The following is a 72,089-nucleotide window of genomic DNA, read 5'->3' as shown; positions in this document are numbered from 1 at the left end:
GTCTGGCTTCAGCTTTCAGCCATAGGTTCTTGTTCTGACTTTCTCTGGTAGACTGAAGAACCTTTTATTGCCCCAATATTTTCTCCCCATGAAGATACTGATACCCCATAATCAAGTCAAGTCACTTGTAGATTGTGACTAGTGCCGACCGCAACAGTGCAACTTTTCAAGAGATTTCACCCACAAGAGTCAGCGCTGCCCAAGCTTCACAACCTGGCTGCATATGTGTTCAATAAGGCTTTTTAACTAGTATTTAAGCCTTAAGTAGCATAGAACTAGTCTCTCTGAGGAAATTCCTGTTACCCTAACTGTCCTGACAACTGAACTCAGTGGAATCCCACAGTATAATCTGGAGAGAAGAGGATGGGGGCAGAGCCTTTTCCATCAAGGGCCTGTGTCTCTTGAAGTGTATAGCCTGAAGTAAACCTGTGGCTTCTTTCCATGTAAGACTTTGTTGTTTCCCTCTTACAGTGTGTCTGTTTTGTGTGTGCTGGCCTAGATTCTGGTGTATATCAGCATAACTCCATGGGCTTCAGTTATATCAATATCCACCATCTGAGGGTATGGCCTAATGTAATATTTTACTTAGTACATTTATTGTTGTATGGATACTTGGTTTTCCGGTTTCTTTATTTCCCCTTTGGACATATGTTTGGGCTTGTTGCTATATGTAATTTATGTTTCCGTTATGATTTGTTAAGGCGTTGATCAGAAACTTTCAGGTGCCATACATTAACATTTATTATTATTTACTAATCATTATTATTGTTCCGCAAGAAATATTTAGCCGCCAGGCCATTCCTCCATTTTTAAAAAAGTACCCAAATATTTATTATCACAATGGTTCAACTACTGGCACTAATGGAATCTGAGATTCTCTCTGTTTCTTGCCTAGCTAAAGTGCGGGCAGTTGCACTGGTAGCTTTCCCACACTGTCGACAACCGCTGTAGAGATGTCTCTCTGTGAAGCTGAGGGGTAATGCAATCTCCATGCCAGATCAGATTTAGGCTGTGTCTAAGACCAGACTACCTGGTGCATTTAGCAATGAATCATCTTGTTTATATGCTCTGAGAGGCTCTGGCACTAAACTGAGCCTTCTCAACTCATTTTCCTTAGCACTTCAGGATGGCACATAAAGGACATAATCAGTAACATTAACTAAGTGGCTGCTTTTTAAGTATATCCATAACTAAATCTAAGATGATTCTTGAACAGTGTAAGTCTGACTTTCAGTTCTATCCTGGGGCTGGGCTAAATGGAACAGGGGACTCACCACTATCAAAATGTCTCACTCTCAGAAAGAAACATACAAAGGAGCAGCTGGTCCATATTTCTGTTATATTTTTATCAGTGATCACATCCTACTGTACCCTCTAGGCAGGTCACCATTTTGAGAAGAAACGTGACATGCTAGGTAGGTTCATTTTGGTTTTCTTACTTAACCATCTTCTTAATTTCTGACCTAATTCAAATAGCCATCCCCATGTCGAAATTGGCATTGATAGATGATGATGATATTATTAAGCTGTAAACGTTTTCTTAGGCACACAGATTCAGCCGCTGCAAACCTTAGGATTCCTTTTATTGCCATGGATCCAAACTGATGATTTATCATAAACAACTGGCAAATGAATTGGAATCTCTCATTTTGCCAGGCTGAAACAAGCGCTGTCTGCACACCACAGCAATCCGATTCCCCCTCCCCCTCCCTCCCTTCTTCTCCTTCTTTTTTTTTACTCTTCTGACACTTACCTTCTGCCTTCACTACATAAACTTGCCATTATTATTAATGTTTCTTGCTCCCATTCTTCCTTGGCTTTACTATATATGGAAAGAACAAAGAAAGAGCCCCTTGGAAAAAAAATAAATGTTATTACTGTTCAGGGATGAAAAACTCACTGCTTTCATGTTGGAGCCCGAACAGTGCATCTGTACTTCCCAGGCAGCCATCGAGTGGCTGAGAGGGTCAAAAAGAGAGCTCAAGTGTAGGCATCTCATGTGATCCATAAAAGCTGCTAAAGTGTGGCAGAGTTCAGAGAGACGGTTCTGACTATCTTGGACAAATGCCTGACGTTACAACAATAAAACTCCTCCGCCAGCACATTCTGCTCACAGGCAACGGCTATGCAACAACTGTATGCTGGTCTTCTGTGTGGTGGATCAATGCTAAAAGGAGCTGCTTATTCCAGAAATGGTACGAGTCACAGTACAGTATAGAAATGGCTTTGTAGCAAAAAGTCTTGGTGCTACCCCAGGACACAAACAGCTGTAAGCTACAGATGTCTCTAAGCCACAAAGATTGGATGTGGAAATGAATCCCAAAGTGCCCGGGGATGTGAGTGAGCCCCTCCAAAACACATTGCCACACCAGGGAACTCATGGGGCAGAAACTGTCCCTTAATATGTGAAACAGATTGGCTTTGTGTTAGTTTAGGTTTCCCCCTTTAATATGTTTTCTCAGTAATAGTTCTTAAAATGCTGTTGTTTTTAAACTGCTATGTTTCTTTAACAGACCAGGAAAGAAGAAGATTTTGTTTGTAACCCTGGCTGGCCATATACCTGTATGGAGAACACCTGTAAACTCCATAAGCAATGGAATAAGCTGTCTGATGGAGGAGCTAGTGTAAAAAATAGTAATAACAGTTGTTCCAGGCAGAAGTGAGCAGGAACGCCAGCTTCTACTTCAGCGAGGCTTAGTGAAACCTCCCTTTTGCACCCTCTTTTGAACTTACAAGTGTATTTCTTACAGGTTTACTACCATGCAGAGTTGACACTTTTTGCAAATTTGTCACATGGCTCCTAATATTTACTTTTGCTTTGCCTGAAAGCCACGGCTTCTGCCATCTAGTTGTCATGTGAAAATCTCAGCTTTCATTTTAAAAAATAAGTTTCTAACCCTCATGGTTGCAGAGAAAGGCTTGAAAATGACCTCAGTATGACCTATGGGCTCAAAAACCAGACGAGAAATAAAAAACAAACACTCAAGATTTATTATGTCTAACATAATTTCATGATTTTTAAGTTAATTTCCTGATCTGGGGGCCTACCCCATGATTTCTGAACTGTTGTGCCAGCCAGGGTTACAAAACCTTTTTCTCGCCTAGTCCGCTATAAAGCCTCAATTAAACATTACAGTTCAGTGTGAATGGGAACGTTATTAATCACCATTCTAATCTCCCTTCAAGGCCAGTGTGACAAGATAAAGGCACTGCAGCCTATAAAGGGTTAACAGGCCCCAGCTGGTCTCAGGGCTGCTTGGAGGTAGAGTATAAAAGGAAGGGGAAGCTGGCTCAAAGAGAGGCTAAGGAGTGGTTGGAGCAAGGAAAGCCTGTGGCGAAGCATTGCCTGGTGGTTTTTCAGTTGATTTGGTTTTGTTTTTTGTAGTTGTTTGGTAGATACTAAACAAGCCCTGGGGAAAGGGCCTTAAAAGTACTGAGGCTTGGAGCTTTATTTCCAATCCCTGGCTGGTGAAACTGTCCACTGGCTTCCAGTCATGCAGCTACCTCGTGCTCATGGATAGGAGCCCTGCTAGTGGATGCTGATGTGAAATAGGCTGATTCATATTGCCTCCCAAGTGTCCCATTCAGTCTCTGCCACTTTGTAGGCTCCTTTGAAGTTCTTGGCCAAGCAGGATGTTCAGGCTGTTGGTGTTCCAGATTCTGGGCAGATTTCTACCCCTAGGGGGCCACAGCCTAGCTTCCATCAGTGTAACCCAAGCTGTGTATCTGCACATGGTTTGGATTAAGATGCATTTAAGCTTGTTTTAATTTGCAGTTTTCTTATGGAAAATTTGATTAAGCTCCCACCTATCTATTCCTGCTTGAACAAGAAAAGAATGAGTTCAGCACAGCGTGGCATGCCTAACAGAGCTGTAGCAATGCAAATATATTCCATGAATATCTACTCTGATTTTAGTTATAACAATACCTAGCTCTTATATGGTACTTTTCCTCAGTATACTTCAAAGCACTTTACAAAGGAGGTCAGTAGCATTATCACCCTATTACAGGAGAAAATAAAACACATTTTAAACGAATTTGATTTAGCCGTGCTCTCCCCTTGGGAAGAACCCTTCTATTCATTCTCTGTGAACATTTGTGTATTCTACTTTTATTGGTGTAAACGTTATCAGAAGCTCAGGACCAGATCCTCAGCTGGTGTAAACTGGCATAGCCCCACTGGCTTCATGTGGATTTACACCAAACAAAGATCTGCCCCGCAAACTTTGAATTTGCAATCATAAGCACTCATGTCAGAATCCCTAGTGTGCTCATGCAATCAAGCAGCGGCAACAACACTATAATTTATCTGACCAACCACAATGAACCAACACAAGTTGAATAAAAAAGAAATACTTGTAGAGAAAACTTTGCCCAAACCCCTTCCATCAAGTACTCTAAAATGATGAATAAATTAATGGAAATTGCAATCTGCTCATAGATTTTCCATGAATACAAAAATAAGTTAAATTAATTGGATGCATTATTCAGTGTGAATTATTTGTTCACCTCTGCAGAGTTGTAAGAAGCTTGTGAAAATTGCTTTCTCAGTTTGATAACGTGAAATAAGTGTTACCTTAGAGTCAGAGAGATGTTGCGCAGTGAGTCCGGATGCATATCTTAAATGACCCTGTTAAATTTTATTTTGTTTATGTATGTTTTGAGAACTTATGGCTAGATGTGTTACAGCAACATGGTAATCTGCACAAATATTTTTATGCTATATCTGTCTGCTGTGCTGACAGCTGCTCTCCCTAGGCTAGTAGTGTTTTCAGATAGAGTCCACAATGAAGTCCTGGAAAAGGCCATTCAATTGTAGAGCCAAAATCACCCTTGACATAAGTAAGAGCAACCCTCTGTGTGGCACCTGCTTATGCTAGGGCTGACTTTGGCCCACGGTGTGTATTATTTAGTTGACACAGCAGTGATTTTGTGGCAGTGATAGGGAGGACCAACCAGTTACATATACCACAATTAGATTAAATATGCTTGGACTGTTGTTATCAAACAGAATCAGAATGCCCAAAAAAATCCCACAGGATCTACTTCTAATCTTGTTTACCTACTATTTCATCTTGGAACATCTACCTCCAAAAGTTCCATTTGATTTTTGTAGATCAGTCATCCATTTGTTATCCTTCACACAACAATAAGACACAGGACAGCAAAAGAAATAAAAGTATAATCAACTTATATATGAATGGCACTTACAGGAAAACAGGTTTGTTCCAGCTACAAAGACCTTCTGCTCTTGGTTTTATTTCACAGCTACAGACACCGAAAATTGTGACACCATAGTCATAGTAACCAGTTTGGAAGTCACAGACCTATAGGATTATAATTTCACTTGAGGAACAAATTGCAGGAGCAGATTAAGTTCTAACCAAAAATATTTTAATGTAAATGTTATTGAGTTTTAATCTGAATAACCAGGATAATTAATAAACAATTTGTTTGCTCATGTAAAACCAACAACAGGGTAGGAAAATACAGAAAATCTGCCTACACTGATTTGTCTCTAAATAAAACCTTTTAGAATGTATTTCCTGGAATGTCAGCAATTCTTTAATAGTATTTAAAACATTTTTTAACTCTATACCAGGGATCTCAAACTCAAATTACGAGGGCCTCACGAAGACTAATACATTGGCCCGAGGGCCGCATCACTGACACTGCCGCCCCACTCCACCCCTTCCATGAGGCCCCGCCTCTTCCCACCCCTTCCCTGCCCCCTTCCAACCCCTTCCCCAAATCCCCGCCCCTGCCCCGCCTCTTCTCCGCCTCCTCCCCTGAGCATGTGGCTCCCCGCTCCTTCCCCCTCCCTCCTGGAAACCGCTAAGTACTGCCAAACAGCTGTTTGGTGGCGGGAAGCGCCTGGATATAGGTAGAGAAGCGGGGACGAGGTGCACTGGGGGGCGGCGGGGGAAGGGAGCTTGGCGGCTGCAGGAAATAACTGCGGGGGGGTGCAGGGAGCTTGGCGGGCCACAGCAAATAGCTCCGCGGGCCACATGCAGCCTGCGGGCCGCGTGTTTGAGACCCCTGCTCTATACCATAGGGACAGTTAAACCTATTACTATTAACAGCATGCTCCTTTTAATATTACAACATTTCCAAACACTGGGCTTCTACATCAAAACTACTGCATGATAAGCTTGGAGCCAGATCCTCAGCTGGTGTAAACTGATGTCACTCCATTGAGGTCACAAAGAGAGGGCTACACCAGTCCATGGAGCAATGCCGATTTACACCAGGTGAGGATCCAGGCCTGCTTCTTTTTAAAAATTGAAGTTACGTGTATATCAAATTATATATACCTTATTGCCAACTTCAGGAGATCAAAGATCATGAGATTTTTTTAAAAGGATGATATTGTGTTTTTTAGGTCAGTCTCTTGATTGCTGAACTCCCCCTACCCACTCTCCCACATGTACTAGGTAAGGTGATTTTGACCCCTGCTGCAGGAGCTCTCACCCCCACATCTGCCCGTCTCCTGCCCAGCAATGAATCCTGTCCCCAGGCTCCCCATCATTTCTGTCCCCACCCAATCCCCCTCAATTCAGCCTCCCATCAGTTCAGTCCCCCAGCCCCCAACATCACCCCATCAGTTCAGCCCCCCTATTCCATCAACCCCCACTGCCTTAACTTCACCCTCCCAGCACTAACCCCATCTGCTCAGAACCCACCATCAATACAGCCCCCCAAACCCCATCAGCTCCCACCATACTCACGTCAGCCCCCACTGCAGCTCCCAGACCATAGTTCAGCCCTCCCAGCCTCACCTCTGCTCCTGAGGGTTCTTCACCCTCTGCAGGCCTGGAGGGACTGCAATGGGGTCCTCTCTCCCACTTCCCAGGCTGACAGCAAGAGCTCTGGCTGCCCCGGAGCTGGGGCTGACAGTGGGAATTCCAGCCAATTGGGACTGGCTGACAGTGGGAGTCTACTCATTGCACCAGGGCTCCCACTGTCAGCCCACCACACAAGGAGGGGCTCCAAGGTCAGCCCCAGGTAGCTGTGGCTCCCGCTGTCAGCCTCAGAGTCAGGTGCATCTGAAAAAAAAAATCCTGACATGTGAGAGTTCTGTCGTGCGACCATGAGTCAAGCTTCATTGATCTTAGAAATCGCATCTCTCGTGATTAATTCATGAGAGTTGGCATGTCTGTATACCATGAAAACACCTTGTTCAATTGCTGGGTCCAAAAAGAAGAGCGATGAAGCTAACGTTGTTACTTGGTTCATAACTGCCTGTTGAGATTGTTTCCTTTTTATAAAATTTGAACTATGGAGATAATAGAAACAAAATAACAGTGAGCAGAAAAGGAAGGAACATAGAACAACAAAGAGTAGAAAAAGAAGGGGATATGTTAAGGGATTTTTCAGTTTTGTCACTGTCAGTGACCATCTCAGTATCACAGAATTTTTTCTTTTACCATTTCACCTGGAATCTCTGAACACGGCAGGGGAGTAGGCTAGCACAATAAAGCTGTATGAAAATGCCTCAGTTCTTAGTATTAATGTAAACACTTTCCTGCTGCACCCAAAGCAACTAGTACTTTCATTTCATTCAGTCATCTGCCATCTAGTGACCTTTCTAGAAGTTACAGCATATCATTTATTAAAAAGGCCTACATTAGACATGTTGTAGCCATATGGGTCCCCAGATATTAGAGTGACAAGGTGGGTGAGGTAATACCTTTTATTGGACCAACTTCCCCTGGTGAGCGAGAGAAGCTTTTTGAACTACACAGAGCTCTTCTTCAGGTCAGGGAAAGGCACTCAGAGAGTCACAGCTACCTACAAGGTGGAACAGATTGTTTAGCACAGGGGTTCTCAAACTGGGGGTCGGGACCCCTCAGGGGGTTGTGAGGTTATTACATGGGGGGTCGCAAGCTGTCAGCCTCTAACCCAAGCCCCGCTTTGCCTCCAGCATTTATAGTAGTGTTAAATATATAAAAAAGTGCTTTTAATTTATGAGGCACTCAGAGGCTTGCTATGTGAAAGGGGTCACCAGTACAAAAGTTTGAGAACCACTGGTTTAGCATAAGTACTTAACATATTATAAGAGACCATTCAAGGTGAAGTGCCCATTCACACGTCTGCAGTCATCACACAAAAAATGAGGACTAGAGGATTACAGATTGTTGTAATAAAATATAAATCCAATGTCTTTATTAAGCCCATGATTTTTTGTGTCTAACAAAGTTATGAATTTAAATTCCTGTGGTTGTCTTTTGAAGGTGTTGACATGAGAATGTCCGAGATGTTCTTCTCTGCAACAGCTGATACAAAACTTTTTAAGGGTTCGCTCAGAATTAGTCGTAGTAGATGAGATCCATATGCTAAGAGCTCTTATTGTAACATACATTTTGTTTTTGTTCATGTGTTTTAATATTGCTCATGTAATGCTATAGCACTGGTGGTGTTTTGTAGAGATCCAGATCACTAAAGCCCCACCTACCCCAGATGGACCCCATTGAGGATTGGGACCTAAAACTTAACATACAGATAACTGTAATAACTGCTCTTTAAAAATATTTAATAAACTACCAGGAATAGAATGAGGAATGAAGGAAGGTAGTTTAGCAGGAAGAAGGGTCCTGATTCTAAAAGCACTTAAGCATATGCTTAAATTCCACCAGAATCAATGAGACTATTTATGTGCTTAAGTGCTTTGCTGAATCAGGATCAAAGAGAGCAAGTGAGGATGGGTAGGTGGTAGGAGCATTATATAACCATAGTCTGCAACATCTGGATCTTCTGTCAATGCATGTGCATCCCTTAATAATTAATTGAGGCTCATGAAGATTTCAAAGGGAGAGCATTTTGTACTCTATGTCCCTGACACTGCAAACGCTTAAGTCTATGGGCTATATTACTCACAAAAATAGTCCTATTATCTTGCGTGGAGCTACTTGTAAGTAAAGTTACACACTTCATTAAGTGTTTGCTGGATCAGGGCTGTATTTTGTAACATGTCGTGTTTGTTTATTTTTACGAAGGTTATATAATTTCTATAAACATCTGGATCTGATATTAAAGCGTTCTCTATTGTAATTATGTTTTTTATATTTCCATGGTAACTTATTTATTTTAAGTACCCTTTACCATTAAATGACAGAACAATGTCTTTGGTGAGTTACAAAATGTGTTAGCTTTTTTCAGTTGTGTTTTTTATGTGCAATTTGGGGGAAAAAAACAGACAAATCAAAAATAGCAAATGAATCAACACCCTGTTATTAATGCAGGAATGTCTGCAGTTATAATCTTATTTACTGGTTTGCCAGAATGCATAAAGAGAATCTGTACTTGCCCTAATTAATGGCCTATTTTCAGGGAATGCTTTTAATTAAAAAGTGACATTTATGCAATGGAGCAAAGTGATGCATGATTATCACTTGGCCTATTTCTGTGTGGTTCTAATGCTCTTGAAGAAAAAGGTGGGGTGCACTTTTTTTCTGAAAGTTTTGTAGAACATAGAAGGAGAAGTGAGGAAGGAGGAGTGAGATGCAAGAGACACAAACTTGGTGTGTATGTCTATATGTATTTTAATGTGCTCAATATATTTCCATACAGAGTTGATGACAGTCAGTAACTTCCCTAGTGAACCAAATATGGTAATGTGACTGGAACCCAGAAATTCTTGAGATCTAATATGTCTTAAAATGTCATTCTAAATGGTGAATCCTCATCGAGTGGGTGTATTTACAGTGGGCTCCTGCAGGGATTGGTTCTTTGTCCTACACTATTGAACATTATGAGTTGGAAAATATGAGATCATCACTGAAAGTTTGCAGATGACACAGAAATTGGGGGAGTGGAAAATAACAAGGAGGACAGGTCACTGAGAGCAATCTGGATTGCTTGGTAAACTGGGCACAAGCAAACAATATGTATTTTAATATGGCTAAATGTAAATGTGTACATCTAGGAACAAAGAATGTAGGCCATACTTACAGCATGGGGGACTCTATCCTGGGAAGCAGTGACTCTGAAAAAGATTTGAGAATTGTGGTGGATAATCAGCTGAACATGAGCTCCCAATATGACACTGTGGCCAAAAGGGCAAATGGGATCCTGAGATGTATAAACGGGAATCACAAGTAGGAGTAGAGAGGTTATTTTACCTCTGTATTTGGCACTTGTGCAGCCACTGCTGGAATACTGTATCCAGTACCAGTGCCTATAATTCAAGAAGGGTGTTGATAAATTGGACAGGGTTCAGAGAAGAGGCACGAGAATGATTAAAGGGTTAGAAAACATGCGAATAGTGATAAACTCAAAGAACTCAGTCTATTTAGATTAATAAAGAGAAGGTTACACGCCTGATTAGTCTATCGGTATCTACATGAGGAACAAATATTTAATATTGGGCTCTTCAATCAAGCAAAGAAAGGTGAAACATGATCCAATGACTGGAAGTTGAATCTAGACAATTTCAGACTGGAAATAAGACATCCATTTTTGACAGTGAGAGTAATTAACCATTGAAACAATTTACCAAGGACTGTGGTGGATTCTCCATCACTGACAATTTTTAAATCAAGATTGGATGTCTAAAAGATCTGCTCTAGGAATGATTTGGAGGAATTCCATGGCCTGTGTTATACTAGACTTAGTATAAGTCAGACTAAATGATCACAGACTAAATGGTCCCTTCTGGCCTTGGAATCTATGAAGCTAAACCCGAATCTACCACTGTCTTGCTACGTATAATAGTGTTCTATTCTGAAAAGTGACTACAAAGAATAGCATTACAAAGTTCCATGTGTTTTGTATTTCAATAATATTTCTAACTGGCAGCCTTGCAAACTTCACCTGGGATCTGAAAGTCGAGCTTTGTTCTTTCTGGCTGGTATGCCATCAGTAGTAATAATGGCGATGCTCAGGTGTAAGTGATGGTGAATTTGGCCCTGCAGTTGGAATTCAGTTAATTGAGATGATGACCTCACTCCCATAATTATATTGGTTTTGCAGTTTGAAAAGGAGAAGATGGGAGTATTGAAATTAATGGGACTACTTGCATGAGTGAAGAGCTACACACACTAAGGTTTGCTGGATCAGACCCACATCCTTTACTAACCTATCTGATGATTTTATTGTTTGAGTCTTTCTCTTGTCATAATGCAATGTACAGAAAATAGATTCAAAACCTGTTCAAGAGACTCTAAACCTGAAGTACATCAATATCTTAAATTCCAAAAACAGGAGTGCCATTAATCTCTATCCATGTTCCTCTATTCCTAAGTCCATTATCTGCCACATAGTTCTGTATGTGACAAAACAATACCAGGACCTACCAGACTACCACAGAGTATTGTTTATGAAGCAATTGTCAGGTTTGTGCTACTTACCCTAACTGCTGCTAGGTGGCAATATGCTACCTAGAAAACCATGAGATTTGCAGTTTAAGGCGTAGCTGTCACTTTGCCATAGATCCTGTCCTATTTATTTATTCCCTTTCCCAAGGAGGGATTTGTTTCTCTTAGCAGGACCTACAGAAAGTCACATCCCACTCAGGAGATTTCTAAATTAGGTTCACTGTTTTACATAAAGAGATGTAGAACTAAATGCTATAGCCAAGTATCTATTAACAGGGGGAAATACCCTCAGAATAGAAGGGGAAACACTCCCTTAAAACAAAGAAGGGGTCATAGGCCCATCACTGCAGTTTTTCCCTTTCTACTACCAGAATTAATAGGAATTAACCCTTTGGTTGTGGAGGCTATTACAACTTGAGACTAGGCTATTGATTCCATGATTCTATAGTAGTGTTCTCTTTAAAATTTCCTAAGGGAATTCGATAGTGTTCTCACCAAACCTAACCAGTGCTTTTTTTAACAATACAAAAGATTTGGGGGTATCTATTCAGATGAGAAAAAATTCTACCCAAAATGAATTCAAAATGCACATTTTCACTGAAGTCCCTTATGATTTGGCTATTTTGTGTCTCTTCTCTGCAACATCCATTCAAACTTTATATACCTAAAATCAACATTTAGGTAATACACAATGCCAAAATATCTCCTACATATTTGTTTTAAATCATCATATTTAATCAACAAGACCAATGTCAGGAAACATTTGTATTTGACACCTCGACTGAAAAACAGTGTTAAAAAATGTAAAGATAAAGTAGATGCAATCCCTCCACTACAACAAACACATTAAAATTATAAGGAGAACGGCAGGGAACTATTGGTAGTGTGTACTAGCACGGATATAAAGGGCCGTTGGGAGAATTAGTTCATGTTTGCTCAACACTTTGAAAATGTAAAGTACTATGTAAGAACTAAGTATATGTATTTTCATCTCCAACACACACATATCTGAATACAAAACAACTAGATTGTCTCTTCACACTATGTGTAAATCATGTGAATTGAAGTGAATGGAGCAACACGGGTATAAACATCAGAATGAGAATGAAACCCTAACATCCCAATGGAACAATATTGTAGTGACTAATGAACAGTTGTTCCACTTCTGGGCTGTGTTCTCTAGGCTGAACTAAGCATCATATTCTGAACTAGTTGCACTATTGTTGTAGAATGAAAGAGAGATTAACCCCTTTAATTAATTGACTTTGTAGTGAAATGTGGCTATATTTAGTAACCCAGATTGCTAGAGCTGCAAAAAGTATGTCCAATCTAAATTCTTATCAATCTGGGATCTGATAAATGTCTGCTCTTGCTGAAATGTTTTATTCTAGGCTGATTTTATAATGCCTGTGGGTATCTGTATGCAGATACCATTATTGGGATTACATAGCCTGAGCAATATCAATTTCTCTTGTTGAAGTTCTTGCCATCTGTTTGTCTTGTACATGTGTATACTTCCGTATTGCACTTTGAAAACGTAGGGGGGTTTAGAAGAATTTTTACTGAAAAAATACTTTTAGTCTCTCCCCAGCAAACATGAACTGAGAAACGGAACAATTAAACAATTAGATCAATTAGATTTGCTATTAACTTCAAAGCAGACAGGATTTCACCCCAAAAGTTATTTAAGAAAGCATTATGTCAAATCAGATGTGCACAAGTCAGTGAGAAGATAGGGGAGAGGGAGGTAGCATTAACAAGGCAGAAGGCTTATTTATACTGGGAAACTACATTGTGTTAGGTTTCAGAGTAGCAGCCGTGTTAGTCTATATCTGCAAAAAGAAAAGGAGTACTTGTGGCACCTTAGAGACTAACAAATTTATTTGAGCATAAGCTTTCGTGAGCTACAGCTCACTTCATCGGATGACCTATCAACTTTGATGACGTCACCTATCAAGTGGACATTCTTTGGCCTGGACAGGCGGTAAGGCAAGCGACAAGGGAGGTCGGCATTTCTGCATGCAAAGGTGAAAAGAAACAGCATGGAATTTCCTCCACCAGATTCCCTGTTTCTTTGCTCTCAGCTGGAAAGAACTTTATCTAGGGGTCACTCTCAGGAAAATGCATTTTAAAGGCGGGCCAGACCATAAAAATGATGGGCAAAAACACCCCAAGTTCTCTATCCATATCTCTTTTTCACATAAGTGGCCAAAAGATGCAGCTATTGGACCTTGGGAGCACATCCTGGCCTGAGAGTTTTGTCAGCAATGTTACTTGAACATGTGGCAAGAGACTTCACCTTGAACCAAGTCTAACTGGTTAAGTTTAGAAAGCGTTTTATCTTTATTTTTCCTGTAACTATTTATGACTTTAATGCCTTATACTTGCACTCACTTAAAACCCATCCCTTTATAGTTAAATAAATGTTTTATTCTTTAATCAATCTGGTGTTGGACTTTGTGGGTCACTCCATCTGTGGTGGCAAACTGTTGTATCTTAATCCCCTTAGAGGGGCAACAGACCTAGGAGAGTGCTGGACAGTGCAGAACATATGTATTGGGGAGTGGGGGGAGAGAAAACTTTGGGACTGGGAGCGTGTTGTGGTCACCCTGCATGTGGTAACCAAGGCTACTGGAAGCCAGAGAGTGACTGGAGTGTTTGCTAACGGGTTGCTGGCATCAGAAGTGCTGGACCAGGGCTGTGGCTATACAGACAGTCTTATTGTGACAGGCATGCCATTTGGTTGTTTGTGAAGGGCCCACATTGGAGGCCATGGCAGCAGAGAATTGCGAGGCACCTCAGGTTGCAGGGCAGGTCGTGACAGAGTCCCTCATTGGTCTGGATTGCACCCTGGAATGTCATATACAGTCACTGGGTACACTTGCCACCTCCATTCTTCCCCAGCCCAAACTGCTGCCTGCTCACTCTCTCCCCCTCCTCTTCCTCTTCCATGGCCTTCCCCCACCTCACTCCAGATGTCAGCACCATGGGGATTAAAAAGTCAAATGTGCTGCTCGGCAAATGCGTAGCAGCAGATACAGAAAGAGAAAACGCAATAGGTAATAGAAAAGTTACCTTGTCTAATGGTTTCATTAAGGCACTCAGCTTTTAGTACAGTTGAAATTTCATTAGGCAAATGGCCCAAATGAGGCTACAGAGACATTTCAAGACGCATAGAGATCTTAAGCTATTTGGGTTTAGAGCAGTTACTGCAGAATTGTATTAATTTTCCAGTGAACTTTATATTGATTTACAGCATAAAAGGGAATTTAAAGCAAAGATAGTGGTGTCTTTTTGGCACATGCACTGGAAGATAAAGAGACTGTCTTGGGACTGCCCATATAGCTAGTGATTCCCTTTCACTCCTGCACCACCCTTTCACTCCTGCACCACCCAGCAGCACTGCATATCTTGCTGGCTTGCCCATTGCCTTTTTAAACAAGACCCCTCTGCTCCAGAGGACTTGCCTTTGGGTAACACCATCCAATGAAAAGGCAGATTGCAGGGAGCCACATGCAATTACTACCCTGCAGACAGCTGCCCCCCACCCACCTAAAACCAAGACAGCCACCCAAATGTCCACCCACTCTCAGCCCTCATCCATCTGAAACCAGCATAGCTACCCAAACACCCATCCTTTGCTGCAGAGACCCTATGCAAAGGGGAACTATTTTGGAAAACATCTTACCATTGCAACAGGAGTCCCAGAGTGGGAAGAGAAGATGGGAATGGTACTCCAGAACTGTGGGAAAAGAAACATATTCTTGGCACGGAGACTGGTTTTGGGACAATAAGTATTTGTGCTTTTTTTGATTTCTCTTAGCAATTGTAACGCCTTACCCCCTGAGCAAAGAAGAGGCTGAAAGCTCTCCGATTAAACAATAAAAAGGCAAGAGAGGATATGTTCCAGAAGCTAGTGAACTCATCCCAAAAGACAGCCATTAAGGCAGACGTGTGGAGGGATGGTTTCCTGGAGCAGTCTCAAAAGACTGAAATGGAGTGCCTGGCTCTGGAAAGGAACACAATGCAGACAACTCAGAAGCAAACAGCTGTGATAGAGCACGTTGTGTTACAAAGGGCACGCCTCCTGATATTCTGATGTCCTGCAAATTGTAGAGAAAACACCACACCGACTACCGTTTCAGTGACTCTAATTACAAGCCCTTCCCACAACAATCAGCCCTCCAGGAGATGAAGGAGAACCCTTTCAACTGTATCACCTGCAGGAGTTTGTGAGCACTCCTTAAGATGGGTATGCCGGAGTTCCATTGGTCTTATGTGTGCTCCACATTCTTATTTAAATTACTTTTGTTTTTATCCAAGAAAAAATGTGTTACCTATGTTTTTTGTTAACTCAGTACATTCATTCTGGTACAACTCTATTGAAATATGTCATCCAGGGTATGTCTACACTGCAAATAAAAACCTGTGGCCAGATCATGCCAGTTGACTCAAGTCTGGATGTGCGGCTGTTTCATTGCAGTGTAGACGCAATTGCAGTGGGCTGCAGTCAGAGCTCTGGGACCCTCCCACCTTGCAGGGTACTAGACCCCAGTATTTGCAGGGTACTCCAACCCAAGCCTGGAAGCCTACACTGCAATTAAACAGTCCCTTAGCCCAAGCCCCATGAGCCCAAGTCAGCTGGCACAGGCCAGTTGTGAGTGTCTAACTGCAGTGTATTCATACCCTGAAATACATAAATGACAACAAATTCCTTTCTCCCTCCCTCTCCCCCCGCAATTCCCCATAAAAATCAAACCAACACATTTCCTTGATTACAGTACATTCATTTCCATAACTACCCCCCTAGTTCCAGCACAATACATCCCTGACCCTGTTTCTTTGACTACTTGAGACATTTTCCAGAGGCACCATCTCTGGGTGTCCATAATGTTCAAGAAGTCTCTCTACTCCACCATCTGCTCCCATCCATTCTCCATGGTCTCTGCCACCAGCTTCCCTTAGGTCTGCCAAAAGATTCCCCTAACATTCTGCAACAACTCAGGAAAAAGGTAACTGCTCCTTTCTCTTGTACAAGCAGCCAGTGAAAGGCTTCATAAATCAGGGAAACAGAAAGTAAGCGGGGTCTCCCAGGCTAACAAGAGGAATCATAACTCCATTAACAGCCATAGAAGTCTGGGGAGCACACACTCCCTTGCTCATCAAGCAAACAGGTGTGAATTTCTAAATATCCTCACATTAGGATTGCCAACTTTCTACTCACACAAAACCGAACACCCTTGCCCCGCCCCTCCTCTGAGGCCCCACCCCTCCTCTGAAGCCCCACCCCCGCTAACTCCATCCCCCTTCCCTCTGTTGCTCGCTCTCCCAACCCTCACTCAGTTGCTCGTTTTCACCAGGCTGGGGTGGGGGTGGTGGTGAGGGCTCTGGCTGGGGGTGCAGGCTAGGGAATGGAGCCAGGGATGAGGGATTTGGGGTACAGGAGAGGGCTCCAAGCTAGGGCTGAGGGGTTCGGAGCACAGGAGGGGGCTCTGGGTTGGGGCAGGGGTGAGGGGGGATGTGAGGGCTCTGGCTGGGGGTGTAGACTCTGGGGTGGGGCTGGGGATGAGGGGTTTGGGGTGCAGGAGGGTGCTCTGGGCTGGGACTGAGGGCTTCGGAAGGCTGGAGGGGGGATCAGGGTTGGGGCAGGGGGCTGAGACGCGGGAGGGAGTCAGGGGTTCAGGCTGCAGGTGGCAGTTATCTCAAGCAGCTCCCAGAAGCAGCGGCATGTCCCCTCTCCGGTTCCTACATGGAGGCTTGGCCAGGCAGCTCTGCGTGTTGCCCCATCCTCAGGTGCCGCCCCCGTAACTCCCATTGGCTGTGGTTCCCGGCCAATGGGAGCTGCAGAGCCGGCTCTTGCAGCGGGGACAGCGTGCAGAGCCCCCTGGCTGCCCCTACACATAGGAGCTGGAGGGGGGACATGCTGTTGCTTCCGGGAGCCGTGCAAAGCCACTGCAGGAAGGGAGTCTGCCTGGTCCTGCTGCACCGCCGATCGGACTTTTAACAGCCCAGTCAGTGGTGCTGACCGGATCCGCCAGGGTCCCTTTTGAGCGTGCATTTTGGTCGAAAACCAGACACCTGGCAACCCTACGTGACATTATGGACCTTTCCAGACCACTGTACATTCATCAAGATTAATCATCCACAGTGATCAACCTTGCGACAATAATGGGAAATGCATCTTCCTGTTGATAAAGTCTTTGGCCTGGTGTGGGGGGCAGAAAATAGGCATGCATCCTCTGTCATTAGTCGCTATGCAGTTTGGGAATTGCATCCTTGGCAAGTCATTGGTAACCTCCTGTGCATTACTGCACTTTTTGACACGATGGCACTCTCCTCATAGCATTACAATCCTCCATGACGACAGCCCCGACAGTTCATCTTCTACCACCAAATTGGTTAGCTACTGACTGGTAACTTCTGCCTGGGGATGGCAACATGCTGCTCCATGCTGAAAGGAGCTCTCATGTTGGTGTTCTGGTGCTGAAGCTCCAGGGAGAGCTCTGTGCAGGTTTCCAGGAAAGTGTCCTTTGTCATCCTGAAGTGCTGATACGACTGCTAGTCAGTACAGTTTTGAATCACTACACTGTCACACCAGTCACTTCTAGTTGATTGAACCCAGAAGCCGTGCTCTGCTAAGTAAAGATGTTCCAGATAAATACCCTGCAGAACTGACTGCACAATTTCCTCCTCCTCCTCCTCCTCTGTTAGCCACACCCATAGCATCAACAGCCCTATGAAACCACTAAGCTGCATCCATCCATCAGTCTGACTGGAAATGTGTGTGCATCATCCTGTTTGTATTAATGACTGTCATGATCAGAGCGCTCAGGCAGCATGGAGGATCCAATGCTGACAGCAGTTTGAAAATGGTAATGGCAAAATTAATAGCTGCCAGGAGAGGAATCGAGGGAGTTTGTTAGTCTGTTCCCTAGTTGCAGAATTCCTGTAATTCCCAGTAGGCATTCTGAAAATCCATTGCATGAAAAATCACAGAGCATAGAGCGAAGTGACACCGTAAATTCAACCAGTGACCTTGAGAGATAAATGCATAAACTGCTAAAGTTTGAACTAAAGAGTCAAATCTCTATAACAATGCACATTCTCTGCAGATTGGCACAGAGGAGGACCTGTAGCACACATTCACAAGTGGGTTACAATTGCACCAGGGGATATCTGTCCAGGATGCTGAGTGGTTAATTTTAAAAAGCAGAGCTGTGTGGATGCGATGATTAACAAGGAAAGTACAGTATTTTAAACTGGTATAATAGCAGCATAGCCTAGTGGATAGAGTTCTGCAAGGGTTCTATCCTTGGTCTGTCACTGGCCTGTTAGAGTGGGTCTACGCAGGAATTAAACACTCGCGACTGGTCCATGTCAGCTGGCTCCGGCTGTTTAATTGTGGTACAGACATTTGGGCTTTTACTGAAGCCCGGGCTCTAGGGCCCTCCAGCCTTGCAAGTTCGAGTCAGCTGCCACAGGTATTTAATTTCTGTGTCGACATACCCTTAGATGGCCTTGGGTAAATCACTTCTCCCGTCTACCTCATGTTCTCTATCTGTAAAATGGGGTTAATTATAGTGATCTCTTTTGTAAAGCACTTTGAGATCTACTGAGGAAAAGTGCTATCCAAGAGCTAGGTATTATTCAGCTCCATAAAGTTAAATTGCACTTTAGAGCTATCCAATGTAACCTCCTTATGTAGACATGGTCTCTGTGTAAACAAGGACTGTCATGTTTAACATTGTATTCCCACCTTGAACCACAACCATTTGATATAATGGTGAGCACAGGAGTTCCTCTTTATACTGAGTGACAAATTACATTTAGCATCATGTTAGTTGCTATGACTCCTCAGGGTACAGTCTCACACTGTGAGAGATAATTGAGCAAGGAGATTTAAAAATAAAATGATGTGTGAGACTGTAAGTGTCCAATTAAATCAGACACAGAAAAATTTCCTTTTCCCTAGCAAGACCCTGTAAAAAATGTAGCAAAATGCCCCTCAGTGCCCCCCAAACCTCAATCCCAAGCAGGGATGTGAATACATATAACAAAATCCTGGTGGGGAGGGGGAAAGATGGTAACACAAAGAAAACTGATATCCCTGTCACATATGTGCACAACAAACATGTGCAAATGTATTTAAGCAAAACTACTTACAGATAGTGTTATATATTTGAAGGACTAAATAACAGAATGAATGAATAACCAAAACTAAGGAGGGAGTCATTTCTACTAAGCCGTATTTTGCCATAAATTTTCATACTTTGACAAACTTACCTTTGGTCCTGACAAAATACTGCAAGCATATTGAGAGTACCCCACACACAGCGAGGGTGACATCACTGATGGGGAGTGGGTGTCCCCAGGCATATTCTCACTAAGCAATTAGGGCTTTGAAAATATGTCTGGTCTATCCCAAAGGCAAAATTATTGCTCTCCAGAAGTAGTGTGATGAGCCCCTCTCTCTGGCAGGGATGGTTTAGCAGCATGCAAGGAGGAGGAGGAGAGGGACACTCAAGCAGAGACAAGGTGATCAGCCCAAGGCTGCCTGTAGTTGGGTGGCAGCATTTTAACACCTCTCCACTCTAGATCATGAGTGGGTCACAGCCTCCCGCCTCTGCGGCACTGCCTGCCGGCCTGCTTGCCTTCCCCTGAGCCCCAGCCCTAGTCACGGTGCCACACACAACATCCGCAGAGTCCCAGCTCCTCGCTCCTGCCTTGCCTGGGCCCTTTTACACACAGTGCTAGTTTCCTGGGCGGGCCTCTTTCCCCGCAGCACCCTGTGCGGTGCTGCTTGTCCTGAAGCTGGAGCAGGTCAGTGACTCGCTGGGCGGGGGCTCATGAACTCCCTGTTAACCCCGGAGTGGGGAATCCCAGCTTGCCCCGCTCCTCTGGGGTGGCTCCTCTCCGTGCTTCCCCCAAATTAACCCCTGGATCTCGCAATCTCTCTCCTCTGCCCCAGGATCATTAATTAACCCTGGGAGTGTAGGTTCTCATCTGTCCCACCTTATCCCTGATATTAACCCCCTCCAGGTTGGCGTCTCTTCTCCTCCCGCAGTGTGAACCCCTGGGATTCGGGGTCTCCTCTCTGTCTCGCTCCCCCTTGCGCCAAGGTAACGTTAGTACCTGTTTGGTTCTCATCTCCTCCTCCCCAACCCCCCCGCCCCCATATTATCATACCGTCCACCCAAATTGATATTTAACTCCCAACCAGATAATGCTGGTCAGTTTGCTTTCTCTTTCCCCTCCTTGGCTATATTTATATATATTTCCCTGTGGAGTTTTCGAAAGTGCTTCAGTTTGTTTTTCCTGCCTTTGATAATTAAAAAGGCAACTCTAAACGATGATACAAAATGTGAGCGTGGGTTGGTTGGTTTGGTGGTGTTTTTTTGAATGTTTATTTTGACAAGCTGTTTGGAAGACTGTTGTAAAAGTTTATAGAAATCTGACATGTGATTTGATAGTGACATGGCAATGTGCAATATTCACAGAAAATTAGGCACTTTCAGGCACCATTTAAAAGCAAACCATTATTTTGGTTCAAATAAATCTGTGATTATTCTAAGACTTGCCACAGATCTCTCTGTTTCTCTTCTGGCATCTTTACAAACTGACAGTTAAAATGAAGCTAGGGTAGTAAATATCTTTGTTACTTAAGAGAGAAAAATCCTTAAGAGAAGCTCTAATTTTCATAGAAAGTGAATATTACCTGAATAAATGCAAAGCTAAGGTTAAACTGCTAATCAAACACTAGAAATATATGCAAAGGCACAGTCAGAGTCACCTTGACAATCTTAAATCTTCCTAGCGTTAGGATGGGGTTTTAATCTTAGTTGTTGGAGTGGGTCAAATGCTGTGAGTTTTGAAATGCTGGTGACCTTTCCTTGGCTCTCCCTGCCCCAGGAGATTCTCTGGTATGAAGCTGTCTGTAGCCTCATGAGGCTGCTTGTTTTCTGTCTGCATGTTACTTAATAGTGTTCAGACCCTGTTCCTTTTTAATGCTAAGCTTTGCTGATTATTAACACCCTGTTAGGAGGTCTTGGCACAATATAATACCTGTAACACCTGCTGAATTGCTACTTCACGTACACATTAAATTGCAAAACAGAGATCTTTTGAAGAAGGAGGGTTTGATAATGATTTTAAGGTGTTTGCAGGCTGTAGACATTTCAAATCCACTTAGAAGGTGAGGAGCTCTGGGGTACATGAACTGGGTATAATACAAGTGTATCTAGTGTATCTTTGACTTTGTCCTTACCCTTAACTATTTTACATTTGGGGACAATGTATACCTTCAGATCAGCAGCACTGCTATGGGTACCCGCATGGCCCCACAGTATGCCAACATATTTATGGCTGATTTAGAACAACGCTTCCTCAGCTCTCGTCCCCTAAAGCCCCTACTCTACTTGTGCTATACTGATGACATCTTCATCATCTGGACCCATGGAAAAGAAGCCCTTGAGGAATTCCACCATGATTTCAACAATTTCCATCCCACCATCAACCTCAGCCTGGTCCAGTCCACACAAGAGATCCACTTCCTGGACACTACAGTGCTAATAAACAATGGTCACATAAACACCACCCTATACCGGAAACCTACTGACCGCTATTCCTACCTACATGCCTCCAGCTTTCACCCTGACCACACCACACGATCCATCGTCTACAGCCAAGCTCTGCGATACAACCGCATTTGCTCCAACCCCTCAGACAGAGACAAACACCTACAAGATCTCTGTCAAGCTTTCTTACAACTACAATACCCACCTGCGGAAGTGAAGAAACAGATTGATAGAGCCAGAAGAGTTCCCAGAAGTCACCTACTACAGGACAGGCCTAACAAAGAAAATAACAGAACGCCACTAGCCGTCACCTTCAGCCCCCAACTAAAACCCCTCCAACGCATTATTAAGGATCTACAACCTATCCTGAAGGATGACCCAACACTCTCACAAATCTTGGGAGACAGGCCAGTCCTTGCCTACAGACAGCCCCGCAACCTGAAGCAAATACTCACCAACAACCACATACCACACAACAGAACCACTAACCCAGGAACCTATCCTTGCAACAAAGCCCGTTGCCAACTGTGCCCACATATCCATTCAGGGGACACCATCAAAGGGCTTAATAACATCAGCCACACTATCAGAGGCTCACCTGCACATCCACCAATGTGATATATGCCATCATGTGCCAGCAATGCCCCTCTGCCATTTACATTGGTCAAACTGGACAGTCTCTACGTAAAAGAATAAATGGACACAAATCAGATGTCAAGAATTATAACATTCATAAACCAGTCGGAGAACACTTCAGTCTCTCTGGTCACGCAATCACAGACATGAAGGTCGCTATCTTACAACAAAAAAACTTCAAATCCAGACTCCAGCGAGAAACTGCTGAATTGGAATTCATTTGCAAATTGGATACTATTAATTTAGGCTTAAATAGAGACTGGGAGTGGCTAAGTCATTATGCAAGGTAGCCTATTTCCCTTGTTTTTTCCTACCCCCCACCCCCCGACGTTCTGGTTAAACTTGGATTTAAACTTGGAGAGTGGTCAGTTTGGATGAGCTATTGCCAGCAGGAGAGTGAGTTTGTGTGTGTTTCCGGCGGGGGGGGTGAGAGAGCCTGGATTTGTGCTGGAAATGGCCCACCTTGATTATCATGCACATTGTAGGGAGAGTGGTCACTTTGGATAAGCTATTACCAGCAGGAGAGTGAGTTTGTGTGTGTGGTTTTTGGAGTGCAGTGAGGGGGTGAGAGAACCTGGATTTGTGCAGGAAATGGCCCACCTTGATTATCATACACATTGTGAAGAGAGTGGTCACTTTGGATGGGCTATTACCAGCAGGAGAGTGAGTTTGTGTGGGGGGGGGGCGGAGGGTGAGAAAACCTGGATTTGTGCTGGAAATTGCCCAACTTGATGATCACTTTAGATAAGCTATTACCAGCAGGACAGTGGGGTGGGAGGAGGTATTGTTTCATGGTCTCTGTGTGTATATAATGTCTTCTGCAGTTTCCACGGTATGCATCCGATGAAGTGAGCTGTAGCTCACGAAAGCTTATGCTCAAATAAATTGAAAAGGAGTACTTGTGGCACCTTAGAGACTAACCATTTTATTTGTCTTAGTCTCTAAGGTGCCACAAGTACTCCTTTTCTCTTTGCGAATACAGACTAACACGGCTGCTACTCTGAAACCTGTCAAATAAATTGGTTAGTCTCTAAGGTGCCACAAGTGTATCTAGGATATCTAAATGTAATCTCACCTCACTGTGTGTCTGGCATGTGAGCTATTAAATGTTTGTTAGAGGCTTGTAGTTCTAGATATGGCAGCTACATGTCTATACTAAGTGTCATAACAACACTTGAAGAAGAGGTCTGTGTAGCTCAAAAGCTTGTCTTTTTCATCAACGGAAGTTGCTCCAATGAAAGATATGACCTCACCCACCTTGTCTCTCTAATATTCTGGGAACAACACTGCAAATAACGCTTTTACATTTAATACTATGTACAGTACACTTTGGGGGAATTATTATCTGGAATCCAGTAACTTTCGGTGAAGAGTTGTAAAACCTGTCACTTTTTTCAGAAATGTGTGTTGTGTTAACAAAGGCAGGAACAGTTTGGTGTGTCTTAAATAGGCAGGTGCATTTTGGATTAAAGGGACGCTGTTGTCTGGAAAATTATACTTCTATCTGAAAAGCTGAACCTACTGTTACAGTAACCTCTGAGATTAGTAGAACAGAGCTTGGAGAAAATACTTATTTTTCTCTGGTTTTTAAATTTGTGTACTTTGTGCATTTTGGCAGTGTCATTTTTGCAGATGATCAGTTGCATCACTGTCATGCACTGCCTGACAAAAGGGGTCAAGTGAATACTCTGCAGGAGGGTAGCAAAATAGAAATTGAAGAGGCAGTAGACAGGTGTGTGAACAGATAGACATTTGGAAAGGAAGGATGGTCCAGTGATTAGGACACTAGCCTAGTACTTGGGAGACCTGGATTCAATTCTCTGATGTGCCACAAACTTCCGGTGTGACCTTGAGAACTGCAGCACAGAGAGACTATGTGACTTGCCCATCTGTAAAATAGGGATAGTTGTACTTCCTTTCCTCACAAGGAAAGATAAATCCCTTGTGAAGATAAATTGTGAGGCACTCAGGTAACTTGGTGATATAAGTATCTAAGATAGAAAGGGAAGGTGGGATACACGTGACTGAATTTGGTGTTACTTTTGAGCCCACCTCAAAGACTCCTGTAAACATGCCTAAAGATTAAAACGAATGCTCTTTTTTTTTCTTAAAATTAAAGGATGATCTATCAGAAGACTGACTCTTTTAAATAATTAGTCAATTAAAAAATCATGTTGACTAAGTCCTTTAAATATGAAGTAGTGCCCAAGCAGTCCATCAACAAGACATAAGCTCACTTCTTAATTTTCAGAGTCACTGATGTGGTTCTGAACATTGTGAAAGCAACCCATCAGTTTTTTCCCCAAGATCAGCTAATACTGTGTGCTGGGATGGTGAAATATTTTGGATTTTGAGCTTTTGATAATATTGTATCTATTTTAAACAGTCAGCAAGAAAGCTTTTCTCTCTCTCTCTCTCTCTCTCTCTCTCTCGGTGTGTCAATATGCCTTGTTTTAACTGTTTTCTTTAGGCCCTGATCCTACATGCTGTTCGATGCAGATGTACTCCTGCATCCATGAGGGATCCAGTTTGTAAGATCAGCCTTATCTGCTAAAAGCAGGGTCTTTCTTTATAGTTCACTTTGTATAGCATCTTGTTGGTCCTTAAGAAGTAATCATAATGAACATATGATTCTCTTGCACTCTGTATTTCCATAGCTTCTACTGTTATATTTTACTCTGAATTTTGAAATACCAGGCTAACATTTGTGGATTTGGCAAAACAACAATGTTCTCTTGAGATTTTAAAATTAATATTTATATCTTTAGCTCCATCAGTGATGAAGCCTTTTGTCTAGGAATTTCCTTACGTTATTGAGTTACATCTTTGACATTTGATATTGATTTTTGGTTTCTAAAAGATATATTTATTGGTCTGGACATCTTGGCACTATTAACGTGATGCTCATAGAATAAGTTTGTCAATTATCAGTGAAGAGTCATGGACTAAAATGGAGGTATGTTGTACTGAAGGTTTGTTGACTATGGGTGCAGACAACCTAAGGTGCAATGTGATGGTAAATCTGACCCATCTTAACAGTCCATCTGAATAGTATAATCCCTGCATGGGCTCATGCTAGTATCTTAAGTTGTTCCATCTCTTTTGTAAGTAGGGGACTGATCCAGCTCCTATTGAAGTCAATGGGATTTGGATCAGGTCCCAATAACTATTGTCCCTTCCCTCTTCTGCTATTGAAGATACTCCTCCTTGATTAAGCTACCTCAGCATAACAAATAGAAACAAAACAAAAAATTTTTTACTAAAAATATTAAAAGTGATTAGTGATTTTGAGTGACTTGATATTTGGGTATCTGTGTTTGAGACATCTTAAAGAAATCTGATTTTCAGAAAGTACTCAATACCCAACTTCTGAGAATCAGGCCCCTTTAATGTATCTCATACTTGGGCAACCAAAAATTGGGGCATCTAAAATCACAAGTCACTTCTGAAAATCTTGGATCTTGGTATTTCTAAGATCTAACTGTTTCAGAAGAGAGAATGGGAAGTGAGGACTATTAGGAAACTTTTCTAACTTTTGGAAAAGATTTTTGGGGAGTCCTGCTTTCTTGAGAATGTTTTGCCTGATTTTCTTCAAACTCTTCATTCTCATAAGTAAGCTGGAGAAATGCAGTTGGTAGAACTACCACTAAGTGGATACATAATTGATTAAAAAACTGCAAACAAAGAGTAACTGTTAATGGAATGATATCAGATTGGCGGGAGGTCTCAAGTGGTGTTCCACAGGGATCTGTTCTGGGTCTGGTCTTGTTTAACATCTTTATTAATGACCTGGTTGTAGGAATGGAGAGCATACTGATCAAATTTGCAGGTGATATAAAGCAGGGGGAGGGGGTTGCAAACACTTTGGCGGATAGCACTAAAATTCAAAGGGATCTTGATAAATTGGAGAACTGGGCTAGAGATTACAAAATGTAATAGGACGAAGAAGAAAAAGCAAATGCACAAATACAGAATGGGGGATAACTGGCTTGGCAGCAACACAGCTGAGAAGGATCTGGGAGTTATGGTGGATCACAGCCTCAACATGAGTCAACAATGCAAAGCTGTGGGGGAAAAAAAGCAAATGCAATTTTGGGTTGCATTAACAGAGGCATAGCATGCAAGTCGCGGGGAGGTGATAGTACTGCTCTACTTGGCGCTGGTTAGGCCTCAGCTGGAGCACTGGGTCCAGTTTTATATAGAAAATATGTAGAGAAAATTTACAGCTTATTTCCAATCTGAATTTAAATAGCTTCAACTTCCAGCCATTTGATTGTGTTACACCTTTCTCTGCTAGATTGAAGAGCCCCCTATTAAATATTTGTTTCTCATGTAGATACTTATAAACTGTAATTAAGTCATCCCTTAACCTTCTCTTCGTTAAGCTAAATAGATTGAGCCTGAAGTCCATCGCTATAAGGCAGGTTTTCTAATCTTTTCATCAATCTCATGGCTCTTCTCTGAACTCTCCAATTTATCAACATCCTTCTTGAATTGTGGGCACCAAAGCCAGACACAGTATTCTAGCAAAGATTGCACCAATGCCAAATACAAAGGTAAAATAACTTCTTTGCTACTACCCAAGATTTCGTGTTTATGTACCCAGGATTGCATTAGCTCTTTTGGCCACACCGGGAGCTCATGATTATCCACCACAATCCCCAAATCTTTTCCCGACTTATTGCTTCCCAGGATAGAGTCCCCCCATCAGGTAAGGACAGCCTGCTTTGTTCCTAGATGTATAGATTTACATTTACCCATATTAAAACTCACATTGTTTGCTTGTGCCCAGTTTACCAAATGATCCAGGTAGCTCTGAATCAGTGACCTGTCCTTTTCATTATTTATCCCTCTTCCAATTTTTGTGTCATCTGTAAATTATATCAGGGATAATTTTATGTTTTCTTCCAGGTCTTTGATAAAAATGTTAAATAGCGTAGAGCTACTCACGGGAAATAAACTCGCTCAATGATGATTCCCCTTTTACAGTTACATTTGAGCCCTACGGTATGATAAGAATGTTGCATTTATTCCTCCCTCAGAACCAATTTACTTGCAGAGTTGGGGAATTAAATTCTCAGATTCTCCCCCCCGCCCCCAACAAAAAACCAAAAAACCCAAAACCCAAACACCTTGGGTGGAGAAAATTGCAGGTTCAATTTTAGAGGCTACGTCTGGCCCATAATATTTACGAATCATACTATACAAGCTCAGGAACATTAAACCAGGCTTGGGTTGTCTGTCTCTCTCTCCCTGAAGACTGGGGATTACAACCATCTCCATAGATAAGATATATTTGTGTGTGCAAAGCATTCTGGGTGAAATTTGAGAGGAACACTTTTGAAAACTTGGCCTGCTGACTCTAAAGTTACTAAAACTTTGTGGGACAAATACATCTTTGATGTAACTCTATTATTTCAATGAATCTAGCCCTGTACTTTTAATAATCTAGGATTTGTAGAAGGTGAGGAGTTGCAATTTCTAGTATAGCTATAGTTGGAAGGAGCTCATCTATCATTTATTTATATATAGATGTCTGAAAAGCACCCATCCGACATTGAGTGCTACGTAATCTTTAAAAAAATCATTATTTGCTGACCTTGTCATTTTTTTCACAGGACTCTTCACCAAATAATGCAAATACATCCTTATTACTACCTCCTTAGGCAAAAACATTAGAAAATGGATGACTAATAATACCTAGCTCTTATACAGTACTTTTCATCAGTTGATCTCAACACACTTGGCAAGGGAGGCCCATGTCATTATCCCCCTTTCACAGATGGGAAAACTGAGGTGAAGTGACACTTGCCTGTGGTTCACCCAGCAGGCCATTGCAGAATTGAGAATGGAACCCAAGTCTCAGTCCATTCCGTGCCCTATCCACTAGACCAGTGGTTCTCAATCTTCATTGCACTGTGACCCCTTTCTGACTACAAAACTTACTACATGACCCCAGGAGGGGGCACTGAAGTCTGAGCCTGCCCAAGCCCTGCCGCGTTGGGTGGGAGGTTGGGGAGAGGGGGTTTCAGCCCCAGGCAGGGGGCCTGTAACCCGAACCCAACCGCCTAGCGCTGAAGCCTTCAGGCTTTGGCCTCGGGCCGCGGGGCTCAGGCTTCGGCTTCACCTCCAGGCCTCAGCAAGTCTAAGCTGGAGATCCCGTCCCACAGTTTGAGAACCACTGCACTAGACCACACTGTGTCCCCACAACAAGGCTCCTGCTGTAGTACAGAATGAGAACACAGCATACACAGTTGACTTTACTATAGAAGGAACCACAGCCAACTTTCCAGGAAGATTCCTGCTCTTAATGAGCTTACTGGGGCCCTGTCTGCAGAAGGACAGGGATGGGCTGTGTCATTCTCCCTTCGTCCCCTCTTACATAGATCATTGGGGCAGGGAGAGACCTCCTCTATTGCCACAGTGTAGTACATGCAGTGAAAGCTGTAGGAGCCCATTGTCTCCTGCATAGCCAGGGACACCAATGGGTGGCACTTGAAAATTGCCTCTCTCCGCTGTTGCTACAACATCAGTGACTGGAGCGCTGCCTATGAACAGAGAGGGCTCCATGCTCAGGCAGCAGCTGGGCAGTCTGTACAACATTTCTGTGATGCTAAGTCCCGCTGCAAGAGTACATTTGGCCTACTGTGCAGCATACCTGATAGACTTCCCCACACCTTCGCCTATGTCTCTGTGCCAGAAGACACCACTGAGGCCAAGAGCTTAGTGTTCATAAACGGATTGGCAATTAGAAAGAATGCCATGCCTGAGCTCAACTGTGTCTTTAGGGAAGGGGGCGGTCTCTTGGCTATTTAGTATTCCTGAGGGCCACAATCTCCACAGCAGTTGCGGTTGCGTGCTTACCTGCTGTGATTTCTTTGTTGACTGATCTTGTCAGTGTACCAGTGAAAAGTCTGGGCTAATAAAAACATTTACTGTTTGTTACCTTAAATCTAAGGGTTTAATTCAAGTGTGTGTACTACCCTATTATGGCACCAAAGCTGCTTTGGCATCAGCTCATAGAAGCCACCTGGGAGAGACCATTCATCCTGCTTAGCGCTTTCATGAGAGCTGCTATCTTATGAGAAAGGAACATCCATTCTTAAATCCAGAGATTGCCATCCAACACAGCAGTAATCAGTCACATAAAAATAGATACAGGGAGAGGAAATGTAGCTTCTCCCCTGCCCCTCCCCCCCCGCCCGACATTTCTGGTAATAAACTTTCCTTTATATTCATACACATTTGCAACCATGGTCTGGAAGAGTTAGAATAAGAATGTGGTTCCCAACACACTGCAGCAAGTGAAATAGATGCTTTCAGGATGATTGCATGAAGAAAATGGAAATGAGCTTAAAAATATATTAAAATAATCACAGAAGACAATTGGCTCAAAGCAGAAAGGCAGTACTGGTCTAAGCTTGAATGCTAGGAATGTAAAAAAGACAAAAACAAATGGAGAACAAATACATTAGAAAACACTTGGGTTTCCATCCAAAATATTGAGCTGTTCAAAAATAATGTCTGCAGGAAAAAAAATTAGATGAAAACAGGGATGTGGAATAAATACTAAGCACAGCAAAAGGCAAAAAACTGTGGTAGGTATAGTTTTAAATTAGTATTTTAATGTTATTTTAAAATTTTCTCATTCCTTTATTTTAGTTGATCAGTGGTTCATTGGGAAGCTACTTATATTAGTTCATCCTCCTCCTCCAACAAGTTTACTTGTCTAGAAGCTAAGAAAGCAATGTTTTCTAGTGGTTAGAGCAGGGAACTGGGAACCAGGACTCTAGTTCTATTTTCATCACTCCTTATGACTCATTGGCAGGTTACTTAAATTCGCTGTCCTTCATCTTATTTATCTATAAAAGGGATGAATTAATAATATGTGCTTCTATAGGACATTTCATGCAAGATCCTTATATCTGTTGATGATTTAAGCCTCACAACATACCTGTGAAATAAGTATTTTAAAATCATTTTACAGATTTATATATGTATAAGAATGTCCTTACATACTTCCTATCCATAGCTCTCTTTTATTTACCAACCTTAGGCTAGATGTCATAGTATTTCAGAGGCATGTGGGAAGGGTCAGTTAAATTAGTTAATTAGGCAGGCCAGAAAAGAATTTGAAGAGCAACTAGCCAAAGACTCAAAAACTAACAGCAAAAACTTTTGTGAGTACTTCAGAAGCAGGTAGCCTGCCAAACAGTCAGTGGGGCCATTGGACAATCAAGATGCTAAAGGAGCAATCAAGGAAGATAAGGCCATTGTGGAGAAGCTAAATTAATTATTTGCATGAGTTTTCACTGCAGAGGATGTGAGGGAGATTACCACACCTGAGCCATTCTTTTTAGGTGACAAATCTGAGGAACTGTCCCAGAGTCACATGTCAGTAGAGGTGGTTTTGGAATGAATTGATAAAGTTAACAGTAAGAAGTCACCAGGACCAGATGGCATTCACCAAAGAGTTCTGAAGGAAATCAGAGGTAGTTACAGAGCTACTAACTGTGGTGTGTAACATATAATTTAAATCAGCTTCTGTACAAGATGACTGGAAGATAGCTAATGTGACACCATTTTTTTTAAAAAGGCTTCAAAAGCAATTCTGGCAATTACAGGCTGATAAGCCTAACTTCTGTACCAGACAAATTGGTTGAAACTGTAGTGACAAACAGAATTATCTGACACATGGATGAACACAATTTGTTGGGGAAGAGTCAATACAGCTTTTGTAAAGGGAAATCATGCCTCAACAATCTATTAGGGGGTCAACAAACGTGGACAAAGGTGATCCAGTAGCTATTGTCTACGTGGACTTTCAGAAAGCCTTTGAATTATTTGCTCCCTTCCCCACTGTCATAAATATAAAGGGAAGGGTAAACCCCTTTGAAATCCCTCCTGGCCAGGGGAAAGCTCCTCTCACCTGTAAAGGGTTAAGAAGCTAAAGGTAACCTCGCTGGCACCTGACCAAAATGACCAATGAGGAGACAAGATACTTTCAAAAGCTGGGAGGAGGGAGAGAAACAAAGGGTCTGTGTATCTGTCTATATGCTGGTTTCTGCCAGGGATAGACCAGGAATGGAGTCTTAGAACTTTTAGTAAGTAATCTATCTAGGTATGTGTTAGATTATGATTTCTTTAAATGGCTGAGAAAAGAACTGTGCTGAATAGAATAACTATTTCTGTCTGTGTATCTTTTTTGTAACTTAAGGTTTTGCCTAGAGGGGTTCTCTGTTTTTGAATCTAATTACCCTGTAAGATATCTACCATCCTGATTTTACAGGGGGGATTTCTTTATTTCTATTTACTTCTATTTTTATTAAAAGTCTTCTTGTAAGAAAACTGAATGCTTTTTCATTGTTCTCAGATCCAAGGATCTGGGTCTATAGTCACCTAGGCAAATTGGTGAGGCTTTTTACCAAACCTTGTCCAGGAAGTGGGGTGCAAGGTTTTGGGAAGTATTTTGGGGGGAAAGACGCGTCCAAACAGCTCTTCCCCAGTAACCAGTATTAGTTTGGTGGTGGTAGCAGCCAATCCAAGGACAACGGGTGGAATATTTGTACCTTGGGGAAGTTTTGACCTAAGCTGGTAAAGATAGGCTTAGGAGGTTTTTCATGCAGGTCCCCACATCTGTACCCTAGAGTTCAGAGTGGGGGAGGAACCTTGACACCCACATACCAGGAAAGGAGAGTTGAGATGAGGATATGCCCAGGAAGAGGCCATTGGAGATTTTTCTCCCCTCTCCATATGCAACAGGAGGGAAGCTGGACCTGTGGTCACTGGCAGGCCCATCACCCTTTTGGCAGCATCTAGTACTATTCCTAACAGTTCCCAAATAGTACAGTGTGCCAGGCTGTTGCAGATGGGAGAAAGAAATTGGGTTAACAGAATGGGATTGCATGCCCAGGACAAATATGGCAGTTATGAATCATAGCTCACAGCCTCCCACCTGGTCTTGGAGCATGGAATTGCCTGGTTTAGAGAAGGAATGTTGGACACAATTCTGGAGTTTTCTCTTTATCTTTTTTGAAAATAGCTGTCATATCTTTAACTTTCACCTGGACAGTTACCAGAGACATTCAGAAAAGATACAACAGCTCCTCTGTGTGCTGGCACCTCTAACAGTGCATAGCACTCCTCTGGCATTGAACTTAAGTATCAACACTGGATATGCGTTCAGATGAATCCATGATTTGGAAGTCCAAAGGCAAACAAAACCCTAAATCCGTGACTTCCAGAGACCTCCATGACATTCTCTGCTTCAGCCCCAGGGGCTGCAGGACTCTGGAGCTGACAGCCAGTGGGGCCCTCAGGCGACAGCAGTGACGGGGTCCCCTGCAAGGTTCCAGCGACAGGTGACAGACTCCTGAGGGGGCCCTCCTCAGGTTTCCAGCGATGGGCGACAGCCTCGCGTGGGGGGAGGTGAACACCTTTAGTGAGCGGCTGGGGTGTCCCATTTTCTCTTTGGGACATATGGTCACCCTGCAGCTCCCGGCCGCAGGATGGAGGGGGAACCCCACAGCTGCCAGCCGCCACGGTGGTGGGGAAAACCATGGAGCCGCAGCAGCAAAAGTCACAGACAGGTCACGGCTTCCGTGAATTTTTGTTTATTGCCTGTGACCTGTCTGTGACTTTTACTAAAAATAACCATGTCAAAATCTTAGCCTTATTGATAACTATCACCAGCCATTGGTGTAGATATATATTAGTGATCACTTGCAATATGCCAGAGCTCTGGCAAGTTTAAAAACATGCCAAAAATTCGAACAGGCCATAACGCTAATTACTCCCATGTTGACCACCTGTGACTTCTACAGGAAAGTTTGTCATTGAAAAAGTTATTCTATAAACTGATTATGGTACAGATAATAGTGGAGTGTAGCATACCCTGTTTTACTAGGACTTTGTTAGTGGAAGTATAGTCTGTCTCACATACTTATGTGACCCCCACCATTCTGAGCACCTCACAATCTTTAACGTAGTTGTCCCCATTTTACGCATGAACCTGGGTCTCTCAAGTCCTATTGGGCCATTCTGTCTTCTTGGCCAGTTGGTTCTGTATAGTCCTATTATAATCCAAGAATTTAGCATCTTTACTTGATTGGTTTAACAGAGAATATTTATAATTAAAGAATCCAAACAGCATTTGTTATATTTACTCCAGTCTGTTGTACTCTTACCATAAACAACCTGCAAAAATCAATTCCAGCCATTCCCTGGCCTGCAAGTGCTCCACACTGACTGAAATTTTGCTTTTTGTTTGTTAGAGATCAACAAAAATTCCTTTGGTATGAAAGAGCTAAATGCTTAAATTCCATGCTTGTCCTAAGTGGTCTTTCAAGTCCTGTTGTCCTAGGTGGTTATCTTTCTCAGACTAAGCTGTTAAAAAATCTCTTTTTTCATTGAATTAGAAAATGTTGTACAATGACCAGTATCATGGAGGATGGTGAAAAATAATTCCATGATAATACCTTGTCTTGTATGAGTCATTGACCATTACTAATGATCAGCAGGCAATGATGTCCAATTTGTTTTCTAATCTTTCACTTGCTGATACTCTTTATTGCCATAGCAATAATAGTAAAAAAAGCCTGTTAATGCATACTGCCACACACAATTTAAATTGTCAGATTTTTTTTGGAATAAAATTTCCATAGCTTGAGTCTATTTTGCTCTTAACTTATTTTTTTTTTAACAGACAAAATTTAAAATATCAAATGTGATCATACAGGTATAATTTGGCAGTGAGTTACACAAAAAACCCAAACCTCTCTTTTTATTAGTTTATGCTTTGGAGGCAGTCACTGGCTGCACTGACAGTTAAATGTAGTGTATTGTTTTTTGTGGTGACTGTGGAAATTTTGAGTCTGTGAAAGTGGGGGACTAATGGCACTGCATTAAGTCAAGCATAATAAAGGAAAGCACAGTGCAAGCTATCCCGTGCAGCTCTGCTAACACACCTGGATCATCCCTGCTTCTCTAGTCTGTCGTCTCTTGAGCAGAGACTAGCAGCTGTGCAGTAGCTTTTATTATGTGGTAGCATGTCCAGTATAGACTATAGAAGGGTCAGAAGGTTGAGATCATCAACCTATTTTCATCTGTGAACTCAGGTTGCCATAATGAAAAACTAGTGAATTAGTCCACTTTGTTACGTACGTTTGTGTTATGTATTCTTCTTCTTCTTTGTCTTATGGTAGTCCTGAAAGGCCTGTTATGCTAGGTGCTGTGCAAACAGAAATCAGAAGATCTATCAAAAAGAGCAGAGAGAAAAGCAACTTAATTAAGAAAAAAAAAAAGAAAACAGCTTTGGAAATTTGTTAAGTCTATACTTGGAGCACAAAAACAATTGAAACAATTCTAAAATGTGATTATTGAAATGTCATGGACAGAAGGAGGTGTGTGATTTAAATAGAGTTGGAGTTATGAACAGTATAAAAGATTGATCTCAGAACAAGAAGTACAAATTAACTCATCACCAACTTGGTAGCTTTTTTTTTTTTTAAACAGTCTCTCTCTGTTATATTCTAATGTAAGATGGAAATAGTCTGTCATGGATGAAGATAACACCTTATACTTAGCAAGTAATTCTGTCTCTGGAGGTATTTTAGGAGAAGTTTTCCATAGCTATCCCTGTAAAGTGAACCCTTTCCCTGCTGCTGTGTGTGTGTGTCATTGTAGAATATATATACGTGTGCATTCACATGCGTACACACACACACAACCCTTTTTTTATTTATTTAGGGTAGAAGAAGCAAACACAAGGTTTATGGCCTCAGAAGTCTTACAGCTATTTTCAATATACCATGAAAAGTCAGAAATGGACCGAGAGCTCACAGGTGAACTGGTGTTGGCCACTCAGTAAAGGGTGACATTGCTGGCTGTAAAACGTAAAATCTTCATTCATATAGATTGCAGATGACACACAAATTGGGGGAGTGGTAAATAATGAAGAGGACAGGTCACCGATACAGGGCAATCTGGATTTCTTAGTAAACTGGTCACAGGCAAACAATATGCATTTTAAAACAGCTATGTGTAGATGTACATATCTAGGAACAAAGAATGCAGGCCATATTTACGGGATTGGGGGCTCTGTCCTGGGAAGCAGTGACTCTGGAAAAAATTTGGGGGTCATGATGGATAATCAGCTGAACAGAAGATCCCAATGTGACCTTGTTGCTAAAAGAGCTAATGCGATCCTGGGATGCAGGAAACAGGATATTCTCAAGTAGGGGTAGAGAGGTTATTTTGCCAATGCATTTGGCATTGGTATGACATCTGCTGAAATACAGTGTTCAGTTCTGGTGTTCCCAATTCAAAAAGGATGTTGATCTACTGGAGAGGGTTCAGGGAAGAGGCACAAGAATGATTAAAGGATTTTTAAAAATGCCTTATATTGATAAACTTAAGAAGATCAATCTAGCTTAAAAAAGAGACCGTTAAGGGGTGACTTGATTACAGTCTATAAATATCTACATGGGGAACAAATATATAATAATGATATATTTCACTCTAGCAGAGAAAGGTATAATACAATCCAGTGGCTGGAAGTTGAAGCTACACAAATTCAGACAGGAAACAAAGTGTAAATTTATAATGGTGATTCCAATTAATCATTGGAACAATTTACCAACGGTGGTGATGGATTCTCCATCAATGGCAATTTTTAAATCAAGATGGGATGTTTTTCTAAAAGATCTGCTCTAGGAATGTTTTTGGGGACGTTCTATGACCCGTGTTATACAGGAGGTTAGACTAGATCAGGGTTTCTCAACCCACGTGTCGGGACCCAAAATTGGGCCGCCAAAATGTTTCAAAGGGTCGCATGACAGCAGGGTAGGGCAAGTGGGGCAGCCACCCAGGGCGCAAAGCTGAGGGAGTGAGAGGGAATGCCAAAAAAAAATGCAATGGGGGTAGAGCCCTGCAGCGGGTATGATATTGCCACCCATACTTCTGCACTACTGCTGGCAGTGGTAGTGTTGCCTTCACAGCTGGGTGGCCGGAGCGAGGTGGCTGCTGGCTGGGGCGTTCATGTTGTTTGTGGCGCAGGTGGACTAATGTTTTAATCCCACTCCTGCCCCACCCATGCAATGCCCACCCGCTCCTGCATTGTTTGTTGAATTTTTATCCCACTGTCATAATAGCGGGAGCGAGATAAAAATTCAACAAACAACGAGGGTGCAGGTGGGAGTGAGTACTGTGGGGATGGAGCAGGATTAAAAAAATAGTCCCTTGCAGGGTGCTAGTAGGGGGCACAAATATGCTTGCTTGCCGTGGGCACTAAAATGCCTAGTTACAGCACTGCATAGCAGCTCTCGTGCCTCCTGTCCTACAGGGCGGGCTGGGCTCGCCTCCCTACTCCAGGCACTGCAATCTCTGTGGTCCCACTGCTACTCAGGCCTGGCCCAGCCATCATGATGACGGGAATCCGGATAGGCCAAATTTGAGTGAGGGGCAGTGCAACCCCATTAGCCAGGTCACAATTCCACTCTCACAAATTTAGTCCCGTGAGGGAGAGTGGGGCCAAACCTGAGTGGCGCTGCAACCCCGGAGGTTGCAATGCCTTGAATGGAGAGCCAAGCCCAGCCATACGCACAGCACAGGTGCTGTAGGAACCACCACTGTGGGATGAGTGCTGGGCAGGACCCCGCCCCCCAGATGCAGGACCTGACTGAAACTGCCCCAGGGCCTCCTCCCCCAGACTATTTACTGGGTCACAACAGGTCATAAACATTTACAGATGAGCCCAAAAAGGTTAAGAGCCACTGGTTGAGATCTCAATGGTCACTTCTGACATTGGAAGCTGTGAAGCTATGAAAGACAAACATGTCAGTAGCAGCATTGTTCACCCTTCACTCTTTTTATTTAGGTTCTGAAAAGTATGTGCATATATAATTATTAATTTGCTGTATTTTTAACAAACACATGTCCATTCACTCTATACACGACTTAAAAGCCAGCTATCAAAAATTCTCTTTATTATGAATAAACTTTGGTCCAGGTTCAGATCAGAGCTGCTTTCCCAGAAAGAACCCTTAGGATTGACAAAAAGTTCCTTTGGCTTTTTGTCCTATTCTGAGAACAGAAACATAGCAGCACGTCTCTCAATGGTCTTTCTTAGGCTATGTCTACACTAGCACTTATGTCGCTCAGGGCTGTGAAGAAGCCACCCCTCTGAGCGACATAAGTTACATCAACCTAAGTGCCGATGTGGACAGCGTTATCTCGGCGGGAGAGCTTCTCCCGCCCACATAGCTACTGCTGTTGCGGTTGGATTAATTAAGTCAAGAGGAGAGCTCTCTCCCGTCACATTAAAGCAGCTACGCGAGAGATTACAGCAGCGCAGCTGCACTGGTGCACCTATGCTGCTGTAAGCTCTCTAGTGTAGCCATAGCCTTAGTCTCTTATGGTCCTCTCCTTGTTCCCTTTATACTGGTTCTTGTCTAACAGGCATCTGTGGTTTTAAAAGCACTTGCAGGAAAATGGTATAAACATGTGTTATGTCTTCTGTGTGGCAACGGGACACTCCAGAGTTTTCTTGGGCAAAGGCAGGACTGAGCTAGGAAGTTATAAAGCAATAATCATACTCAAACCCTTTCCATAGATCTCCTGGGAACAGTTTTCTTGACCTCATACGACAGCATCCAACAGACTTTTTCCTCAGGTTAGCTGCCTCCAGCTAACACAGATCTTTCCCCCCAGGTCCTTGTGAAATCATTTGTGGACAATTACGCCCTGTTAGAAACTTCTTTCCATGGGGAGGAACTTTCTGTAATTTTTAGATTTAGATCTTGGTCAGTAAAAATACAGGGTTGCTGTAAAGTTACAGTTGTAACTATCTGGTTGTTTTTCACATACACGAACACAACAAAGTATAGCTCCCAGGAAGAGACACTCTATGTACCAAAAGAACGAGGAATTACTTGTGGCACCTTAGAGACTCACACATTTATTTGAGCATAATCTTTCGTGGGCTAAAGCCCTCTTCATCAAATGCATGCAGTGGAAAATACGATAGGAAGCCCGTCCTCGCTTACAGACAGCCCCCCAAACTGAAGCAAATACTCACCAGCAACCACACAACAAAAACACTGACCCAGGAACCTATCCTTGCAACAAAGCCCATTGCCAACTCTGTTCACATGTCTATTCAAGGGACACCATCATAATCACAAAAGCTACACTATCAGAGGCTTGTTCACCTGCACATCTACCAATGTGATATATGCCATCATGTGACAGCAATGCCCCTCTGCCATGTACATTGGCCAAACTGGACAGTCTCTACACAAAAGAATAAATGGACACAAATCAGATGTCAAGAATTATAATATTCAAAAACTAGTCGGAGAACACTTCAACCTCCTTGGACACTCAGTTACAGACCTAAAAGTCGCAATCCTTCAACAAAAAAACTTCAAAAACAGTCTCCAATGAAAAACTGCAGAACTGGAATTAATTTGCAAACTGGCCACCATTAAATTAGGCTTGAATAAAGATGAGTCGTTTACACAAACGATGGATGAGTCGTTACACAAACTAAAAAGAAAAGGAGTATTTATGGCACCTTAGAGACTAACGAATTTATTTGAGCATAAGCTTTCATGAGCTACAGCTCACTTCATCATGCATCCGATGAAGTGAGCTGTAGCTCACAAAAGCTTATGCTCAAATAAATTTGTTCGTCTCTAAGGTGCCACAAGTACTCCTTTTCTTTTTGCAGATACAGACTAACACAGCTGCTACTCTGAAACAAACTAAAAACTATTTCCTCATGCTAATTTCCCCTCTACTGTTACTCACAGCTTCTTGTCAACTGTTTGAAATGGGTCATCCTGATTATCACTACAAAAGTTTTTTTTTCCTCCTGCTGATAATAGCCCACATTAATCGATTAGTCTCGTTAGAGTTGGTATGGCACCCCTCATTTTTTCATGTTCTCTGTGTGTGTGTGTGTGTGTGTGTGTATATATATCTATCTTCCTACTGTATTTTTCACTGCATGCATCTGATGAAGTGGGCTTTAGCCCACGGAAGCTTATGCTCAAATAAATTTGTTAGTCTCTAAGGTGCCACAAGTATTCCTCGTTCTTTTTGCTGATACAGGCTAACACGGCTACCACTCTAAAATCTGTATACCAAGATTAACTGGAGAAGACTCTTGCAACCAATAGGAAACCTGTAAAACGAAGGGTTCATCATGGAAAGACCTGATATATCCATAACAATACTGATGCTTTTGTATGCCACTATAATTATATCGGCCACTATAATTACGTATATATGGGTATTAGTTGTTCTGAAAGAGAAGTCCTTTTCCTCAGACTGGTGTAGAGTAAACAGCTAGAAAGCCTCAATAATTAACTATGTTTATTGAGCAGGTCATTCCAGTCTCATCTAAGGGTTCTTAAATTACTTTAAGGGTGGAATTTCCAAACATGCTCAGCTTAGGCCTAACTTTTCTCCCATTGAAATCTGTGGTAAAACCCATTGAGTCAGTGGGAGCTGAATTAGATGAAACCTGAGTGCTTTTGCAAATCTCCTAAGTATCCAGCTTCAGGTCTGTGGCTTCTCTGTGACTGTTTCACTTGAAAGGTTAATCTTACAAGATCCCATTTCTCTATTGAAGAACTGGATTGGATCTGAAAGGGAGAAAATAGCTGAGGTGTCATCGTTTTCTGCTGTGTGTTTCCTTCCAGAAATGGCAGTCTCTCTTTGGAAAAGTTTACTCCAAACCACAAAGAGTAGACTGTTCCTGCAAAGAGGTGTGTCACTTTATAATGGTGTCCATGGCTTTGAGGAAGAAGCGATAAAGAAAAAACTTCAGCAGTTTGGTGGTGGATCCATCAACCTTTCTAAGGAAGACCATGGCATTAGAGTCCTGACCTTGAACAACCCAAAGCAAATGAATGCATTCACAGGTACTGACAATGTATGAGGATTTTTTTTTGTTTTTGTTTACAGTTACCCTAGAGTTTTGCTTGTCTCATTTACTTTGATCTCGTTTCTGTTGTTGGATTTAGTATGCAGGTGCTGGGGGGACTTGGTAGCTTGTGATATACAGGAGGTCAGACTAAATGGTCTAGTGGTCCCTTTGGGTCTTTAACTATATGACTCTGAAAAATTATGCCCATAACTATGTCACAGTTAGAAATAAGAGGTCATGTCTTTTGATAAGAGATGCATTAACTGATTACTGTTCTGCATGATAACTCTGTAATAAACATAAAAACACAAGAAACTTTAGACACTGGACAAAGCCATCTGTCAGAACATGCTTGCCCTTTTTTCAGTCAGGTCAATCCTTCCTTCCTGCTCTTTCTCTTTATACTTTGTTCCTTCCATCCATCCCAGCTGTTCTAGAAGCTGTCATAAATATAAAGGGAAGGGTAAACCCCTTTGAAATCCCTCCTGGCCAGGGGAAAGCTCCTCTCACCTGTAAAGGGTTAAGAAGCTAAAGGTAACCTCACTGGCACCTGACCAAAATGACCAATGAGGAGACAAGATACTTTCAAAAGCTGGGAGGAGGGAGAGAAACAAAGGGTCTGTGTGTCTGTCTATATTCTATCTTTGCGGGGATAGACCAGGATTGGAGTCTTAGAACTTTTAGTAAGTAATCTAGCTAGGTACGTGTTAGATTATGATTTCTTTAAATGGCTGAGAAAAGAACTGTGCTGAATAGAATAACTATTTCTGTCTGTGTATCTTTTTTGTAACTTAAGGTTTTGCCTAGAGGGGTTCTCTATGTTTTGAATCTAATTACCCTGTAAGGTATCTACCATCCTGATTTTACAGGGGGGATTTCTTTATTTCTATTTACTTCTATTTTTATTAAAAGTCTTCTTGTAAGAAAACTGAATGCTTTTTCATTGTTCTCAGATCCAAGGGTTTGGGTCTGTGGTCACCTATGCAAATTGATGAGGCTTTTTATCCAACATTTCCCAGGAAAGGGGGGGTGCAAGTGTTGGGAGGATTGTTCATTGTTCTTAAGATCCAAGGGTCTGGGTCTGGAGTCACCTAGGCAAATTGGTGAGGCTTTTTACCAAACCTTGTCCAGGAAGTGGGGTGCAAGGTTTTGGGAAGTATTTTTGGGGGAAAGACGTGTCCAAACAGCTCTTCCCCAGTAACCAGTATTAGTTTAGTGGTGGTAGCGGCCAATCCAAGGACAACAGGTGGAATATTTTGTACCTTGGGGAAGTTTTGACCTAAGCTGGTAAAGATAAGCTTAGGAGGTTTTTCATGCAGGTCCCCACATCTGTACCCTAGAGTTCAGAGTGGGGGAGGAACCTTGACAGAAGCAAATAAAAATAATTATGTCTTTCAACTCAAAACACTTGACAAATGTTGGCAGATATCATGATGCCCATTTTGTAGATTGGGAAATTGAGGTGCAAGGAGGACTTGAACGTAGTTTCTCCAACTTGCTTTCTACTCTCCATCACCCAGCACTTTATAGTTTGGCCTTTTCCAACCTCATATACCAACCTGTCCACCCTTTCTTCTTCCATCAGTTTTACACGTAACATACCAACTTATTTACTAAAGGATGAACATTCTCAGCCCAGTTAGAAACATCCTAAGAGTTGTTTTCATATATCCTTATGGTCTGTCTGCCCCTACTCTTATCGTAGAACTCTGGATTCTCCCATGAGGAACTTTCCAGTTGGGCAAATTAATTGCAGATTATATTCTTTATTCTTAGATTAGTTAATAAAGGGAGTTTTCAGACTAAAGCCTATGGTTCTCAGTATCTCCAGCCTACATCAGTCAGTACCTACAACATATACGGTATTATACCCATAGTATGTCTGACATCATATGAACAGGGCTGTATGTCTATTTACTGTGTCAATTTAAGCGTATTTAAGAACAGGACATTCTAGTGATGCTGCTCTAGTGGATGATACAGGGAACTGGGTTAACGACTTGTGGACTTTATTGTAATCCCTGTCATGGACTTGCTGTGTGTCCAATGGGCACGTCATTAACCCTCTGTGTCTGAATTCCCCATTTTTAAAATGAGGATATAAATCCTTACAGATTTACCATATCTCTTCTCTCATTTGCATTCCCCGGGGAAAATATGCCAAAAAAATAATAATGATCACATGAATGTTCTAAAGGCAGCCCACATCACTGCAGAAGCAGTAACAACAGCCATAATCCTGGGAATGCCTGGGAGCTGCTGAAGGATCCCCAGTAGCAGGAGTAGGTGATAGAACTAGAAAATTAGGAGAAAGTTATGAAATGCCAGTTTTAAGGTTGACTGTGCAACCTTAATTCATGTCAGGATCCTGACAAAGGCATTCAGGGCTAATGGTCAGAGCAGTGTCAAACCCGAGCCTGAGAGTGGTGAAGGAGTTAGAAGTCAAGTCCCAGGTCGAGGTTGATATCAAAGGTTAGAGTCCAAGTCAGGTGTCAGGGTCTAGGTCAGGAAGTGAAGTCCAAATTAAGCCAAGGTCAAAACCAGGAGTTTAGAGCAGAAAGCAGAAGTTAAGGTCATGGCAGCTACAGAAGATCTGCCCTGTTGCCTGGACACTTCCTGGAACACCATTTGGGTTTATATAAGGCGGGGAGTCAATCCGGAGACATGAAGCTACTGCCTGTCGGACCCCTTGAGGCAGGACTTCCTGTGGTTTGTGTATGTAGATAGTCATGGATAGTGCAGCGAGCAGTGACTGCTGCTGCTGGATGGCAGTGTGGAGGTGTTTGCTGCCGACAGCTCTGTTGCCCTAGCTTTGAGACTTGCTAAGCCTTACAGTTCAGCCCCCTTATGCATATACATCACAGTACAGACTTTAATTACACAATCATATGCTGTGTTTTTCACAGGATCCCTGCCTCATTCAGTACATCCAGGACGTACAAGGGGGCTGAATTAAGGTTGTATGGATACCCGCAAATCTGGCATTTCCTAACGTTTGGTTCTCTTAATTTTTTTATGTAATATATCAATGTAGGCACATTATGTTTATTTTTAGCCAATTTAATATGCATGAAAGGTTCTAGACTGACAGCCCTGGAAATTTGTATTCATCCATGAAATAGGCACAGCTAGAAAGCTTCCCCACCAGTGTGCCTCCAAATCCTCACCTCAAGGAAGACCCTCTAGGAGATGAGATGACAGTTAATTCATTCTCTGTGTTAATTCAGTCCTTCGCCTTCAGCTGAGTGGAATATGTTATTGCAGCTCTTTAATTCACTAGCTATTTGCTGATCACTACAATGTATTACAATAGGCAGGACTGGTTGTTCTAACTATTATTAAGTTGGTCCAACACTCCACATTATTAGACTGTTTTGGTTGCTTGTAATTTTGCTTGTCAGCCTCAGGCTGAATTATTATTATTATTTATTTTATTTTTGAAAATTTCAGTCAAAACAATTCATCCGTTTCAGAGAATGAAGCTAGGGAAAAATGTTGTTTTGTGCACATTAAAATTTTTTTACTTTTTATTTGAAAAGCTCTCGTGCCCCCATACTTTTGAATAGGGACTTGAAATATAGAGGAGGACGGCCTTTGTGTCAGGATATGCCTTTTGGTGTCCACATTAAAATCCACCCAAATATGGCTGAGTTATAAGCCTTAAAAAAAAAAAAATGCAGTTTGCACATGCTCAGTAGGGATTTCTTTGATTTTAGCAGCTAAATTTCCCAAGGATTCTGTCTACCCTTGGCATGCTTCAGCCTTGAGATGAGCAGAAGTTTCCATGCAATTTCAGCTCTGGGTAGCAGGCCATGCCAGGTCTGGGCATCTGAACTGAGGGCAAGGGAGCCTTTCTCTCAGGTACTCTGTGAGACCCTGCTCCGCCTTGGCAGCTTGGGGGAAGAAGCTGCATGATTTGGAATCGGGGACAAAGAACAGGAGCTGTGGAGGGAAACTGGAACTGGATGCTGGGGGTGAGAAAGGGTGTGGAAAACTAGGACTTGGAGTTGGTGTTGTGGGAGGCTTGGACTGGCTGGGCTAGGAGACTAGGACTTGGGAGCCAGGGAGGGAAATAGGGTTTGGGAGCTGATAGATGTGGGAGGGGAGACTGAAATCAGTTGAGGAGCTGAGGGGAGACTGGGACGGGCTGGATGGTGGAGGGAATTGGGAATGGCTGGACAAATGGACTGGGAATAGAAGCCTGACAAATGGAAATGGGCCTACCTAGGTGAGGAGAATCGGACCAGAGTGAGGAGTCCGAGATGGAGAAGAGAGAAGGCTGGAACAGGAGCTGCTTAGAGAGGACAGAGCAGAAGCTCTGTCATGGATCTAAAGGTTCCAGCCCCACTGATAACTGACATCAATGGTAATATGATGCCAGCATGATACAATTTCTGGGTTTTTTTTTTCAGTTTGCTTTTTGAAAACCCTAGGAAATTACACGTACACATCTATGTTGTTAAGGTTGCGAAATCAAGCACTGAAAAGTTAGGAAATGCCAGAATTATGCTTGTCTGTGCAACCTTAATTTGGCCCCCTTCTGTGTATGGATTATGATACAGTCTTTGATTACATGCTCACATATCTTTTCCAAATTTCATTCCTTTTTTGTGTGTCTGTAATTATTTATATTATGGTAGTGCAGAGTCGTCAAGAAACCAGTGCTCATTGTGCTAAGCAACCTACAAACATAGTAAATTATAGTCCTTGCACCAGAAAGGTCTTGTCAGAAAGAGCCTATCCTTGGATACCTGGCTTCTCTAAATAGTCATACGTGTGTATGTAATATATATAAAATGCATACTTTTGTTAGAAAGCTTAAAAATATCACTAACAAACTGTGGCATAAAAACTGTTTGCCAAACATTTACTTTATACAGCAAGTTTTGTCTCTTAGGAACAATGTTTATTCTGTGCTTGAACAACTCATGGAACAGAAAGCTGAGCAAGAATATGTTGGCAAATAGCTGATGGGCAATATGGATATAGTCTTGCTATTTTTTTTTCTAGTTAGATTCTGATAGCCTCCTGTTTGAAATGGTCTTTGGAAACAAATGTTCATAATATCAGCTTAAGCCTAATGAAACCAATTTCAGCAGCCCAGACATCTTGTTGAATTCTAATTTGACCAAATTTGAAAGGGAAAGGAGCCAAGCAGTAAGGGTAGTGAGATAGTTTTTAACTGTCTAGACTCCAAAAATGGTATCATATTTGAATTTTTTTTGTAAAGTTAGCACATTGATCTACTCTGCTGCAAAACAGGAGTAAGCCAGTGTTCACCAGGTGACTTTAGTGCACAGTAGCAGGGACCACATGCACAGTTAGTGTGCAACACGCTAGTGCTCTGTAGATTTACACCTCAACTTACTGCACACTAACTGTTCACCAAGGCAAGACTTGAGTTATTAACAATGAATTCTGCTTATAACCTGGCCTCTGGATGTTCATTTACCAGTTAACACATATTTGTTGTGTATATGTGCTGATCTTTTTGTACCCCCATTTTAATTTCTTTAGGGAGGAGGAGAGGGTCCATGTTCACCATCACTAGCTTCCTTCCTGATGATCTCCTTGACTTTGACTGTGTGTTTCTTCTTTCATCTGTTGACTATGGTTCTGGTCCAGGAAAGCACTTAAAAGCTTAACTTTAAGCATGAGTAGTTCCACTGAAGTCAAGTTATTCTTTCTATAAATGCAGCATGAGCATTGTGGAATATCCTTTCTTCACTAAAAATTCCTCAGGACGTCAGAAACTGAATTGTCCACCAAAAATGCTATGCATATCATTACTTCTCTAGGGAAGTGAGTCATACTTTGATGTCATTTATAACATATGCTTAATATTAATCTCATAGAAGTGCCTTACAAGTCACCACTCAAAGTTAAGCATGTGCTTAAGGTCTCTGACGTTCTATGCCAGACGTTGACCCAATATCTCAAGGTGTTGTTTTACTTTAAATGTTTCCAGCAATCATTTACTAATTCTCTGTTGGTATAAGGTATTCTTGGTGGTGCACAATTGAAATATCAAGCAGTACAGTAAGATTACACTCTGATTGTGTCCCTATTGACACAGTTGTGCTTTTCTCCCCTAATGACAGGCACTATGATGCTAGAACTCCAGGAGAGGGTAACTGAACTTGAAAATTGGAAGGATGGGAAAGGTCTTATCATCCATGGTGCAGAAAATACCTTTTGCTCAGGATCTGATTTGAATGCTGTCAGAGCAATGTCCAGCTCAGAGGCAAGTTTATTATAATATTATTATGTATTACTATTATTTTCCTTGTGTTACCATAGCACGTGGGAGCCTCTTTCATAGAAGAGCACCTCATTGTTCTAGGCACTGTACAAACACAGAACAACAAAATGGTCCCTGGCACAAAGAGCTTATAATTTAAGTATATGATGACACAACAGATGGATACAGACAAGTGGGTAAGCAAAGAAACAATGATAAAATATTAGCGTGATCAGCAGTAGTATCAGCACATTAGTGGCCAAGTGATTAATATACATTTTATTTTTGGTAGAAGATGCAATCTTTGATGTTCTGAGGAACTCTTTTTTTCAAGCAAGGATGTTCCACAGTGCTCGTACTGCGATTATACATAGAAATCTCCATTTATGTCACACGAGGGTTGTTATAATAAGTAAAAAGTAGCTGAAAGGTCTTTGCAAACCAAATGTGTGCCAACTTGTTCTTGTAGTTTGCAGATTAAGCTTTCTCTTTCATTCCATATTTAATAATTCTCGAAGTGTCTATTTCCATATAAAGTTTCTTTGACATTCAGCATTCTGTTTATACAAACTGGATCCACTGCAACAGGAGGGAAGGCTGATGTAAAATGGTCCTCAGTAGACTTACTGAGAGGAATGGAATGGATAGGTATTGATACGATCTTGTTCAAAGAAAGTACTTTCTCTCCAAGAAGCCAAATCACATACAAGAACTAAAATAAAACCACAAAAGCCACAAGAACTGGCCTGAGAACACTTCAAATACACTTTTTTGGCTTAATGACCGTGGCTGTATTCAAACCAATTTTTCAGATGTGAGAGATTGTTTAAAATTGCCGATCCCTGAAACATCCATCCACTGGGATTGAATATCTCTGAAAACGCTAAAGCTGTATAGCATGAGGAATAACATTTGTTTTTAATCCAGTCTTGCAGAACTCTACTCATTAATGAAGGGTGGAACATTAGGTTTTTGATCATCCGCATGGTGAAGGTGGGGGAATAGCTTTTGTGTCTGGTCCAGTACTTTTTTCATTGCATTTTTGCAAGGTGGCTTTTCTCCATGGCATTTCTTTTTTTTTAATGCAATTATTGAAAAACAATTTTTTATCTAAGTAATTTTCTGATTTGTTTTCTGTGATTTTTGTAGATCCAGCACAAATCTTGCATTTTTCCTCTGGTACAGAGAGGCAGAAAGATGGCCCAGAAAATTGAAGGATTTTCATGCCCTCTAGTGGCTCCTCCTCCCTGCCTATTTAATCTCTTCTAATCTGAAAATAAAAAATGATAGCACAGAGGTAACGCTGGCTAGGAGGCAGCCCCTGTTCTTTCCTGGGACAAAGTGCTTTCTGCATGGGTGTCATTGGCTTGTTGACCAAATTACAGAAAACAAATGAGCAGGAATGGCACGTTTAAAAAAACCTTGTTTTTCTGTGACTTTGCCTGCAGGAGCAGACCCTAGCTTAAGAACAGCAATACCCTTACTCTGCAGAAAACCACAGAGATACAGCTAACTGAAACAGAGGGGAAGCTGTAGTACAGTGGTTCCCAAACTTGTTCCGCCGCTTGTGCAGGGAAAGCCCCTGGCAGGCCGGGCCGGTTTGTTTACCTGCCGCGTCTGCAGGTTTGGCCGATTGCGCCTCCCAGTGGCCGCGGTTCGCTGCTGCAGGCCAATGGGAGCTGCTGGAAGTGGCGCAGGCCGAGGGATGTACTGGCCACCGCTTCCAGCAGCTCCCATTGGCCTGGAGCAGCGAATTGCGGCCACTTGGAGCCACAATCAGCCGAACCTGCGGACGTGGCAGATAAACAAACTGGCGCGGCCCTCCAGGGGCTTTCTCCGCACAAGCAGTGGAATAAGTTTGGGAACCACTGGTCTAGAGGGGACAGGTGAGAGGAATAGAGGAAACTCGCACCTTTTCTTGATCCCTCTCTAGAAGCTGTAAGGCAGTGATTCCTGAGCTGCGATTTGTAGACTACCAGTGGTCTGTGGGGAGCTTGCTTTAGCTGAGAGCGTAACCTAGGCTATTTGACTCTTACAGGAGCAGTGATGTTCTAATACCATCAATATGGTTTCATATTCTATTTTCTCTGTGAATGGGGTTTTCCTTCCCCCAATAAACTTACTTGTCTTTGTACCAACAGATAGTTCATTCCTATATTTTGTGCACTTTGATTCGTTTTCTTCTTACTCTGAGGATAGTAGTGAGCTGTAGCTCACGAAAGCTCATGCTCAGATAAATTGGTTAGTCTCTAAGGTGCCACGAGTCCTCCTGTTCTTTTAGCTAAAAGTGTGATTGTTCCAGCAGTCTCCAAAGAACATGTTTCTTATTCTGATCGAGTTCTGTGTCTGGTAACCTACTTCTTCTTTTCTTTCTGTCTTATCAGAAAAGTCTGTAAATATAATTGGTCAGAGCTGAGATAAGGTTTCTGAGAGTTCTTCTCATAGTCTTTCCATGTGAAATAGACAAATCTTTCTACCGCCTGATAGTTATTCTGAAAAGCTCTAGTAGGAAGAGATTTGTTTTTGTCTACTGAATCACAGACATGCTTATCAAAATGTTCCACCCGATTAATCTTTAGTTTCCGTTTTGACTTTCAGCATGAAATTAAAAGTGTACAAAAGTGCCAGTTTGAATGCAAGGACTCCACTGTGGTGTGATAAAGTATAAACAAATTCGTCAGGGACTATTTGTTTGGCTGCATCCTGTTGATTATAGCATATAAAATGCAGCACTCTGGTCTGAGCCTGAACATTGTCGTAACATCAATATCTGCAATCATATTGAATTTTTTCTTTTTGCACAATAATACTAGACATGATCAAATAGGGGCTTACTCCTGCACCAGATGGGAATGGGAGAGCTGCTATTGACTTCAATAGGTGTGAGATCAGACCTGTAATAATGGATAAAAATCTGATATTTTAAAATACAGTCATATGTACTGTGAAATGCCATTTCCAAGCAACCTTTGAGTTGTTATGGGACAGAGCCACATAAATGGACTTAAATGGAGCCATGACAGTTTACACTAGCTAAAGATCTGCTCTCATATATTAAACTGCCAGTTGTTTAATTCACGTGCAGTTCATACAGAGCAGTGGTGTCATGTTGTGCTCTCAGAAGCCCAGAAATAAATGGCAGAGTAACTGAAATGTTCTCGCACCTAGCAGGTGGTCATTCTAGTAACTACTTAAGACATGTTGGCAGGGCAGTATGAAATAAGCTTGACCTGCGTGTGCTATACTTGCTCTGAGTAGAAAACTTCAGTCAACACCGCACCTTTAACTAGCACTAAAACTTAGTCTGCAAAAAAATACATATGTAAGTGAAATGGAGTTGTTTATTCATCACATTAAAATTTGTTTTACTTGGAAGACTGAAGCAAAAATCTGTTTTCCTTATCCACAGATTTGTTCTGTCTCATCCACACAGCTACAGGAATAACTAGCATGCTCACTCTCTCTTAAGCAGAATTGAAACATTTGTTCTAGAAATACATATGTGCAATTCAGTGAATAGACTTTGCAAGCTGAAATAAAAGGGGAGACTAGTAGATGTTGTCAGAATTTTTTAATTGAAACATTTTTTGACAAAAATAAAATTTTCAATGGAAAATTTTCATCTTGGTCTAAATTTTCTGGTTTTTTTGAAAAGCAAAAATTTATACTGAGAACTGAAAATTTACACTCAACATTGAATTGAAAATTGAAAATTTCTTGGGGTTTGTTTTGTTTTTTCATAAAATAAATAAAATCAAAAATGTCCTGTGAAGGATAATTTGGCATTGTTTGACTAGCTCTAAATATTTTGAGTCTACTATCTTTGACAAATATTTTGTCAACTAACTACTAACAAATATTTTGTTACAACTGTGATAAATATTTTGAGTCTACTAATTTTGGCAGTCTCTTATCAACACTGGTCTTAATTTTAATCTCACATCAATATAAATCAATAGCAACTCCATTGATATCAGTGGAGTTACACAAGAATAAACTAGTTTGAAATCAGAATCAGGGCCTTAAGAGAGCAAAAGAATTTTCTATACCTTTACTGTATCTTAGGGTGGTTTTAATCTTTTTTTTTTTTTTTTTAATTCTTTATAGGATGGAATGAACATGTGCATGTTTATGCAAAACACCTTAACCAGACTCAAGAGGTAATATTTTCTCTTTCTTCTTCTCCATGAAGAAATCATGCAAGGACTGCAATGCATTTCTGGCTACATTTTCAGAAGTGGTCTCTAAATTTACATATACAGTTTATAATAGTGCAAGCTTTTGGAGCCCAAAATCTCATATTTGTGTGTACAAATTGGGTAGTGACATGTGTGTCTCTACATCTGATTTGCACGTACAACTCTGAGTTTTAGGTTTTGCAAAAATTTGCGCAGATAAAATTGCAGACCTATATTCGGAGAGCAGGCTGAAGTTACTTTGAAAATCTGGGTCTTCACATTTTCTATAGTTAACTCAGTGGAGGCTGGTGAGCTTTCAAAAGTGGGAAGGCAAAACTTAAACAGCCTATACAGGTGCATTATTTTATTTTTTTAGGTCAGCCACTTTATGGAAGGAACACGTGCAGATGAGGGGTATAGTAGTTCATCTTTACCACTGATAGTTTTTCATACTTGGTTTTTGTTCTCTTTTGTTTGTAGCATACCTTTAGAAATCAAGAAATAGTATTTCTAATGAGTCTGTGCTGTGGATTGTTTCTGTCCTTTATTTGTCATTAACATTTTTCAAGATGTCTGTTGGGGGCACTTGGAAGATAAAAGGGTTCTATATTTCCAGACGATATATGAGAGAGCATTGAGATGGGTTAACGGCCATGCTCCCCATCTTTCAGTAACCTTCCCCAGGAGATCGTAGACCTGTTATTTGTATCACAGCACTGCTTAGAGGTCTCAGGCAGAACTGGGACTCCATAAGGAAAAACTTTTTCACTAGGAGGGTGGTGAAACACTGGAATGCGTTACCTAGGGAGGTGGTGGAATCTCCTTCCTTAGAGGTTTTTAAGGTCAGGCTTGACAAAGCCCTGGCTGGGATGATTTAATTGGGGATCGGCCCTGCTTTGAGCAGGGGGTTGGACTAGATGACCTCCTGAGGTCCCTTCCAACCCTGATATTCTATGATTCTATGCATGTTGCATATTCTAATACCATCAGAATAGACAGGACAGACAAATGGTGGCATAAAGATATTATTTAACTGAACCACAGAGAGATTAAGTGATTTACCTAAAATCTCACAGGAAGTTTGTGGTAGACCTAGGAATTGACCCCATATTTTCTGATTTCCATCTGAGTGCATTAACTACAAGACCATCCTTCTTCTCCAATAAGCTCCTGGTGCCTCGTCTCTGTGAATACGAGACATACAGGCATTAATGCTTCTCTAAGGGATGTTTCTTAGGCACAATCGGAAATTGTTCCTGCTCCTGTGGTTTTATTCCCTGTCTACCCATGATGGAGAATTCTGAAGTTTATTTTTGCATCTAGGTTTCTTGTTTAACCTCACAATAAACTGTCCATTAACTCACTGAATTACGTTTAGTCTGGCAATTAGAGACAACCTACTGTGTAGAAATGTAAACTGGCATTGACCAATTGCTTCAATTTCCTGGTAGACCTCAAGTTGGTTAGTGTGATTAATGAAAGTATTACTGACCTTGAAGTAACAGTGGGACGAGACTCCCCCCAGCGGGTACAGGCAGATACAGCAGTCACAAAGGCTACAAACTGCTTCTGCCCTTCAGGAGTTCTGCCAGTGAAGGGCAGTTTCATTTATAAATGAGACTCTATAGGAGACGTGCAGACAGAGGCTGCCTAGAAACCATTCTGAATCACAGCATTCTTTAGGTTCCTAGCCACACTCCACCTCATCCAGCCCTGCCCACTTTCTATACTCTGATCTGAAGTCATCCAGTAATCTAGTGTTGCTGACCCCACCACCATTTCTTAATGGCAGACTTTTTGCCACAGAGGCCCCATAGACCAGGCTTCTTCTGGTGGAAAAGGGAAGTGGATCAAATTCAGTATTTTAAAAAAGTCATCCCAGCCTTCATGTAAAGCACTCTCCACCGAAATCCTCAAGATGTTGTGATAAATGAAAGGGGGGGAGGGGTAGTTCCCTTTTATGAACACCCAGCCAGCTAGTAGCTATAAAATCCCTCTTAGTAGCTATTCTCTAAGTGCTCTACCTGTAAAGGGTTAAAAAGTCTCACTGCTATGCATAGATAAAAGGAAGTGAGTGGGCACCTGGCCAAAAGAGCCAGTGGGAAGGCTAGAACTTTTTAAAATTGAAACAAGACTCCCCTTTTGTCTGTCTGTCGTTGTTCTTGGGGAGAGGCAGACAGGGAGCAGTTATGCTGTGAAAAGCTTGGGCCAGGTATGAAAAATTATTAGTATCATACCTAGAAACTACTCATCTGAAACCCCAGATATGTAAGTAGATCAGGAAATGTCTAGGAAGACACGATTAAGTTTATCCCTTTTATTTCTTTATGGCTTGTGGATTCCTTTGTGCTAACCCCAAGTGCTTTTGTTTTGCTTGTAACCTTTAAGCTGGACCTCAAGAGAGATATTCTTGATGCTTAATTATTCTAGTTTTTTTTTTTAATCTAGCAAAAGCCTAAGTCCGAGATGTATTTTCTTCTTCTTTTTTTATTAATAAAGTTTACCTTTTTTAAGAACAGAATTGGATTTTTGTGTCCTAAGAGGTTTATGCACATGTTGTTTTATTAGCTGGTGGCAACAGCTGATTTCCTTTGTTTTTCTTCTCAGCTTTTCCCTGGAGGGGGGGCAGGAAAGGGCATGAGGGTACCCCACAGGAAGGAATTCCCAAGTGTGCCTTCCTAGGTTCTCAAAGGGGTTTTGCACTTGGGTCGTGGCAGCATTTACCAATTCAAGGTCAGAGAAAAGCTGTAACCTTGGAAGTTTAATACAAGCCTGGAGTGGCCAGTATTAATTTTTAGAGTCCTTGCGGGCCCCCACCTTCTGCATTCGAAGTGCCAGAGTGGGGCATCAGCCTTGACAGATGCGCGTGTTATTTTCCAACAAAACCAAAATGACCTTTCTGTTGTAACCCATGTCCTCTGTTTCTCTTACCACCACTTCCAATGCTTGTAACTATCTGTGAGCATGTTAGGTTCCCACTTACGCGCATTGGGATACTGGAAGGTCTTTTATTTGTCTCTAGGGCACTATACGCACTTACGTGGCTAGATAAATAATTAACAATATTTTGTATCATTCATTAGCAGATACGTTTCACAGTAGCACAGTGGATTGTTTCACTAATGAAGGTGACACTCATAGACTTTAAAGCCAGAAGGGACTGTCGTGAACATCTAGTTTGACCTCCTGCACATTGTAAGCCACAGAACCTCACCCACCCACTCCTGTAATAGACCCACAACCTATGGCTGAGTTACTGAAGTCCTCAAATCATGATTTAAAGACTTCAGATTCCAGAGTATTTAGTTTAAGCCAGCAAATGACCCATGCCCCAGGCTGCAGAGGAAGGCAAAATCCCCCCAAGATCTCTGCCAATCTGACCTGAGGGAAAATTCCTTCCCAACCCCAAATATGACTATCAATCAGTTGGACCCTGAGCATGTCAGCAAGACACACCAACCAGACACCTGGGAAAGTATTCTCTGTAGTAACTCAGAGCCCTCCCTATCTAGTGTCCTATCACCAGCCACTGGGGATATTTGCTACTAGCAGTTGTAGAAGGCCCCGTGCCACTGAAGGCAAATCTCATCATACCATCCCCTCCATAAACTTACCAAGCTCAGTTGTAAAACAAGTTGGGTTTTTTGTCCGCACTGCTTCCCTTGGAAGGCTGTTCCAGAACTTCACCCCTCTGATGGTTAGAAATCTTCATCTAATTTCAAGCCTAAACTTGTTGATGGCCAATTTATATCCATATGTTCTTGTGTCAGCACTGGCACTTAATTTAAATAACTTCTTTTCCCTCCCTGGTATTTATCCCTCTGATGTATTTATAGAGTTCAATCATATCTTCCCTAAGCCTTCTTTTGGGTATGGTAAACAAGCCAAGCTCCTTGAGTCTCCTCTTGTAAGATAGGTTTTTCATTCTTCTGATCATCCTTGTAGCCTTTCTCTGCAGATGTTCCCGTTTGAATTCAACTTTCTTAAACACAGGAGACCAGAATTGCACACTGTATTCCAGCTGAGGTCTTACCAGTGCCTTGTATAATGCCACTAACACTTTCCTGTCTCTACTGGAAATACCTCATTTGATGCATCCTAGGATTGCTTTATCCTTTTTCATGTCCACATTGCATTGCAAGCTCATAGTCATCTTGTGATCGACCAATACATGCAGGTCTTTTTTCTCCTCTATCACTTCCAACTGATACATCCCAGGTTATAGTAAAAATTCTTGTTGTTAGTTCCTAAATGCATAAAATATTAAATATCATCCCATTTCTATTACTCCAGTTTACAAGGTCATCCAGTTCTTCTTGTATGATATTCCAGTCCTCCTCACTATTGGCAATACCTCCCAACGTTGTGTCATCCGTAGATTTTATCAGCACACTCCTACTTTTTGCACCAAGGTGGTGAGTGAAAATGTTAAATAAGATTGGTCCCAAGACCAATCCTGGAGGAACTCCACTAGTAAACTCCCTCCAGCTTGGCAGGTCACCTTTCAGTATGACCTGTTGTAGTCTCCCCTTTAACCAGTTTCTTATCCACCTTTCAGTTCTCATATTAATCATCATCATCTCCAATAATACACTAATAATTTCCCATGTGGCACTGTATCAAGTGCCTTACTGAAATCCAGGTAGATTAGATCTACTGCATTTCTTTTGTCTAAAAAATCAGTTATTCCGTTAGATGCTTTGTTCTCTTGGTGTTCCAGCTTGGTATAAATATTGCAGGGATCAGTTTTGTTCTGTTTACATGCACAGATTAAGAGATCGAAGGCATTTGAATGATATGACTTCTGTTTACTGAGCATTTACTGCAGAAATATAATGCTTGAGTCCTTTCATTATTTGTACATTGGTATTAAAAATATACACTCTGGGTACAAAAATCCTCTCTGTCTTTCTCTCTTGTGTAGGCTGCCTCTGATTAGTGTTGCAGTAGTTCAAGGAAAAGCTCTGGGAGGTGGAGCAGAATTTACCACAGCATGTGATTTCAGGTAGGATTAAAATCTTGTTGAATAGACTCCAGACAGGTGACAATGACTGAATAGTTGTCTCTGTGGGACATGTCATGTTTAAGGTATTCTATTCCACTGCTGATCACTGTCTTACAACCTGTAGGGAAATGGCTTTCTACTAATACACTAAAACCACCAGTTATTGTAGAAATATGAGGAATTAATAAATCCATGACATCTGCATATGGATTCCTAGAATGCACCAGGACTCATATCCGTGAACCCCAGGACATTTGTAATTTTGCGCACTTGCTCTGTACCATGTGTGGAAGAGAGGTTTGGGTTTCCTGACATTAGAAACAGGAGAGATGCTTTACCTGGTAGTTCCAGACTGCAGCTCCTGATGGGGGGGAAAGAACATAACCACCAGTGAAGCCAAGCCAAGCACCCCACACTGGGCAAACAAGGGAGCACCTCTTCATTCACTTGATGGGATCAGATATCTGTGAACAGGATGCTACCTCAGTGTTATTCAGACTACAACACAAATAAATTAAACTAAACAGGTCTTCATTTTAGGGTAAAAAGAGCTCAGCCTTTAGTGCTTCTTCTGCCACGTGACCTCTCTCATCTGCACTCTGGGCTCTGGTTTATGTCTGTTACTCAGTGAATACCCTCAGATACACCACTGCAGTGACTTTAACTATTAATTCTCTACATTACAGAAGGGTTAGTTCAAACTTCCCCTCCCTGATATGTAAGTATGATACATTGCATATCACCTTACGTCCCTACCTAGCAGCTGAATTTTTGTACCCTTAAAATGTACCCAAGCTGAGGAATCCATTGCCATAAGTAAAAAAAATTTGCTAAGTCCCCATTTCTTTTTAATGTTATATGAAAGGTTACATCGAGGATCGTTTTTTAAGCACTTGTTTCCTGGACTGTAGTACTGAGGAGCTGCATACAGTTTTTGGTGCATCAATATTGGAAAGATGCCAATAGTTGGAATTCAGGGGATAGCAAACGAGGCTCCAGTCCTGCAAGCTGCGCAGGGGTTTGTCAGCATGAAGCAGTCTGAAGGAGCAGGGCTTTAATTATTAGAGGCTGAAGGCAGAGTAGGGACCAAGAGACTAAAATAACTGTATATTTGTCATTAAGTTAAATGATGTTTAATAGGGATGTGAAAACAGTTTGCTGGCACAAGGAGCAAAGGGATAACACAGGTGGCTCCCTCTGAAATCAGTGGGAATTATCCATGTGCATCTAAAGGAGGAAAAACATAAATGCCTAAATGGAGGGGCTTAGGACAGTCCAGAGAGGCACTTATAAGCAAAGGTAATGGTATAAAAATGAGCAAAGGAAAATATATGCTGGATATCAGAAAGTACCTCCTGGCAATCAGTTCTATGAGAATTTAGAATAGCCTCCCAGAGGAAAAGGTGGAAGCCATTTCACTTAAGCCACTTGAAACTAGACTAAACCATGTCTTTATAAGTATCTATAGAGCTCTTAGAAAAATGAGACCCCAGTTCTAAATATTTGACATATAAAGCATTGACAGGAGCATACACTTAAGAGGACCTAAGATAAGATTTTCCTTATATCAATGGATCTATAAATGTACCTGCTTTAAATATCCTTAACCTTAGTTTGACACTCTGAACAATATGTAATATAAGTAAGTCCCATCTGGTAGTACAGAATGCATCTTTTGGCTTTCTAAAAAACAATTTAATATTCTCTAGTCTTACTGCAGCAATGCAGTTTTGATACACTGTACAATTATAATCACTGTCAAGTAGTTTGTAGGAAGTGGGCAGCTGGAATTCCTTTCATATTCTGCCATAATTTTCCTAATAGCTGTAGCTGTGGATCCATCTTCCATCACTTTCCAACACCCCAATCCAGTACAACTAAATAACAGCTATGCAGAAGCACTAGGTGGGATTTTAATGAATAACAAAGGCAAGATCTTGATTGGGATAGGGGGTTAGAGAGAGAAACAGAATCTACTGCAGATGACTTCTCAGGTCCCTTCCAGCCGTATTTTTCTATGTTTCCATGATTCTGTGATATTGGGGGTGAAATAATGGCTTCACTGAAGTCCGTGGCAAAACCTGGGTCAAAGAGGAGGTTAAGGACATTGAAAACAAAGAGGTTTATTCGTTTTCTCAAGTAAACTATCTGTTCCTTCCTTTTTTTTTTTTTTCTTTTTTTTTAAGTTATAGATCTTGGCAATTGTACAAGCTAAAATTGGAAGTTGCAAAACTGTTTCCATTTTCAAAGTTACTGAAATATTCACTACTCAACTAAATTTTTCTCTGTATGTTATCTATCCAGAGGCCTTGTGTACACACACAAGTTGTACCACTTTAAGTATACCCGTATAGTTAATGTGGGACAACCCCCGAGTGTGGATGCAGTTATAGCATTATAAAGGTGCTTACACTGCAATATCCTATTCCAGCAGAGAAGAGGAAGAAGCTATGCCAGTATAAGGCACCATTATGCTGGTATAACAATGTCCACACTAGGGCTGGTACAGGTAAAACTGTTTCAATTAAAAAAAAAAAATTCATACCCCTAACCAACATAGTTAATTCAAATAAAAATAGTTTGTAGACCAGGCTTGAAGTTGGTTTCTGAAGTTTGAACAAAATCCCTTCATCTTTTTTATGTGATGGAAACTGAGGAAAATAAATACTTTTATCTCTGTAATAAGAAACAAAATTCTAGTGTCCCCTCACTACTGTTTTAAACTGAATTACCTCAAATATATATGTGTGTGTGCGCGCATGCATGTGCTCATTGGGCATCAAAGATTTTTAGTTTAGTCTAATGAAGCTTGACTTTTTGTGACATTATTGCACATTTTCCCCAGCCAACTTGACAGGTCTGGAAGTTGCTGTTCCCAAACCCTGCCTGAGTCACTGTGCATTTGCAATTTTACATGAGATTGTAGCACTCATTGAAAAACATGAATGATTATCTATTGTCGAATCACCTAAAAGCCCCGATCAATGCATTTTACAAAAAATATGCAAAATGAAGACAATTCCCTGCCCCAGGACTGCAGAGACTTAAGCACATGCTTCTTTTAAGCCCTATTCATAAAGTAAAGCGCGACATAAATCTTTACAGGATTGGGGCCCTTGAAAGCTAACGATCTATGATTGACACAATGCATCAGATGAATAAACAGAGAAAATGGAGGTAGGTGAGGGACAACTAATAATAAAGACATGATGATTTGCACAGATTAGTAGTCTCAAGGAACATAACTGCTGCCTTAGGCAGCAACAGCGAGTAGCAATTTGTAAGCACCATAGTGCCTGTCTTTCATTGACTTCAATGGGAGTTAGGAGTCTAACCTGCTGAAGAACTTTTGGAAATCCCAGTTGCCACCTATCTGCATCCTTAGGCACCCAGACACCTTTGGAAATCTAGCCCTAAATCACTTTTGAAAATGGGTTCCTATGTCACTTAGGGCAGGTCTTCACTACCCGCTGGATCGGCGGGTAGTGGTCGATCTATCGGGGATCGATTTATCGCGTCTCAACTAGACGCGATAAATTGATTCCCGAATGCGCTCCCCGTCGACTCCTGAACTCCAGCTCGCGAGAGGCGGAAGCGGAGTCGACGGGGGAGCGGCAGCGGTCGACTCGCCGCCGTCCTCACGGCCAGGTAAGTCAACCTAAGCTACGCCGACTTCAGCTACGCTATTTGCATAGCTGAAGTTGCGTATCTTAGGTCGACCCCTCCACCTCCAGTGTAGACCAGGGCTTAGGCATTTTTGAAAATTTTGCCCTCTGTCTTATCTCCTTCCCTAACACACACACCCCCAAAGATCATGCAGTCACAATGTGGATAGATGTGCCAGTGCCCTGTTAATCCAGCCTCAGAGAAACTGTCTTCAGCCAGATGACAGCAACAGTAAAGGAGGGAAATTGCCCGTCCTCATAACATTGACCTGAATTTGGTGTAAAAATCTAATTGGGATCATTTAAATGCAAACATTACTAAGCACCACTCAATTCTATTCATTTTATAAAAGAAATAAAGGAAATTGAACAATTAAAACAATTGTTAAATGTAACATTCATATTGCACAATTAAAATTACAAGGAACCCAGTTGTCGTATCATTACTTTGGGTGAGCAGTACCTTGCCTCATAAATGTTACCATTGATTTAAAGAGGGACTTACTTGCTGAGTGATCCTTCTCTTCTGTGAGAGAGATAGTGGTAGAATCTGTCCCATAGCAGGAAACATATAATGCTAATATCTTATTAACAATGTTAAATCAGCCAAGTTCCATGTATATGGTGTTTTTTATTTCTGTATTTCTTGTGAAATATGTAGCTTAATGTATTATTGTTTATGGTATAAAATGTGAATCATAAAACATAATTCTTTGCTCCCAAGAAAGCTATAAAGACATTAGTATTCTGAAGCAAGCTTTTCCAAGAGTAGGTTTCATAATGTTAGAACACACTAAATTAGCTTCTTTGAAAACTTTTTGCTTTGTGTAAGGATTTCAGCTTGTATTTCTATCAGAATCAGTGTTTAGGTAAACAAGATGCTTTTTATTTGAAATAGTAGCTCTTTTCACAAGGCAGAACATGACATGAATTTAACAAAGGGCATTCGCATATTCATGAGCTCTTCTTTGGAAGTCCAATCTGACAAAGTACTTTTAACCAGATGCAGTACGTTTCCTGGGGGAGGGTTGGGGGCCAAAAATATCCAAAAAGTCACGAAAGTGGATGTTTTCGGGAAAAGGAATGTTGGTTAAATCTAGGCATGGGTTCTGGTAACTTTAGCTGTTTGTTTAATATTCCATAGGTCATCTGATTTATTTTAACCATGTACATATTCCTAAAAAGTCAGTGCACAATTTTAAAATTTCACTGAACATCCATGCATCACAGCACATTTGTTAAAAACCCTGGGAGGTTTCTTAGTACAATTTTCTGACAAATTTTCAAAGAGCCAGTTTATAGCTTTAGAAGTTTCAGATTCTTCGGAGTTCCAGGAAGCATTTCCCTCAAAATGCTGTTATTTTCCTTGGTCTGGTACATTTGACTGCTGCTTAAATAATCACAGCAGTGTTAAGGATGGGATTTTTTTTCCCCTGAACTACCAGTATTCATTTAATTTTGTTGTAAACAGGTTAAATGCCCATTTTGCTTGGAACAATTTATACACACATTGTCTAGAATTCCAATATATGCAGTTCTCAGAGTTTGGTTTTAATCAAGATTTAAATAACAGCAAAACATAAACTTCATTCTAAATTTTCTTTCCAAGCTTGGTTGTTCCTAGGGCTTTACCTTAGTACTAGTTCCTTTTCCCTCAGAAAGAAAGTCAAGGTTGGAGCTAATGAGATCTACTTGGCAGCATGAATCAGCTGTAATGACTACGAATTCATAACTCCGACTCCTCCTATAATCTTCTTTGTCTGAAAATCTGCCTATGAGTGCAGTTGCCATATTGGTTGTGTATACCATTGCCTCAGTTCCACTTTCGCTGAAATCCTCCATCCAGGCCTTCAGCTCTTCCTACTTCAGCTACTGCAACTCCCTTCTCTATTGTCCCACAAACCCCAATTCTCCAGACATCAGAAGGTGCTGAATGCAGCTGACTGCCTTCTCACGTGTTCAAAGAAATGTGACCACATCACCCCAAATACAATCAACTTCTATGAGAATCATCTTCTAAATAATCCTTATTGTTAAGCTATGATCTTGTCTGTAGCTGCCTCATCATGGACTTGGACTCTGTTTGCTCACCTCTGAAAACTGGGCATCTTTTGTTAAGTTTGGCATTAAATAAGAGCCACTGGAAATTTTGTCCCTGATTCTTATTAATCTGCACATTCCATATTAGGATCCTACTGGGGGATCGGGGAGAGAAACAAGTCCATTGCTTATTTCATATAAATTATTTCAAGTTAAACTTTAAACTTGAAATGTTGTTTGGGACTTCAAAGAAAATATATTATGGATTAATTCAACAACTGGAAACATTGTAGGGTCATGGGAAAGGAGTTGTAAGAACACTTAACTTAAAGTGTAACATGAATGTGATTTCTCATATTGGCAGTAAGCCTATTACTTTGACCCAGATGTTTAGAAGAAGTGCCCAAAACATTCTGTACTAGGGACTGTCAGGTAGAACTTTTTTCTTTTTCTTTTTTTTTTCTTTTTTTCATTTTTTTGTGGGGGAGGGGGGGTTCTTGGATATCATTTTAACTTATTTAACTCTTGCTAATGAGGCTATTATTTTAATCACTGAAAGAATTTATGAGGACTGCACTGTCCTGTTGGTTTATTAAAATAGTAGCTGAGACCTGTCCCTTTCTTTCAAGACTCTAGATTTCAGCTGCTCACCTTTGTGAGTTGTGTATTGCAAGCAGGAGAGAACCTGACTTTGCAGAACCTTCTGTTCATTGACCCAGAATTTGGGATTGTAGAACTGCTTGCGGAACTTGCAGCTAAAAATATCCCTCCGTGAGGGGGAGGTTTGCTGAAAGCGTTTAAAAATATATATCTCTGTAAATTAAACTTTTGGCATAGTTTGATTTTGAGTGGTTACCATTATCATTTTCAGCCAAATGAATATTTGTGACCAGAAGATTTTCAAGAAGAGCAAAACTGGTTTTGCTTTGTTTGTTTAATAATACCAGCCTTCCCCTTAGATAATCAGCAAAACTCTGTAGGAGAAACCTTTTTGTATATCAACATTACAATATTTTCACAGTAGAATTCTCACTTGGTGTTACAAGTAAAATGGACCTGCTTTGCTTCCTGTTGTCCCCAATGGTGAAGCAGCAGTAGTTGTAATGCATAATTTTCTTATTTCTTCTCTGCACAGAGCAAAAACACAAAGGGCTCTCCAGAAAAGGGAGGGGGTTTACTCATATAGTTGAGCATTTATGGGAAAGAGCATGGAAGTCATGTCTGTCAGACATCCATAGTATTGCTATAGTTTGAAAACCTGCTAAATGTTAATAACTGGAAGCTGTTGATTGATTTGAATGTATAATATATAATTTGAATGTATAATCAAGGTTTTTGTATCCCTTTAGAAACCTAACTAATTATTCAGTTAAAACTGAAAAGCAGGTGAAATTGTGACTCACTTTCTTTAGGATGAATCTCATGCGGTTATCTGTTGTGAGAAGAAGGGTCAATTTTGATAGATTGAGTGTAGGGTTATATGGTCAAATTTCAGAAAAATCTGTGGATGATTAGATAATCTCTTTACAGAATACCAGCATAATGAATTGAAAGTGTAGGTAGGGCAGACAGAGACTGAAGGAATACAACAACATGCAGGTGTAAAAGGAATAATTAGTCCCAATTTGCTTTTTAGAGGAGACTCTTACCCTGGAGGATTGAATTCTAACAGCATCTCGACCTCTGTCATTAAAATCAAAGTGAAGGTTGCAAGCTGCTGATCAAATGCTTTGCTGACTAGATGAATTATTTTAGTGTAGTACTTCATATTTCTACTGTATGACATGCTTCCCGCTGCACACCGCTACGTCAAAATTGATCAAAGACTCCAAAAATCACTGCATTATAAATTTCTTGTCCTGAGGTAAAATCTCATATAAAACATTCTAGGTAATGTAACCACAGAGGGTTTTTAAATTGTTTTTGTAAGTAAACGGCCCCAGTAATCTGAGTATAGCATTCCCTGGGCCAGCTATATGACAAGGGAAGCATTACCAGCCCTCAGAGTATCTTGCTGTGACGCAGGGGAGTCAGATTTAGTCCTTAGCTGGACTACTCCCATTTTGGATGGGCAGGGGCTGGGAATACTCCAGAAAAAATACTCAGCCTGTGGCAAAAGAAACACCTCACACAGCTCTTGAATAATCCCAACCCAATTGGCCAATGCTCAGAGCAGCAAGAGGAATGCCATCGCTGTAGAGGAAAGGGCTGACTTTGTATGAAAGTTTTCAACTCCAGCCCTCTTCCCTCCTGTACGTGTGACATGTGCCCCTGCAGCAAGGAAGATATGTTGACTCCAATAAGGGCATAACCTCACAGGGAATTGTAGTGAAATAGCTATTCCACACGAGCTTTCCATGTAGCCACATTTATTCCTCATCATTAAGCAACTTTTTGCTTTAGCTTAATCCACTTCCAAATTGGATTAACCTTTGTGGTTATGACCTGCTGTCAGGGTTGTCTCAGGTATCTCCCAGACCAGGAACAATGGCTCCAATTCAAGTGAAAGCACCTTGGGACAATGGGATGACTGAAGCATAGGGAAACTAGACCAACCAGGTTTCTACACAAAGCTGAAATTTGGAAAGGGGGAAATCCCCAAATGAGAGAACAAAGAATTTAGGTGTTAACCCTGGTTCTTAAAAGCAACTGAACTGAGGCAGAGCCTGGGGCGGAGCCAGGGGAGCACCCCCTGGCACATTAGAAAGTCGGTGCCTCTGTGGGAGAGCTGTCTCCCATCTGTTTAGAGTGGCTTCATCAGACGCGGCACAGCTGTACGAGTGCATCTGTGCTGATGTAAATTTGTAGTATAGACCTGCCCTGAGATTCTCAGAGGGGCTCACAGACACTTGGGCAGGACAGAGGAAGAGAGCAGCATGCGGTCTTTTTATCTCTGGGGCCAGCGGAGGAGGAAGGGAACAGGTTGCAGAGCAGGGGAAGAGAGGAGAAGCTTTGAACAGGAGTGGGGATGCTGCTCCTTCGAGGATCCTCAACTAAGTCTGAAGAATGCTATCATGTGTCCCTGAAGAGGTGACCTATAAACCCAGAGTGCCCATGAGGTTGGAGCTCTGGGAAAGGGCGAACTCAAGCTACTGTGGAGTCTGGGGAATCAGCACTGGCCTTGGGTAATTGGGCCATGTGGTCCCATTTCTATGAAAGGGTAACGGTGAGCCTATAACTAGGAAGTGTGCCATAGAGGCCAAGAAAAGCGACAGTCGTGCAGCCTAGTCAGATCATGGGAAGCATAAGGGCACACGGGCCGAGTATGGTGGGGACCGGAACACAATAGTCTAGCGAGTATCCAGCAAAGGGAGTTTTACCAGGGCTGTGTGATAGCAACCAAAGGATATAGGGTCTGATTTCCAACTTTCAGAGGTGCTGAGCGCCAGTTCCGTCCTTAGGATTTATGGGGCCCTACGCAGTATTATTAAAATGGTGCCCCTATGACTGACGGCAGCCCGGGCTCACAGCCAGGGGGAGGGGAAGGGACGAGGCAGCAAAGGATACCAAGCCATCTGGCCCGTTTCATGGCGGCGGAGAGTCACAGTTCCCCACATACCCTCTCCCTCACACAGAATGCACTGCGCCAGCGCATTTGGATCTGTGAATACGGCCCCTGCCTAAGGAGATTTCAGTGCGTGCTGGGTGTGTGGGAACCGACCCACTCTTACCTGCTCTCATGGGCGGTGGGTGAAGCTGCCGCTTGGGAAGGCTAGCTCCCCAACCCACCTCTTCTGCCTGTGGCCCCACCCATACTCTGGCCCTGCCCTCTCCCCACTGTCTCCCTCCTCTCTTCCCTGCGCCTCCCTGATCATTCCCCTTCCAGCCAAATCCCTGAACCCAAATGAAGCAAATGACATTTGAAAAAAACGCTTTTCTGCAATTTCTTTGTAAAGAAAATGGAGCATGTTTTCTACTGCATGCCAGATGGTGAAGACTGGACATGCAGAAAGTATCTAATTAAAAGCACTAAATTTGGGAATAAAAAATGTCAGTCACAGGTTTTTTGATATATCCTGAAGTTTGTCAGAGATTTATTTGCAAAAACTTTGTAGTAAGGGCAAGTCAGCAATTACATACTATAAAATACATCATGCAGCTCTTCTTTGTTTTACGTTTTCTTAATCAGTATTTCTAAGCTGATTTTTATATTTTAAATGTACTCTTAAGCCTTCATAAAGTAATCATTTTTACTTTTAAGTTACTAGATCCCCTCCAGAGGAAGACTTACCAGGCTGCAGCAGCCAGCTGTGGTGGGAGCCTGCAGGAAGGGTCAGAACAGGGATAGAAGAGGCAGGAGGGTGGACACTAAGATCCAGGTGCACCCCAAATTTTCGGGTGCCCTACGCAACCGCGTATGTCTAAGGACGGCCCTACTGAGCCCTCACAACTCGAGCTGAAGTCAGTGGGAGCTCAAGCCCATGGTGCTTAGATAGGTTCCTGTCTGGCATTAGGAGATTCCAGGTACAAGATGCTTAAGCGGCTGGACAATATATGTGATAAGCACGCTATCCAGTTGCGGGCTTTACTTTTGGGATAAAAAAATAGTAAACATTGCTCAACTCTAATGTGGGTCATATAAATCACGTGTAGAGGTTAACACTGAATATTTTTTTCTCACTGATAGGTTAATGACTCCAGGAAGCGAGATTAGATTTGTCCACAAGCAAATGGGTTTAGTACCAGGCTGGGGTGGAGCAGCCAGGCTAGTACAAATCGTTGGCGGTGTCGTTGCCCTGAAGCTGCTAAGTGGCGCTCTCAAAGTGGATCCTGAGAGAGCAGTGCATCTCGGGCTGGCTGAGGAAACTTTGCCTTCTTCAGATGAAACCAGATCTTTAGAAGAAGCCCAAGCATGGCTAAATCAATATACAAAGGCTCCGGCCGAAGTGATTCAGGCTGTGAAAAAGGTGGTCACAGCAGGAAGAGAGCTACAACTAGAAGCTGCCTTGCGGGCGGAGAAGGACATTTTTGGAACCGTTTGGGGTGGGCCTGCCAATTTGCAGGCCTTGGCTCAAAGCACAAAACGCAAATGATTAACTGTCAATGCATAAGGAAAATGTTTTTGATCTTTTGCAAACAAAGCCTCCACTAAAGCAGGTGTTTATTTGAACCATTTAAGAATTTGTTCATTTAAACTTGCACTCACATTCCTAGCTTGCATATCATGGAACCATATTTGGTGTACTACCACAGAGAGAAATCCCCAGTGGATACTTTGCTGTTCCAATCACAGGTAGAATGGAGATTAGTGAAATTAAAGGTAAATTCTGTGCTGGGAATTGAACTGTTACCCTCTCGGAATGAAGTTGAAGTCTATATTCTTGCTGCATTTTGAATTATTCGTTTGTGAAGGTGCTGGGTTGACTGTACTAGAAATAAAGCCTATTCATCAACTGAACAAGTGCATCCCAGGCAGGAAAGTACACTTCCCCAGAACTTGCTGCCAATGTGCCTCAAATCAGTTTTGGTGGGACAACCACTAAGGTGACAGGGTAGTTTGTTTTCCGTCTTCAATCAATTCTTGGCCTCTCTGCTGAGAACGCAAACCAGGACGCTAATTGTAGTGATGGTTTTTAGAGGTGAAGGACTCCACTAGCACAAATAACTTCAAATAAGACAGCAATTTTTGCTTTCTGTTGCCTTTCTTTGGAATTCTAGCATTTGCTTTTGGGAATTGTTTGTTAACTTGCCCCTGTACATAACTTTTTTGTGATTAATTTTTCATTAATTTTCATAAAGAAACAAATAATAAAAAATACAGAATAGTAAATGACTTACAGTTTATTTATATCACCCAATACTGCACATTTCATGGGATTGCCAATAGAATTATGCAGTTACACAACTTCACAACTTGTCAAAGCTGCAATACAAAATCAGACAATGTTACACAGATGTAAGATGTTATGGTGGAGGTTATAATAATAATAATAAAAGATGTACATAAATAGGGAGGAATGGGGAGGTGGGAAATGGGAGGGGAACAGTGGAGATGTCAGGTGGAAAGGAAGTCTGATATTATTTGAGCTATCTCGGTATTCTTTATCCAAATGTATCTAGAAATGGGGGACAAATTTCAAATTCACATAATTACTCTCTACATCTATAAGCTTTCTTATTCTTATACACCTATAGTCTTTCTTTCACTACTCAGCCAGGTCAAAATACCACTGCTCTAATCTGGGTATAAGCCTACTACATATTTATAAAACCATCTGCTTCGTAATCATTGCGGTCCTCAAGAACCAAACTGTTTGTGGTGGAGTTCAACCCAGCATAGCAGGTACATAACCTAGGATATAACTTTCAGCTGAGGTTTGGTTGCTGAAGCCAAGCACTGTTGTCACTCTTGTGTCCACCTCTTTTCCCTGATTATTGGACAGTCCCATAGCATGTGCACCAAAGTTCCTTTCTCCTTATTTACAGCACTAACAACATCAGAGGACAAGGCCCGCATCTTGCACAACTTTTGTGGCATCCAGTATATGTTGAATAGAATCTTTTGCTGTATCAGATGTAACCTGAGTTCCACAGAAACATTGTTAACATTCTGTAATATGCCTTGCCACTAGGATCATTTTAAGGCCTGTGTTAGCCCCTTTCTCACTCTTTCATAAATAACCCCAAACCAGTCGAGTTCCGCTTAATTAGTAAAGTAGACATAGTGGACATGGGCCTAGGGAGTTTATGAAACATTTCCAGGATTCCCAATTCTTCTGACAGTCCTAGGGCATCTGGACCAATCTGTAGTTAGCAAGTGTTTTTGTTGTAAATACTGCCACTCTGCTGAGGGTGTCAGGTTATAGCTTTGCTTTAGTGTTAGAAAAGAGGCAAAGCCCTCATCCTTGACAAAGTGGGAAATGATGCCCTTGTTCAGACAGTTCTTCCACATTATATCTTTTTCCCAGTTTGCAAGACTGGGTTACTCCAAATTGGTGCTTTTGCGTAATGGTGAGGATGAAAGACCTGAAGACCCAATGAGCTAGATCCTCAGAGGAATTTAGGCACTGCCGTGCTGAGTATTGCAGTGCCTAACTTTCGGTGGCCTGCTGCCCAGTGGAACTCCCAGCCCCAAGTTAGGAGCCCAGGCTTCTCATGCATTGTACTGGGGGAGTTAGCAGTCTAAGAAAGGAATTCACAGAAGCCAGTAAGCTGAGCAGGGAGCCACCTAAACTAGCCAGAAGTGAAAAGGTGAGGAGAGGGATCAGCACAGATGCTGAAGCCCCACTTCATTTTAAGTGTGATGTGACTGTTGGCATGGCATTATCCATGAGGGGCTGTTGGGTAATTCACTGTGTATTGGTATAGAAAATAGCATGACTGTGTTGACCTGCAGAGCGTGCTGGAAAATCACATCTCTTCCTGCCCCCTACTAAAGCTTTTGAAACAATGGGATGTCAGATGGTTGGGGTATTTTCAATCTTTTCTGTTTATAGTTGGATGGTTAATTCATTCTTGTTACTGTGAGGACTGACAACTAGATTTATTTTTGATGTGCGGTTTGCATTAGTAAATAAATGTGAAACTGCCTAGACCTTCAGACAGGCATTCTTTGATTTAGGTTTACCAAAAAAAAAGAATTATTTTGACTTTCAGACTTGTTGACTTTCAGGTTGTTGCAGGGCCACCAGTTACAGTTCATGTGGAAGTGATGCAAATAAGATACAGATGTGATTGAAAAACAAACATGGAATCCCAGGATCCCATATTTTATTAGCAACAATAGATCCCTGCAGAAAACTATATACAAGAAACCCAGAGATCACCACAGAGCCCGTAACCACCCCAAACAAACCAAGAAGTCTGTGGTCTACAGCCAGATACTCAGGTACTACAGAATATGCTCCAAGGAGAAAGTCCGGGATACACATACTTAAAAACCACCTTCGCTGAACAAGGACACATCACCAGAGAAGTAGATCTTATCATGGAATGAGACACCCAAATATCATAAAAGAACCTGCTTCAATATGAGGGGAAGGAAACTTCCGACCACACACCCCAAATTGTCACCTGCCACCCCACGCTGGAACCTGCAGGGCATATTATTAAAGAACTACAACCCAAACTCAATGCGGACCACATCCTGAAAGAAATCTTTCCCAAACTCTTTCTTCTGGCCTTCAAACAACTCCCCCACCTCATCAAGCTCATCAGCTACAGCAAACTCCCCAGAGACCAGGACACACCAACTCAAAGTGGCACCAGACCCTGCCATAATAACTGATGCAAAATCTGTAGACATATCGCCACTGCTATGGCAATCAATATCTCCCAACCAGATCCATATATCCTAGATATGCTTATCACAACATGTGGTGCACCACACCCACTGCACTGAATGCCTCAATAACTATGTGGGTGAAATTAGATAATCACTAAGCTCTCGAATGAACTCACACAGTAAAATGACAACAGACAAAAACACCATATCACCCATGGGTGAAAACTTATCACAGAACGATCACTCCACAGCTGACCTCTCAGTCCTTGTGGTCAAGAAGGCTAACGGCATTTTGGGCTGTATAAGTAGGAGCAGTGCCAGCAGATTGAGGGATGTGATCATTCCTCTCTATTCAGCATTGCTGAGGCCTCATCTGGAATACGGTGTCGGGTTTTGGGCCCCACGCTACAAGAAGGATGTGGAAAAATTGGAAAGAGTCCAACAGAGAGCAACAAAAATTATTAGGGGGCTGGAGCACATGATTTATGAGGAGAGGCTGAGGGAACTGGGATTATTTAGTCTGCGAAAGAGAAGAGTGAGGAGGGATTTGATAGCTGCTTTCAGCTTTTAACCTGAAAGGGGGTTCCAAAGAGGATGGATCTAGACTGTTCTCAGTTTTAGCAGATGACAGAACAAGGAGTAATGGTCTCAAGTTGCAGTGGGGGAGGTTTAGGTTGGATATTAGGAAAAACTTTTTCACTAGGAGGGTGGTGAAGCACTGGAATGGGTTACCTAGGGAGGTGGTGGAATCTCCTTCCTTAGAGGTTTCTAAGGTCAGGCTTGACAATGCCCTGGCTGGGATGATTTAGCTAGGGATTAGGTCCTGCTTTGAGCAGGGGGTTGGACTAGATGACCTCCTGAGGTCCCTTCCAACCCTGATATTTTATGAGGCCCCTCCCCCACTCGCTCCATCCCCCCTTCCTCCATTGCTCGCTTTTGCCCACCCTCATTCACTTTCACCGGGCTGCAGCAGTGGGTTGAGGTGCAGGCTCTGGGCTCGGAGGTGGGGTTGAGGGGTTCAGAGTGTGGGAAGGGGCTCCAGGCTGGAGCAGGGGGTTGGGATGTGGGCTCTGGGAGGGAATTTGGGTTCAGGGGGGCTCAGTGCTGGGGCAGGAGGTTGGGGAGCAGGAGAGGGTGCAGGCTCTGGGAGGGAGTTTGGTTGCGGGGGGACTCAGTGTTGGGATGGGGGTTTGGAGTATGTGGGGGGCAGGGTGTTGGGGTGTGTGCAGGAGGGGGTGAGAGGTGCGGGCTCTGGCCGGGCCCATGGTGCTTACCTTGGGTGGCTCCAAGGAAGCAGCCAGCAGGTCTGGCTCCTAAGCTCAAGGGTGTCCAGGTGGCTCCACTCACTGTCCCTGACTGCAAGCACCACCCCCGCAGCTTCCATTGGCCGCAGATCCCAGCCAATGGGAGCTGCGGAGTCGGCGCTTGGGGTGGGAGCAGTGCACCAAGACTCCCTGGATGCCCCTGTGCCTAGAAGCCACTGCCGGACATGCTGGCCACTTCCGGGAGCTGCGCAGAGTTAGGGCAGGTAGGGAGCCTGCCTTAGCTCTGCTGCGCCACTGGACTTTTAGTGACCTAAAATCTCTCGGATTGGCTTCAGTAGCCTCCAGGAGATCAAGATCAATTCAGGGAAACTCCTGGCCAATCTGGGAGGGTTGGCAACCCTAGCTAGCTATGTGTATACTGTTCCCTTAGGTACAGCAAACATGGTAACTGCCCGGTGCTTAAAAGCTGGATGTTGCAGGAGTGGGGTAGGCTTCAGTGGAGCTCAAGGACAGGGATCACCTAGTGTTAACCTGCTAGGCAATTTTAGGACTGGCATATACTCAGAAGAGAGTGTCTGAGTGGCTGAATGTCTGTTAGTGTCAGGGAGCTTTCATCTAGCTACAGCAGACTCCCTGTTGCAGCAGGGGGTAACAAGATGAAACAGTCCTATGCACCCTGAGAAAGTATCACACCCTGTTCAAATCTTACATTTCAGGGGATTGCCATAACCAGGGGGCTATGGGACAGTCTGATGGGGGGAGGGCGGTGTGCTGCCGCAAGGTCTACTGTTGAAGCTGATACACTTAGGATAAATAAAAGGGTCATTGAGAGAGAGGCCAGAGAAGAGTGAGAATGCCTCTATAACCTTGTGGTTAGGGAGATGGAAGACTGAGGGTCCAGGCCCCTGCTCCAATGACGAATCATTTATCCAAAGTAGAACATTGTCAAGAGGACATATCAAGAGAGGCTCACCCCAATCAGACTATCCCATAGCTCACTGGGTTAGCACGCTC

The 72,089-nt window shown here is 42.1% G+C and overlaps 1 protein-coding gene across 3 annotated transcripts; it reads left to right on the top strand.

The window, feature by feature from the left end:
• The first annotated feature begins 20,097 nt into the window (after nucleotides 1-20,097).
• On the top strand, nucleotides 20,098-67,332 carry ECHDC1 (ethylmalonyl-CoA decarboxylase 1). 3 transcript variants are annotated; one of them, XM_077813027.1, is made up of 6 exons: nucleotides 20,098-20,135; nucleotides 40,231-40,452; nucleotides 46,559-46,701; nucleotides 50,806-50,858; nucleotides 55,801-55,881; nucleotides 66,214-67,332. In XM_077813027.1, exons 2-6 carry the CDS (start codon nucleotides 40,233-40,235, stop codon nucleotides 66,617-66,619), a joined length of 903 nt encoding a protein of 300 aa, XP_077669153.1. In that variant the 5' UTR covers nucleotides 20,098-20,135; nucleotides 40,231-40,232; the 3' UTR covers nucleotides 66,620-67,332. The 3 variants fall into 3 exon arrangements, with proteins under 3 accessions (XP_077669153.1, XP_077669155.1, XP_077669154.1); XM_077813028.1 differs by lacking the exon at nucleotides 20,098-20,135 and adding an exon at nucleotides 20,202-20,434; XM_077813029.1 differs by lacking the exon at nucleotides 55,801-55,881.
• The last annotated feature ends 4,757 nt before the right edge of the window (nucleotides 67,333-72,089 follow it).

The sequence above is a fragment of the Eretmochelys imbricata genome, chromosome 3, assembly GCF_965152235.1.
Source record: "Eretmochelys imbricata isolate rEreImb1 chromosome 3, rEreImb1.hap1, whole genome shotgun sequence".
Classification (NCBI taxonomy): domain Eukaryota; kingdom Metazoa; phylum Chordata; order Testudines; family Cheloniidae; genus Eretmochelys; species Eretmochelys imbricata.
Note: the sequence above shows the minus strand (reverse complement) of the source record. Positions and strands in the feature narration are given on the sequence as shown.

What these genes read in the sequence shown, in the direction of transcription:
- ECHDC1 (XM_077813027.1), top strand. Translation starts at nt 40,233, where the DNA reads ATGGCAGTCTCTCTTTGGAAAAGTTTACTCCAAACCACAAAGAGTAGA. An exon ending in GAGCAATGTCCAGCTCAGAG is followed by an intron (nt 46,702 to 50,805) that starts GCAAGTTTATTA and finishes AATTCTTTATAG; the next exon opens with GATGGAATGAACATGTGCAT. An exon ending in ACCACAGCATGTGATTTCAG is followed by an intron (nt 55,882 to 66,213) that starts GTAGGATTAAAA and finishes TCTCACTGATAG; the next exon opens with GTTAATGACTCCAGGAAGCG.